The sequence below is a fragment of the Miniopterus schreibersii genome (assembly GCF_964146895.1).
Source record: "Miniopterus schreibersii genome assembly, chromosome: 7".
NCBI lineage: Eukaryota > Metazoa > Chordata > Mammalia > Chiroptera > Miniopteridae > Miniopterus > Miniopterus schreibersii.
In genome coordinates this window covers 60917064-60989152 of record NC_138108.1, presented here as the reverse complement: position 1 = coordinate 60989152, position 72089 = coordinate 60917064, and the positions used below count along the sequence as shown (strand labels likewise).

At 35.5% G+C, this 72089-nt stretch overlaps 1 pseudogene across 1 annotated transcript; it reads right to left on the bottom strand.

Moving 5' to 3' along the window:
- Positions 1–29205: 29205 nt before the first annotated feature.
- LOC308559416 (Golgi-associated plant pathogenesis-related protein 1 pseudogene) lies at positions 29206–53239 on the bottom strand (annotated as a pseudogene). Its single transcript has 3 exons — positions 53166–53239; positions 29571–29863; positions 29206–29396 (listed from the first exon to the last, which is right to left on the bottom strand). The product of its transcript is annotated as a Golgi-associated plant pathogenesis-related protein 1 pseudogene (transcript).
- Between the last annotated feature and the right edge of the window lie 18850 nt (positions 53240–72089).

The window sequence follows — 72089 nt, the reverse complement described above, 5'->3', positions numbered from 1 at the left end:
TTTTATAAATACAGCAACAAGTTACTTAGAAAAAACTATACTATAGCACAGCTGGCATGGCTCAGCAGTTGAGCATCGACCTAGGATCCAGGAGATTATGGTTCTGTTCACAGTCAGGGAACATGCCCAGCTTGCGGGCTCCATCCCCAGTAGGCAGGAGGCAGCTGATCAATGACTTTCTCATCATTGATGTTTCTATCTCTCTCTCTCCCTCTCCCTTCCTCTCTCTGAAATCAGTAAAGATATATTTAAAACAAAAAAAGAAAACTACACTACATATTATGTGATTTTATTTTTGAATTTGAAAAAATACTTAATAATAGGAATCTAGGTTTCTTCAATAATGAAAAGAAGACAGAAATATAACCTATGTTGGGTACAACTATGTTTCATACTTTTTAAATTTATTTCTATTTATTTATTTTTATTGTTGTTTTATTATTTTATTTTATTTTATTTTTTCTTTTTACTTTTTAAAGTTTCCTTATCTTTATTGTTGAAAATATTACAGACGTCCCCTTTTTATCCCTATTGATCCCCTCCACCCCACATCCCTCCCACGCCCAGCCTTTCCCCATACCAATGTCTGTGTCCATGGTTTATGCTTATAAACATATTAAGTTCTTTGATTAATCTCTCCCCATCCACTCCCCCCTCCCCACCTTCCCTCTGAGATCCCTCAGTCTGTTCCATGCTTCTTTGTCTCTGGATCCATTTTGTTCACCAGTTTATTTTGTTTATTATATTCCACATATAAGTGAGGTCATGTGCTATTTGCCTTTCTCTGACTAGTTTATTTCACTTAGCATAATTCTTTCTAGTCTCCTTCATGCTGTGCCAAAGGATAAAAGATCCTTATTTTTTACAGCTGCATAATATTCCATGGTGTAAATGTGTCACAGCTTTTTTATCCACTCATCTACTGATGGGCACTTGGGCTGTTTCCAGATCTTAGCCATTGTAAATTGTGTTGCTACACACATAGGGGTGCATAAGTTCTATATGACTGGTGTTTCAGGTTCCTTAGGATATATTCCTAGAGGTGGGATTACTGAGTCAAATGGCAGGTCAATTATTAATCTTTTGAGGAAACTCCATACTGCTTTCCATAGTAGCTGCCCCAGTCTGCATTCCCACCAGCAGTGTACTAGGGTCCCCTTTCTCCACACCCTCGCCAGCACTTGTAGTTCATTGATTTGTTGATATTAGCCATTCTGACAGGTGTGAAGTGATACTTCATTGTGGTTTTAATTTGCATCTCTCTGATAATTAGTGACTTTGAGCATTTTTTCATATGTCTCTTAGCCATCTATATGTCCTCTTTGGAGAAGTGTCTATTTAGGTCCTTTGCCCATTTTTTAATTGGATTGTCTTCCTTTTGTTAAGTTGTATGAGTTCCTTATATATTTTGGATATTAACCCTTTATCCAATGAGTCTTTGGCAAATATGTTCTGCCATACAGTAGGCTCCTTTTCATTTTGTTGATGGTTTCCTTTTCTGTGTAGAAGCTTTTTATTTTGATGTAGTCCCATTTGTTTATTTTCTCCTTAGTTTCTCTTGCCCTAGGAGATGTATCAGCAAACATATTGCTACGAAAGATATATGAAATTTTGCTGCCTGTGTTTTTCTTTAGGATTTTTATGGTTTCATGTCTTACATTTAAGTCTTTTATCTATTTTGAATTTACTTTTGTGTATGGTGTAAGTTGGTGGTCTAGTTTCATTTTTTTGGCATGTACCTGTCCAATTTTCCCAACACCATTTATTGAAGAGATGGTCTTTACTCCGTTGTATGTTCTTGCCTCCTTTGTTAAATATTAATTGAGCATAATGGCATGGGTCAATTTCTGGGTTCTCTGTTCTGTTCCACTGATCTATATGTCTGTTCTTGTGCCAGTACCAGGCTGTTTTGATTACAGTGGTTTTGTAGTATAACTTGATATTTGCTATTGTGATCCCTCCAACTTTGTTCTTCTTTCTCAAGATTACCATGGCTATTCTAGATGTTTTTGGTTCCACATAAATTTCGAAGTGTTTGTTCTAGATTTGTGAAATATGCTGTTGGTATTTTAATGGGATTGCATTGAATTTATTGCTTTGGGTAGTATGGACATTTTAATGATGTTAATTCTTCCAGTCCATGAACATGGTATATTTTTTCATTTGTTTATATCTTCCTCTATTTCTTTTTTCAGTGTCCTATAGTTTTCTGAGTGAAGGTCTTTCACATCTTTGGTTAAGCTTATTCCTAGGTATCTTATTTTTTTAGTTGCAATGGTAAATGGGATTTTTTTTTTTTTTTTTAGTTTCTCTTTCTGAGAGTTCATTATTGGTGTATAAAAATGAGACTGATTCCTGTGTATTAATTTTATATCCTGCTATCTTGCTGAATTCATTTATTAAATCTACTTTTTTAATTTAATTTCTAAGCTATAGGTTAGGATATTACCCTATGAGGAAATTGGGGCTTAGAAAGGTTATTTTCTTATTGTCTCAAATCTAATAAACAACTATAGAAACACCTTTGCTACTAAAGTCAATTTATGTTCCCAGCAGGGACCCATTTGTGAGCAAAATGATCCCTTCTTCTGAACTTAATCTCATGCTTAGTTTAAGCAAAAAAGCATGATACCTACCACATTGGTTTTTGTTGCAGCTATTTATGGAATTATTTTAAGTTCTAAAGTAAGTCAAGGGCTATTGGAGAATGGGAACTTTTTATGCATTGGTTTATTAAGACATTCCTGTTATCCACATGGTATCTTGTATTCTAGGTGCTAAGTATTTGATTTTTGAATGTGTTAGTGAGTTGATGAATGAATAAATGAATGAATGAATGAATGAATGAATGAATGAATGAAATAGCAAAAATTAATTAGCAGAGATTAGAAGAAAAAGTATTCTGACTAGGGTACTAGCATGTGTTCTATGATGATTGGGAAAAATTACAGTTTAAGAAACTGAGAAAAGTGAAATGAGGGGAAAGAAGTGGATGGGGGCTAAGCAAGGTCTTCAGAGCCCTATTAATTCTTTGGGCCTCTAGAAGCAGAGGAAACCGGTCATACCTGGAGTAGGGTTTACAAAGTATCACAGCCTCTGCAGGGTGAAGGTATGTGTCATTTCCAGTCTAATATTGAAGCTTACACATAATAGGAACTATTTTTGCATATATAAGAATGAAGAAATAAAATTATGAATTTTGTTGCTGAAAATATACAAATGAGTAACTTTTCTTTCCTATGGCAAGCCCAGTGCTTTTCAGTAGTATGAAAGAAACATCTGCCATTTGTAAAGTTTCTTAAATCTTAAAATGTTGTATATTAGGAAATATATAATCAGTACTTCTGCTTTTGACTTTGATTGAATGGATAATGTGTTCCTGACTAACCCTCAAAATCTTCAATAAGTTGTTCACATTCACACATTCCCATTCACGTTATTCACTCATGGAGACCTCAATAGGGTGAAAACAAATATCCATCAATTCAGTTTCCTGACCGAAGCTTTCAGATTGAATATTGAAGGGTCACCTTAGCCTGCTTGTCTCTACCATAGGCTAGGTCCTGTACCACATTCCAAAGATATAAGAAAAATTATGACAATTTCTGTGCTTTCATGGAGCTTCCTTTAAAGATGGACAAGACAGATATTAAACAAGGAGGTAACAAAGAAGATGCTTCCTGACAGAGAAAGATGCTAAGAAAGATTAAAAATATGATAAAAATGGGGGATTTCTACTTTGGGAAATGGCTTCCTTAATTATAATTGTCAGGGTCAAATAACAAGGGCAGTTGGGAAATTTCTTCATATGCCTCTTTTGAAAGAGCAGAGCCACAGACATGCATTTTAACAATAAATGTAGGTACTTAATTCTTTTTATCTGCTTTGGGTTTTCATGCTATCTAGGCACAATATGTAAGAAGTGTTTAATTCTCTAAAATATAACCAAAAATATTAAATTTCCCCTGTAGAAATTTGATATGTTTTCCAGATGAAGAGCACATATTTTTAAAATGTTACATTTAAGTGAGGTTATCAAGTTGGCTCATCAGTTCCTGACAGTGCAGCTTTCAGGGTCTCTTGGTTCTTTCATGATTCTGCAGTCTTTCTAGGGAGTTAGACCACTACTGTAGGCACTTCACAGTCCGGATGGACTGACCAAATCCGAGCAAATAAGATGCATTCTGAATGCTAATAGCAACTGAAACCCTTCTCAGAGAGGAGGGGAGAAAGAGGCAAGCAGAGGCAGGGAAAAGAGCGGAATGAGAAGAGAGTGGAAATGTGGAAAGATAAATGAGAACAAAATAGAGGAGAGAGAGAGAGCAAATAAGAGAGAGCAGGGCCTGAGGAGCCCAGAAGGTAGGCAGACACCTGCTGTGCCAGCCTAATGCCCAGGGTGGGCGGGCAGGTGCTTCCTCTTCACATGGTCACCCAAAGGTTTCAGGGCTGTATTCTCTCGACTTCAGCCTTCATACTCCATGGAAAGTAGAAACAAATGATTTTATGTTTATTTAGAGCTCAGGCTGGGGACTTTTACTAACAAAGCCATACTTGAAGGCAGGTTAAAGTCACAGTGTTCTTCACAGAATGTGTGTCCAATCCACGTTTTTGAGTTACCAACTAAAGAAAAAGACAGGGGCCATAATTAGCAACTCTGTTCAACTCTCCGTCTACCCCATTCCTAGATACAGAATGTCAGTTAAAGGACAAAGGTAGGAATGGTTAAGATTTTACCTAAAATCTTTCGACTCCTCTTCTCTTCCCCTTCAAACAAACACACACAAAAATAATCCCTGCTTTATAATATAGTTTGACAAACAACAAATTATCTCTGCTCTCTTTGGGAACATTATTTGTTTCCCCTTTACATAATCATTCCTTAACTATTTCATCTTAAGTAAGTTAGTTAATCCTGCTTGATCTCAGTTTCTTCTGCTGTAAAATGAGAATGCTAAAGGTACCTGCCTCATAAGCTTGCTAAACATATTCCATGAGATTATTTGTATAAAATATTTATGCCACAAAAGTATTCAATAGATATTATTCCCAGGGTAGTTCTGGTTCAGGTATGCAATGGAAGTGTAGGAAGACCTCACTAGTATGAAATTAAACAGTCAGCTGAGTTGGATAGGAGAGTCTCAAGCAGAAAATTAAAATGTGTATTTTTTGTGCACCAAACTTGGGAAATATGTCATATCACATATAGTAGCCTAAGAGAGAATCAGGAAAGTGAAAATATTTAAAGGACAGGTAGAAGAAGCAACATCCTTAATAGAGGTGGAGATGAAGTTGAAAGGTAATAGAAATATAAGTCAAGAGAGGAGGGCATTTTAAGCAGGGCAGATTTATAATATCCAATGCTATTGTATAAGAACTAAAAGATATCCCTTTCATCAACAAGATCTTGGTAACATTGAAAGAAGTTATTGCAGGGGAGTGTGGAGGTGGCAGTCTGAATTGTTTGGGTTTTAGAAGTAAATAGGAGAGTACGAATTGAAGATGGCAAGTATAAAAAAAAATTCAGAAGTATGACTATAAAGGAAGTGAAAGAGATCAGAAATGTTTGGAGAGAATTTTAACACAAATTGTGACAAATGCAATGAAATACGTTCTCTAAATTTATGGTAGGCATCACCGTGGCCCTGCAAAGAGGTTCAAGACCTAATCCCCAGAAACTCTCAATAGGTTGCTTTACATGACAAAAGCAATATAGCAGACATGATTAAGGTTTATAAATCTTGAAATTAAAATAATCTTGGATTTTCCCAATGGGCCCAATCTAATTACCTGAATCCTTAAAAGCAGACAAACTTTACTGGCTGTGGTCAGTGAGAGAAGGGTCACAGAAGTACAGTTTCTTGCTTGAAGATGCAGAAAGGGGGCCACAAGCCAAGGAGTACATTACCTCTAGAAGCTGGAAGATGTTTCATTCCTAGTTCCCCTTCAAGTCTAGAAGTGACAATGGCTTCTTATTGCTATTCCCTGGTTGCTTTACTTCCATCTTTGGATTCCTTAACTCTACTCACACCTCTACAAATTGCCCCATTATTATGATTTCTTCCTGTAAGCCTGGTGTGCACCATCAATTTCTACCTGGACCTTGACCAGCATTGTTGTGGAGGCCACTGTTAGGGCCTTGGTTTTACCATGAGTGAGATGGGAAGTTTTTGGAACATTTTGAGCTTTGCAACTAATAAGATTAGCCTCTCCCCATTTTATTGTATTCATCTGTAAAATAAGATAATTGCTCTATTGAATTATATCAAAGGCCCTTTATGTCTTGAAAAGTATTTAATGTATTAGTCAACTTTACATTGGTTACTCTGATTCTTTATTAACTGGATGAGTTAAGAATGTGGGTCCAGGGGGGTTGCCTTTCCTAAAAACTTTCCTAAAAATCACAAAAAAATCCTTCATCCAGTGCAATACTTAAAACTTTATTCCCTGGAGATTATTTTCTATCTCCTTTTAAAATGCACTTTTGTATATACATATATGTTTTACGTTAGGTAAACTTTGTTTTAATTCTTATATTTTAGAAATTTTGGATATTGCAATAATTTTTGAAAGAAATTGCTGAAGTTGTGAAGATAAAGATACCAGGAATATTCCATAAATGGAGATTTGATATACGATGAGCACTAAATAACCACCACAAACTTCAAAAGGATCATATTTACTTATTCACTTTCATGCATATTTAAGGTAATAAATACATGATAAAAAAACCAAAATAGATTCTTAATATACTCTTGCAAACCCTTCCATGTATCACACATGTGGAAAGCATTTATTATCTACCACATAGTCATTTTCAGCAACTGAAAATAGTTGTTTAATTTGATTTAATTTTTTTGCTAAACATCTAATGTTTAATTTTAAAGGTTTTTTAAAAAATAATTTTGAGTGATTAAAAATAGCTAATTAGATTCCCTCATTTATTGCTCACTACTTTTGCTCTTGATTTGGCTTGTGTAATTATGAGTTCACAAAGTTACTTGTCAAATAAAATGTGTTATTCCTCTGAACATTCACTTAACATTCCCATAACTTACTATGCTACAAATTATTTTTGTTTTTAGTCCTTATAACATTTTTATGATTTACTTAGAAAGTGAAAGTTTTAAAAAATCAAATTGGGGCCACTGTTATTCCCGACCATCTCAACATTTTAATGAATATTTATTTCAACATCAATAGTAGTATTTAAAAAGGGAAACATCTATGAACATAGGGGTGCATATATTCTTTCTGATTAGTGTTTCCAGATTCTTAATATATATTCCTAGAAGTGGGATCACTGGGTCAAAGGGAAGCTCCATTTTTAATTTTGGGTGGAACCTCTATACTGTTTTCCCTAGTGGCTGCACCAGTCTATGCAGCTGTAAAGAAGAAGGATCTTGTACCATTTGGGACAGTATGGAAGGACCTGGAGAATATTATGTTAAGCAAAATAATCCAGGCAGAGAAAGATACACATCACATGATCTCACTTATATGTGGACTCTAAAGAATTTAATAAACTGATGAACAGAAATGATTCAATGACATAGAAGTATGGATCAGACTGACGAATCTCAGAGGGATGGAGGAGGGCAGGTGGGTGGAAGGAGAGAGATTAACCAAAGAACTTATATGCATATATGCACAACCCAAGGACATGGAGAGGGGTTGGGGAGGGGGGTGGGATGGGGTGGAATGGGTCATTGGGGAGAAAAAGGGACATCTGTAATATTTTGGGGGGAAAAACGGGGGAGAACGTCACAACAGATCACATTCTGCATAGGAAATCTTAATGAAAAAGGAATGGAATAGTAGCAGCTATATGTTTTCTATAATGTTAAGCAGGTTTTATGGGCTGATTTTAGAGGCTCTTCATGTGAATCATCTCATTGGTAACATCAATATGTAGAACCTTCCTGTTGAATCTTAAACAATTTTCTAACTAAGAGTTTAAGAGCCCACAACCATAAGATTTATTGGAATTGTATCAATACTCTATATCTTAAATATAAATGTAGATCTTTCCACAAGGGTAGAGGCAAAAAAGAACAATGACAAGCTGTGGGTAGGTCTATGCTGAGATACTCCTTATATCCCTACCTAAAATAACCTAAGTAATTGCTTGTCTTATGTTCCACAAGATTGCAAGTATTTTGAAGGTAGGGATACCTTTATATTTATTCACTGCTGTATACTTAAAAAAATCCTGTCACTTAGTGTTATTGAAATTATAATTATAAATATATCTCTTTCCTAAAAGGATAAAAAAATAAGTGCCAAGGAATTCAATAACTTTTCAAAGACTTGTAGCTAGTTAGTAGCAGAACAGAACATAGAATCTATGTCTCTTGGCTTTCAGACCATTTATCTCTTACTTCTCTACCACTTACTTGGAACTTCTCTATGAACTTCCTATTAGCTATCTTTTGCCTTGAACTCACTTCAATTATTGAATATCTTTTTTTTTATTTTTAAACTTCAGTAGTGATCTTGGAAATCTCAAGAAAGTTTTTCTGGTTCTGCTGTCAGGAGAATGCATTCATGTCATGCCTTTGTGTGCTCTTGTTCAATCCTTGTCTGAAGGATGAAATATACTAGACTTGTAATTCTGCACATGTTATGTAAATTATAGTAGCATATTGTATTGCTTTGACCTTTACAACACTTTATAATTTGATTGGCTGACTAGTCAAGTTCATAGTGTTTACAGTCTTGCCCTTACTTGGACAGACGTGATGAGATATTCCAATCCAGCCAATCAAAATATAGAATATCAAAAAGGTCAAAGTAATATAATGTTTTCTTAATCTATGTAAGTCTTCTTTTACTGATAAAATAATGTATTCTCATACAAATAGAGAAATCTTGTGAAATAAAGCATATCTGAGAACAGTACATGTAATGAGTATTTGGATTTGATTAAGTTGATGTCAACTTTTTTGTTTTCAAACTAGATTCTCTTAAGAGAACTGCTTATATTTTTAATAAAGCAGTGTAGTCACAGATTGTATTTCACTTTTCTTTGAATTTCCAGCACCTATACTAATATCATATTATATTTATTGAATAAATGATTAAAATTTACAAACTATACTATAACTGGATCATTCCCCTTAAGTTTATGATACCATACTTTCCTTGGTTTCTTTTATAGGCTTATCTCATTCTTTCTGGGGTCTCTCAAGGCTCAGTATTGGACCCTCTTCTCACTATATTCTTCCTTTCTGGACAATACATTTCGTACAACATATTTCAACTATTATCCGTAAGCTAATATCTTTCAAATGTGTATTTCTGGAACTTTCTTCTTAATTCTAGACACTTATATTTAATTGTCTATTTGAATTTCCCAATTGAGTTCCAGAAGAAACTCAATTTTATCATGTCAAACACCAAATCATAACTCTCCTCAACAAACTTGCTTTTCTCCCAGTGTCCTTATAATAGTGAGTGGCATCACCATCCAATTTGATTCAGAAGAAATCTAGCAGTCATTTTTATCACTACCTTTATTTCTACCCAACATATTACTAAGGTCAATAATTTTTAGCTCCTAAATATTTCATCACTGCCTCTTCTATAGCCCAAGTTACCACCATCTCTTACCTAGGCCACTGGATGACCACTTACTGTTGTACCTGCACCATTCTCATATGGAATACAGTTTCATTTTCAAAATAAAACTTGACAATGTCATTACCTCTCTCATTTCCTTCCTTTGCAGTATTCCGTTGTTCCTAGAATACATATCAAATCTTTTAAGTTATCTGTAATACTTTGCCTGCTCTAATATCTGTCTCGTCTCAAGCCATTCTCTATTTTCCCATTTATGTTTCAGTCTTTCATTCTGCTTCTTACAATATTTTCTATTGCTCTAGGGCCATTTGCTTCAGTATCTTAGTCTGACTAAAGTCTTTTATTTTTTTCTTTTACTTATAAGAGAGGAACTGATAACAAATTATTTATCCACTAAATAAGTGGACCTGCTCCCAGACTCACCAATTTTTATGAAATTATGAAGAAGAAAAAACAAAGGCAAGTGTAATATGTTGTTTCATTTTCCCTAGATTTACTATCACCAAATATCAGAAGATCTATAATGGAAGCAAAGAGTAGAACTACTACAGGCAAATATAGACACACTGAGTTTGTAGTTAAATGTACATTTTATGAAAACAGCTGCCTGATAGAGCTGATCATCAAACAAAGAATGAAAACTAAAACATCAGAATATCAATGCCATCTATATTTGTATCCTTGGTTCCAGACGAGGGCTGATTTGGTTTTCACTCTGAGATTATCTTTCCTCCTGACAACTCAGGTGGATTAGGGAAAAGGGATTGATTTACCTACATTCCTTTGTCTTGTTAAATGTCTATGAAGTGTTCAATATATTTAATTTCTAGAATTCTAAAATCTCCACTTGTTTTATTTAAACTTTCATTCATTTATTAATTTGTAGCTCATGTATTCATGCATAACTCAGATTCTTTTTGGGAGAGTTGTGCTAGGATTAGGGAGATACAAGACGAGCAAGAGCAGATAGTTTCTAATTTAAAAATCTAACAGAGCATCCTAGTTGACTAAGGAAGGCTACCTAAAGAAAGTGACATTTGGGCCTGAGATCTGAGTGAGGAACAGAAATTATTCCTGATCATGTGTGTCACTCTGATCAGGTATGTCACTCCTCTGCCCAAAACCCCCAGCAGATTGCCACCTTACCTAGAGAAATCCAAATGTTTGACCATGACCTCTAAGGTCCTTTTCTGGGATTTCCCCCACTTACATTTTTACTTGCTTTGTTTCCCGTTGACATTCCATTATCTGCTTAAATACCATCCCCTCAAAATGCTAATCTAAAGAAATAGACCTTTGCCCAACTTATTTTTAAGTCGTTGTTCTTTTGTTTTGTTTTTTTTACAAATATTATCATTTTTGCAATTACTTATTTAACATCTGAGTCTCTCAGAAGAATACAGACTCGAAAAGTGAATAATCCTCATTGATTTTGTTCCTCACTGTGTCCAAACAACCAAGAAGAGTGCCCAGCGCACAGAGAGAGCTTACCAAATATTTCTTTAATGGATGAATACTATTTAGACTGAGAGTATCCATATGTGAATTTTAGCACCTTTTAGATTTGGTGTGGTCCTTTGCTAGAATTATTTTAATTTTCAAAAATTTGAATTTATCTCAATTTTAACATTCCAAACAATTAAATAAGAATGTTGTGTATATTTAATGCAAGCAAGACAATATAGGCCAAGTGTTACTGTTCTTTATTCTCATGTCCTTCTCAACCATGAAAGATTCAGATAAAAGTGAATTGAATTTTTGTTCATATTTTAAAATTGATTCTCACAGTGCTAGAATTAAGGTCAAACTTGATTTTCTGGAAATAGTTGCCTTTTTAGGTTTCTTGATCAAGCAAACCAGCATCATTTGGCATCCTTACAAAAACCTTTCCTGCCTCTGTGGGTTTCAAACTATGTGGTGGGAGAGACCAGGAATCATTCATTCAGGCATTGGTATATTGTTTGATGAAATTGTTCACAGAATGGTCAGAGGAGAAACCACCTAAGGATTACTTCTTCCTTCCTTTTTTTTTGGAGGGGGGGTCTCTCTTTTTTTCCCATAGGTTCAATGTAAAAACTATGGTTTTGAGTTCTTTAGGAAAACATAATAAACTAGTAAGTTTTTTGTTTGTTTTCAGCAGCATTAAAATCTGTCTAAAGCATAAGCACTCTATTTTAGACTGATGGTTTCCAGAAGAGAGGTGTGTCAGGAGCATGGGTGAAAAAAGTGAAGGATTGAGATATACAGATGAGTAGTTACAAAATAGCCACAGGATGTAAAGTATAGCATAGGGAATATAGTCAATCATATTGTTGTAATGATATATGGTGCCAGGTGGATACTGGAAATATTGAGGGTCACACTTTGTAAAGTACATGATTGTCTAACCACTGTGCTATACGCCTGAAACTAATACAAAATTATATTGAATGTAAAAAAATGTAATTGAAAACTAAGAAAAAAGAAATAAAGAAAACTAAGTACTCTGTTTTAATGAAAAACCACTAGTTTTGGTGGAAAATATGAGTGAGTTCTTTTGAATAAAGTTAACCAAATTATTTACCAACTAAGATTTTATAGAACATATCTGACAATCATAGACTATCAAGTGCTTTTTAAGTATTTATTTGTGTGTGTGTTTTTCAAGGTCATGTCCCTGTTCCAAAAAATTTTAACATTTGCTGTCTAAGTTACATTAGTGACAAAGGAACTGGACATTCAGAGATTTGGGGTTAAAACCACAAACCACCTACCACAATCAAACAAGTTTTGTGAAATCTTATAGTTCTTAAAATTCATGAAGATTCTGCTTTGTCAACCAGAAAACTCCCTTCTGGATTCTCACTATCTAATTCCCCAAAACTATGAGTAAGATTATGGTTCAGGTGAAATGTGATCCTTAATTTCCAGTCTAAGTCATAAGCAATTTGAGAGATAGGGTTTAGGTGTTGGTGGAAAATCAAACTATCACAAAATGTTGGAGATGAAAGAAAACTTAGAGAATATGGACCCACTTTTTTGTTTTAGAGAGGGTATCTAATAGCTCAGCAAAGTGCCTTAGAGTTTATTAGCACCAGAGATTACTCTTGAATTCTGACTTTTTGTCAGACCATCTGAACAACTTCTCACTAGCCCTACACTGATTTGCCACTACTTGTTACTGCATAGCTGTTGAATAGAATCTTATATTTCTGTGCACTATATTTAATAACCAAACAATATAGAATAATCAAAGCATCTTATCATGATAGATTTCAAAAACGGGAGCTCATATTATATAATTTTCTTTTCCACTTTCTATAATATGTTTGAACTACACTAAGATGGTATGTTATAGGAGTTACAAAATGAGTGGGCTGTGGAAAATAAATAAAAATAGTAAAGTCTCTCCAGCCCTGAACATTTTATTTTTAAAAATTTTTATTTATTGGCTGACTTTAGAAAGAGACATTAACTTTTGTTGTTGCACTTATTTATGCATTTGTTGGTTGATTCTTGTATGTGCCCTGATTGAACCCACAACCTTGGCATATTGGGATGACACTCTAACCAACCCTGAGCATTTTAAATGCTAAATTTATATCCTTGCTGGAAAGCCATGGCGATTTTCTGCATTATTACCAGCTATTTTAAGTATGCCTGTAGTCAATATTGTCAGTGATGTACTCTTAGAAGCACTGTTATGGAAGTAGAAAAATAAATTTTTTCTGACTTATTTAGTTTTAAAATGCTTACTGGATGATGTGTTAAACAAACCCATCATTGCAGTCAAATTTAAACAAAGGTTTTGACCGTTTAGAAGTATTTAATTTTTCTCTTTAAAACAACAACAACAAAGACATATGGTTCAAAATGAAAGAATCAACTATTTAAAAACAGATGGAGGGTGGTTTTATTGGAAGATGGATTGAAAGTTAGGATATTTTTTCATATATACATATATATATATTTAATTCTACTTTCAACCAAATGTTACATATTCAATAAGTTGGCAAGAAGAGGTTTTATCTTCTCTGGCACACACTCATATGTGCAGATACCAGATCCTTGCTTTATAACCCATGGAAACCTACCAAAAGACCAGAGGTGCAGAGGTGTCTAAGATTAAAATTTGATCTATAGCTTTTAAACAGTATAAGTTGGGTCTCTTTAGAGATTTACTGGTCAACAAACTTTTTGTGACATGAAAAAATGACTTAGATAGTAGAGAATTTCTATGAAGAGGGTCTAGACAGCACTTTCCTCAGGTTGTGAAACCACTCCCCCAAACACGTGGTTACTCTCTCATTCCCTGGCTGAGCGAGTAACCATTTTAATCAGACTCAGAGGCAAACAACATTGTGTCCATGGTAACAGGTATAAAAAGAAATTTTTGAGAAAAGGGGAAAAAATTAAAAAAAATGTGATAACTGAAAATGTGTTTAAATCAAGATAAAAGGATTTAAACAGATGTTATTTTTTTCAAAGTGTTATTTTAAAAAAAGAATTTTAAAGGGCTCTTGATATGAGAAAAAATCATTTTTGGATGTGTCTTTAGGGAAGGTTTCTCACTCCTAGATGCTCTAGTTCATGATTGCCATGGGTGAGCTGGGTTCCCTGTGAAAAAAAGGGATGTTAGAGCGGAGACACCAGTAAGGAAAACCCAGATATCTTCAGTTACTTGTGTAAAAGCAAGTGAGTTAACGTGTCTTCAGTGCTATTTAATAGACTGCATGTGTACCAGCACTTTTTATTAAAGTTTGTGTTCAGCAAATAGACTTGAGTTTTGGAGATGAATTGGAGTGTGGGTAAATCTGGGCATGTTGCTCAGGGAGCAGAATGAAAGGCGAGAGCAGAGAACAGTGCCTCCTGATGGTGGGTGCACTTTCCACAGCTGGAGACGGTGACTGCCAAGTCCCCTCTGAACTTGACCTTCTCTCTATTACATGCATTCATACTTTAAAAAGTGCACACAGCCCTCGCAGGTCGCACAGTGGTTAGAGCATCAGCTCTCGGACTGAAGGGTCTCGGGTTTGATTCCGACCAAGGGCAGGTACCTGGGTTGCAGCTTTGATCCCCAGGCTGGGTCGGGGCTTGTGCAGGAGGCAACCAATCAATGTGTCTCTCTCACATTGGAGTTTCTCTCTCTCTCCCTTCCACTCTCTCTGAAAAGCAATGGATAAAATATCCTTGGGTGAGGATTGAAAAACAAAAGGACGCACACACACACACTTATTTATTATTAATTAATTAATTAATTTTTCTAGAAATGGAAATAAGCAAGAGACTGTCCCTTTCCTAATAACTCAGGTTTTCCAAATCAGTAAAAGCCATTACGAACAAGGACAAGTAAAAAAAGGCTTGTTCTTCTTCTGTTCATTTTTTTTTTTTTTGCTTTCCTGCCAACAATCGCCTTCTTTAAGAACAGTGATTCTGCCACTTGGTTCAGAAAGAGTTATAGCTCCCAAAAGTTAAATGTCCCTCAGAGGGCCCAGGCAAGTTCCATGGAACTAAGTGAAGGGTAAAGTTATAAGAGGAAACCCGGAGAGAGTAGGAGAAAAGGAGACTTTGGACCTGGCAGAAGGATGGCTTATTTTGGCCAGACTCCTCCTGTAGTTTAAATACCTACTGATTGAAAGCAAATTGGATGTTAAGGAAGGCTGGAGTGCCCATGTAAAGAAAAATAAACAAGCAGTGACCCTAAGTTGGTCTTGGAGGAAATCAAGCCTCTTGTTGTTTTGCCTCAAATGTTGAAAGAACCTAAATATTGCTTTGTGCGCAACATAATTTTTAGTTCTTCGGTTTTAGCTGAAAAAATGCCAGTTGGTGGAGGTAAACTCTGAGGAGCAAGAGAATGTGGGAAAGTAAAATTAAAAAGACTTTATTTATTTTATTTTTTATTAAAATATCATTAATGTATATGATTACATTAGTATTAGGAGTACAATATAGTTATTCAACAATAATTAATGAAGTGATGACCGCATTATGTAGAGTAACCATCTGTCATTTTAAATTTGCACTCAGATCTGATGTTTAAATTAGTAGGCTTTCTAAGACTTAGTAAATCTACATTTGTCGTGTGTGATAAGCATTAAAACAGCATAGCAGTGATTATAATACCTTTTATGTTGAACAGGAAATTACATTTCATGTATCATTCACAGCTTAATATAGTAGTCACGTAAAGACATTCCTATTACACATATACACACACACAAGCTCACACACACATATAAACACATACTTACACAAAGACACACACACACACACACACACACATACACATTCAACCGACATGCCCTCAGGAAAGAGGTGTCTGTATCTTAGTTGTACATGTGATCTGTATTATATAAAGAGCTGATTCTTCCACTCCAGCACAATGTGGGTATAAATACTACCTACAGGTAATTAAATTCCACACCCTGAAGTTCATTTTACCCTGTCTCAATTTGCCTAAAAGCAAAATTGTATGTGTTGTTAGGACATTAGTAATCAAAAGAGTATCTCTTCTCAAAGGGATATTATTACTAGAATATTAATAGGTGCCCTTAGAGGATAAGGGCTCCATAGATACATGTTTACAGAAATTATGGGTTAAATAAAATTAGTCCTGTTTTTCATGAAAAACTTATCCAGGTTTTTTTTTAATGTTTATTATTAATCTATAAATGACAAAGAGTTCTTCTGTATTTGCCAAACATGTTCAAAGAGCCTTCTTTTCACTGCATCTTTGAAGAATGCTATAACCCAAGATGGGAAACACTGACAAAGGGAAGGCGCTTTGGTTTGAAAGGTTGCTGCTCAAATGCTCAAATAGGACAACCTTTAAAATGAATGCTAGTTACATTTTGTGTCCACCTACTACGCCAAGCACTGCGCAACAGCTTGCTTTATTCTAGGGACAACTTTATGAGATACATGTGCATATCTGCAGTTAGGAGCTAAAACTAAGACCCAGAGAGGCTAAATATCTCCCCAAGTTCATGCAGCTAACAGAGGAGATGGAGCTAACATTTGAAACAGCTTTGTTTTTCTTGTAAGCTGTGTTCTCCCAGGAATGATAAGCAGCCTACTGACTTATTTTTTTCAAATTTAAGATTTAATCAGGGTCTGGGCATGCAATGAAACAAAAATGCATTATTTAGGAAGCAGGGTAAGTACCTCCCTTTATAATTTCAGAAGTGCCAGGAAGTTCCCCCTCCTCAAAATACCTCCTCACGATATCTGCATATTGTGAAAATTCTGAAAAGAAGTGCTTTGCTTAAAAATTTCTTTTGCTCTGCCACCGTGGCTCAATGGTTGAGCTTTGACTCATGGCCTGGAGATCACTGTTGGATTCCCGGTCAGGTCACATCCCAGGTTTTGGGGAGATCCCCAGTAGGGGGCATACAGAAGGCAGCCGATCGATGACCTTCATCATTGATGTTTCTATCTCTCTCTCCCTCTCCCTTCCTCTCTCTGAAATCAAAACATATTAAAAAAATTCTTTTCATCTTTGAAAAATATAAATATTCTTGCGTGTACTTTCAAGGTATCTCAATACTTTAAAGATGTTTTCAAGTGCAGCTGAATTACAGCATTACTTAGAAAAAATTTAAAATAACAATTGAAATAAACTGACCCAGACACCTCACAAAGCCCTAGACTTTCTTAAACATCTAAAGCTGGAGTTGAAGAATTTTTATTATTTTTGTAAAGTTCCCCAGTTAATTTTGTAATCACTACTGAAATCTTTACCTATCTTTTTATTTCTCAGTGTAAATGAATTCATTAGAGATACATTATCACAGCACAGGGGGGAAAACAGTAAATTTGGAATCACAAGATTTGAGCTGAAATCCCAGCCTCCCCACAATATCCCTGTGAGACCTTGGATGACATAAATCACCTCCATGGGCTTCAACCTCCTCCTTTGATGCTGGAGATACTAACATTCCTCAAAATATTGTTTCTGTTGTTGTTATTAAAAGATACAATGGATGCAAAGAGCGACTTGCATGCTATCTACTTGTCATTTCATCTTCTTTCTAGAGACGACAACTTCATTCTTAGTGACACAGTGTTAAGATGCCAGTTGTTTCCATTGGGGGTAGAAGGCTGATATAAAGGGGAAAGGGGCAAAGCTAAGAATAGGAGCCTCCTGGAATTTGCCCTTTGCCCTTTCCATATTTGTAATTCTGATGGGTCTTCATCAGAACAGGAGCAGAGGAACATTTTAGCTCCAGGGGTTTTCTACCTCTTCAGGACAGATCCTGGATCCAGTTCAGCTTGTTTGAGCATTTCCTCCTGGCAGTCAGTGCTACCTTAAAATAAGGTGGAGACAGCAGACCAGACCATGCCCAAAGGTGCATCCACATTCTTGATTATACTTAATAGTTAGGGATACTACCTTCAGGACATGAGTTTGATAAAGAAAGGGATCCCTATGTACTATATCAAGAGTTTGGGGGTGGGAGGGGTGGAGGGGGTAAGTGGGGAAAAAAGGGGAACATGGGTAATAATGCTTTCAACAAGAAGAAAATAATGAGTTAAAAAAAAGAGTTTGGGGAGTGGTCATAAAAGTGAATGTCTTAATGCCGATTAGTTTTAACACTAAACATAGCTCAAAAGTGAACAGTTTGAGAGAATATCTGAGCATACAGAGGTTTTGTATTTTTAATTGAGTGGCCAATTTATTTGTAGAGTCGATATAAGATAATATAAGAACTTGTCTTTGTTTTGATTGGTTGATTTTCTGGGCATGTTGACTTGAATCAACCTAGAAACCCTAAATAATTTACATTACGTTAAGTACATGAAGTTGCCTGCTTATGAAGATTCACATTCATTGGTCTATTTTTAAAGGTATTTTTCTACTTGCATATTAAACATTTTTCAATGTACAAGTGCAAAATCCCTCATATAAGAGTGTAAGAAAGCACCAAAGCGCTATTAAGGAGAACAAATGTGCTTTCACAAAAAATGAAAGGATTAAAATAACTGTACTGCCCGGCCTGGCGTGGCTCAGCAGTTGACCTGGGATCCAGGCGATAGGGGTTCGATTCCTGGTCAGGGCACATGCCCGGGTTGCGAGCTCGATCAATGACTCTCTCATCATTGATGTTTCTGCCTCTCTCTCCCTCTCTCCTTTCCTCTGTCTGAAATCAATAAAGATATATTTTTTAAAAAATAAAAAATAAAATCACTGTACTATTTTAAAACCAAAGTTAATTTCTTTATGCTTTTTTAATGGCAGGAACATTTTAAAATTATACCCAGACAGACATTGATATCACAACTGTGTCATTATAAGAAGAACCAAATATAAAAATTTTCATAAGTTTTTTTGTTTCACTTGTTAAGGGTTTCTATAAGTTTTATAATATGATTTAAATGATAATAAAAGAATCACCTTTAACCAAACTGAAAAAACCTGGGCAACCATAATATAAGAAGGTACTATACCAACTTATAAAGAAAATTATCAGCCAGATTCCATTTTGTCGTTATCAAGTAGTTCCCTCTTAAAAGAAAACACACTATCCAGAAGTAAGTTGCTCTATATGAAATTGCCAATATTCAACTATTTTTTTTATCAGCAAAATAGGCAATTTCCAATGGTTCCATTAAATATTGTCAACTGTATAACAGCAGGTAATCAAGCTAATATTACCAAGTCTAGAAAAAAGCACTCTCTAAAAACAAAACAAAAAACAAAGAAAAGAAAAAAATCCCCCAAGACATAGGTAAATTCAAATATATAAGTAAATTATGTAATCCAAATAGTTTTCCCCTTTCAATAAAAACTATAGACCATCTTTTGTTTTATAGGATATTAATGAGAATTGAGCTTTCCTCGAATGATTTGCTCCAATTTCCAATTTACTACACAATAGCTTCTCTCAGTTGTCCCATTAAATAGTGTGGGTGCCATGTTTGAAGATACGGGGTCCTCTGACGACTGATCACTGTGCACAGTGCTGATACTTACAAACAATACAGCTCTTATAGGACCTCAAGTTTTTCTATTCGCTAAGAAATAGTTACGAAAAAGAAGACACACAAAAAAAGACTTGTCTAAATCTCACACAAGTTGCTACAAAAATAAACATACAGTGGTACCTCAGTTTTCAAACGTCTCCTTTGAGGAACATTTTGGTTTACGAACGCCATCAACCCAGAAGTAAATGCTTCAGTTTTCGAACACGCCTCGGAAGTCGAACACGCCACACGGCTTCAACTGAGGGCAAGGTCTTGAGGCCCAGCTGTCGGCTGTGGATCCCTCGGTTTTTGAACATTTCAGAACTCGAACTGGCTTCCAGAACGGATTATATTTGAAAACCGAGGGACCATTGTATTTCAATGATCGTTAAAATCAGTATGATCCTTTGATCATATCGATTGTTGTCGAAAAGTTTTGAGATATGAGATTTTTGAGAAAATTCCAGGAGAATATTTCTAAATCTTGAAATTCCAAAACTAAAACTCATATTTAGCATTTGAGAAAACTAGCATAGTCTCCTAGTGGAAGTGAATTACAGTGTTAAAAGCAAACAAACAAAACAGCAACACCGGTAAGTTCAGTCTGTTGGTAGTATGTATTACAATTATGTTTGTTATAATTGTTTCCTGAGGCAGCCCATTCTATCTGTTAGTAATTCAAAATTGGGGTGAGGGAAAGGGGTGGTCATTGAGATTTTAGAGAAAGCCTAGATCTCTTCACAACTCCCTTGAAAGCTTCCCCTAAGGACTCAAACTCCTTCACTATGTGAATCATCCTAAAGCGCAATATCCATATCATACAATACTTCTGCACGAAGGTAGATTTTATTCCACAGATTAAACTCGCAGCATAAATGATACATAACAAATATCCGAATAAGAATTAGAAAACGTATAGGCCCTTTTTACTGCCTCACTTTCTCTTCCTTGGTTCTGCTTCCCCCTTTATAACAGCGTTGCTCACTGTGCCGCACACTGTCACTTACTCTTGGCATTAGATGGTGGTGGGCTCTGTGTCTGGATAGCTCAGCGAAATAAGCTGCATATTTTTCAATTTATCTATCAAAAAGAAGCATTATTGTAGTAAGTAAATTCACTGGCAGTGAGTCTACAGTGACAATAGTGACCTGGTCACATAGCCTTAAAAACTAGTCATGTCCTCATCCCCCAAACTGCAGAAAAGGAGCCAAGGACAATGACAAAACATTGTTCTCAGCTGATGAGGCCGAGCACCTGTGTGAGGCGTTAGTATGTGGCTGCGCCCAGAAACCATGTCCGTGCCTGCCTGGGATAGCGGGGATGCTGTGGAGGGAGTCCACTAAATATTTAAGAGATGCTGCCTCGTATTTTGCTTTATGTTCATCTTGGTGCCCCACACTCTAACAGGGATGCTGAGTCAGATAATACTAAAAGTAACCCCAGGCAATACATTTTTCAAGTGATGCCTTCAATTACCGAACATACATCCTCCTGTCTTAGGAAGATTTCTGATTATCTAGTTACCTGATGATGACTTGTGCAGAGTTACTTAAGAATTGCTTAACAGAAAGTGTGCCTCAATGTTCTTATTAAGGGTAAGTGGCATTTTTTAATTCACGGAATTTAGCAAGTTATGTTCTTGCTCTGTTTTAAGGAAGAAAATGTCCACTGTCACCTTTTATTTCTGCATATTTGGATTTTAAACAAATATATGAGTCCATTGCAAAAAAAAAAAAAAAATCATGTTGATTACAGCCTTGAAATATTCAGTCCCTTCCTAGTTATAAAATATACCATGGTGATGTTATAAAACTGCAAAGTTTCTATTTAATGTAACTCAGTGCTGCTTTTCTAAATGCAGGAAATTGTTACCCTTATTATTTTTTGGTTTATCTGCACACCAATCACAGGGAACTTACGATTCCAAGTCAAAGTTGCTCTTTCATGGTTATTTCAGTTAAAGTCTTGTTATATTTCTTGTTCGTGTCAAAAATCTTGTATCTAAACTTAAATGGGAGTCACATAAGCAGCCTTGTGAGATCCCCGAGTACCCTTTCAATGTTCCATGAGCCTCAGCCAAACGAATAATTGTCCGTCAGCTTATGGTTCATTAGGGACCACAAATCAGTTGAGCGGGAGGTGTTTCGTAGGAAACTATTCAAACCTAAGCTTTGCTAGATTCCTGATGAATAGGACAGCCTAGGATAAAGAACTTTCATCTAGGGGCTCCAAGGTAGTTAGGCTGGTGATAGCCAAGGCCTGTAAAGCTAATTGGGCAGATAAGAAAAAGGGGTAGAAGAACATGGTCTAGACAGAGAAAGGAGTCGGTGCTTATTGTCAAGTAGAAGCTTCATTGGAAGAGTGATCTATAAATGAATTCACTAAAGAATTAAAGTTCCAAAAGCATTCTCCACAGTGAAAAATATAACAATAAGCTTTTTAGTTTTGATTCTGTTTCTTTTTAAGGGGAAGACTATTTTTTGGTATATGCTGATTTTAAATCGTTTTTATTAACATTAACTTACATTATTATTGATATTTAATTTTATAGATAATCTCTTAAGGTCATTTTGACTAAAGTTATTTTCACTTACTGTTTTATGTTCAATTAGGCTACTATTTTAAAGGGATGGAAACTGTAACAGCTCTAAATAGATGATTCCCCTTGTCTAAATCTCCAGCATTTTTTCCCCTTGCACATATGCTGAGAATCATTTTATGATGGGTTTTCTTTTTAGTTCCAAGGAAAAGTAAATACATATCCCAGGTTTTAGAAATTCCTAAAACAACACTACCTGTGTTAGTCATATGATAATAACAAAAGCTTTGAAGCTACTGAATCTTACTAACACCTAAGCAAACCAAAAATAACTTTATGTAACATTCCAAGAAACAATGGGGGGATGCAGAAATAGTCTGCAAAGTTTTTCAGTTTTTAGTGATTTTGACACTTGAAAAATGAAAGGCAACCTGCGCATTAATTCAAATGGTAAGCTGGCCTTTTAGAATCTTATATACATACTATATTATTAATTAAAACATAATTTGATTGACTAGATTAATCAGGTAACTATAAAACAAACCATTTAGTCTTGCTTTCTGCCTATTAGAGAATTCCATTAACCCAGAGAAATATAATGCACTACATTCTTTTCGAAGAACTCTACAAGGCACACATTACTGAGGAAGAAAAGAACAACCCTGGGAAATCTGTTAAAACAGGTTACTTAATGAAAGAAGCAAATTATACTTTTAGAATTTAAAAGAAAGGCATCCCTGATGGCATAAGAAATGGGATAGGGAATTTAATGTGTGAAAGAAGAGAAGTATGGAGCTGTCAGCATCCCTTCTCAGTGGCTAATGTGGGCAGGTGTCACCTAGGGAGTGGCTGCAAGAGACAATCCAAATGCAGTATTTCACAATTTTTCTTAGGAAGAATCAGAAGGAACTTGGAAGTCATAGTATCACAGTGCATAGAAGGAAATATAGAATTCCTTTATTTTCTTTTCCCAAGAATATATATACCTTCAATTTTAAGTGATATATATGTTACATATACATAACTATAACTTTTTACATAATTTTGGAATTATTAAATATTTGTGTTTAGTAAATTAATTTATTTTGACACAATATATGAAACTAATTTTGTACATGTAAGACTGACATCAGAATTTTGGGTTCTTTATCTATAAGTCATCAAAATTTGAATGATTTTTTTAATCTACCTGCTCTTCCTATCTTTAATTTTAGATATCAATATACCCCTGCATAAAAGTATTATAGTCCTAGATAAAAGTTCAATAAACAATTAGGACTGTTCTTTCTTCTAACAAGTGCTACTGTTCAACTTTGAGAAAACAAAAAGCACTTTGTTGAGTTACATAGCAGAATTTTGAGTTACTGTTGAGAGTAATTGTTCACCTTGCCATCTTTGGCATCAAAATGCATTGATCTCAGAATTTCTCCAAGAATCACACATCTAGGGGGAAAAAGCAAACTACACAGAACTGTGCTTTCTCTGTGAAAAATAGCAAAATTCCACACCTACAACAAATTGCAAATTTTCACATATTTGCTCCAGGCAAACATTTGCAATTTTCACAGCAAATAAGGCTTTTGGCTCCAATACACTTTTTTTTTTCCTGTCTTCTCCTCCTTTGGAAAAAAATCACTCTCCTTATTTTCAGGAAGCCAGAAAAACACATGAGGCAAAATTACTGATAATATTATGCTTATTATAGATATTTTAATTTTGATAATTTTGATATCTACCAAGTAAACCAAAGAATATTAACTCAACATGACTGTACTTGACTGAAGAATCCATGAGTTTATACAGGGACCCTGAAAATGAAACTTAACTGTGACTGTGACCTGGGATACCCAGTTCCATTCTGATCACAGGGATTGCTCTTAAAATGTAATGCTTTCAGGACAAAGAATGTCTTCCAGTAATCAAATAAAAAGAGAAGTTGGGTTTCCCCTAAAGGAATTTTTTTTTTTCTTTTTCATTTTAGTACTGTAAGGAACTGGTTCGCAGTCAAGGGTCAATGAATGATGCTTCCCAATCATCTATGAAGTGCAGAGTTCCCCCCCCACTAATATTTATACAACCATTTGTTTATATCAAAAACAAAAATCTAGAGACAATTCAAGGTTATCTCTATACTAATATCCTCTAATTTACTTGCCTTCTAATATGTTTTATGGACTGGGAATGAAAATGATGATATCATTATAAAAAGTCATTGAAGATTGTGCATAACTCACCCATAGGAGAATCTTTCCTGGAACAATATGACCCATAACCTTTGTGCTGGGGTAAAAGGAGAAACAAAAAGTTAAAAGGTTGAGCATTGACTTTATGTTACAGAGTGAAAATATGTCATCTAACGAATGTTGGTTTAGGTTTTCAAATTTATAAATTTTATTCTCTGCTATTCCGTTGGTTTACTTTGGAACTACTTTAGTAATGTAAGGTGTGTGTTAGCATGTATGTCAGTGTGTGTATTTGTGTGTGTTTGTATATTGTATAATAGAGAACTTTCCATACCCAAACTATACTTTGTTCCTGGTTTCTACACAGAATCAGTAAATTATTCCGAAGGACATCATCTTAAATGAGATGAGGTCCTGCTCCTCTCCCAAACATGGCTTTTCCTTTGACAACAGAAAAATGTCCAGTCCTTTTAGCCTTTTTTTTTAAGAGACCAAGCACAACTTGATCTCTGTTTACAGAGATCTGTTTCTCTTCCATATCTTTCTTCCACCTCTCTTTTTGCTACCAATCCCTGAACATTATGACATGTTTAAACCCACTGCTTGGATGTGTTTGCTTGTGCTAGCCTGGCATGTTCTCTCTCCATACAGTTCCCCTGCTGAATTCCCCTTCAATCTAGGCTCAGCTAATATCCCATTTCTTTAGTAAAACTTTTACAGTCTCTCTCCTTGGAACTCTTTCTTATCTTCTGTACCTTTACCTCTATGATATCACTCATAATCATTCATTTGTCAAATCTTGACTGAGAACCTAATATTAATATCTGATAGCGACAAATACAAAGATTATTAAACATAGATTTTGTCTTTTAAGAGTTCACTGTGAGGGACATTGTCTCAATCTAATTATACAGGCAACTCAAAGGACAGACTATCTCTGTCACTAGTGCTTAAATATAGCAAATCCTTATATTTTTTCAAGAATAAATTACAGTACTTCACTATATGAGGAATACACATAACTAATTTGTTCAAAATTTGATTTATGGAAAAAGTGAGAGCAAAAAGAACCCAGACTATGGGAATTATTTATATAAATGCAGTTTAAAAAGTGCATAATCTGCCCCACCACTGAAAATACAGTAAATTTACTCAGGGAAATACCCTGCTGGTGTGTTTGGGGAACTTCTTCCTTACATCAGCAGTGCTGCCAACGGCTCCTAAGGCAGCTTCCTATTGTGAGTTGTCATTCAGAACTAAGGAAAGATTTGACCAAAAAAATCATAAGATTTTCTCTAATACTATTAATTCAGTGCATATCATAAATGCACCATAGAAATTTAAAATATTCTTTTAACCTCTCTCTTCTCCACCTTTTAAATCTTAGGCTAATTGCAATAAACACAGTGGAGCCAAGGCTTTCAAATGCCAACACAACCAATCAGTTCATTGGAGTAAACAAGAATTAAAGCTGATCATTAGTTTTCACTTCACTTAGTTATGGGACAATTGTGTAGCTATGTTTTAATTAAAAATAAACACTATAATTATATGTTTATAACTATGTTATATGATTACCTCATACCTAATATATCTATTACATATTATTCAACATAGTATGCTGAATTCCTACTATTTGCCAGACACCTAGTACCAGACATTTCCCTCCATTTTTTCACTAATTTAGGCCTTTATCTCTTAACAACTGCTGTGATCATCTCCTAACTGAGCAAACTCCCTCTCTTCTGACTTAAAGACAATATCAATAATAATAGCATGTACTGAGTGTTATTATGGAATGCTTTAATATATTAGCTTATTTACTCTTCATGGAATTCAATGAGATAGATAATATTAACTATTATATGTAGTTTTCAAATAATGAAACTAATAGTCCTAGGGGTTAAATTGCCTCCAAATTTACTAACCAGAATGTGTTTGAGTTAGGATTTGAACCCACGTGATCAACACAAGGACCCCACTTTTAGTCATGATAGTACCATCTTTTATTTGCTCTGGCCAAGCTCTGTCGATTTTTATGTATTTCACAGTAGTTAAGTTGGGGATCTAGCCAACATTCTAATCCCAGTAGATTACGTTTTCACTTGCACAGGACACAATGTAGGCTCAAAAGGGCCCTCATGACTTAGTGTCCCTCTTGCTTTCCAGGCTTATTTTTGGCTAGTTTCTGTTTTTCCTCTGTTTTCACATAATAAAGAACTGTTTGTAGCTTCATTTCCACTGTATACTTGGCTGAACTTCTGTGTATGTGTTCTTACTATACCTGTTTCCCAGAAAACCCTTCCTAACAATCTTTACTATAACTCTAATTATTAGTGATCCAGCTGTCATTTTTAGGGAACTCCTCTAATTATAAGATAAGTGAAATGCTATCCTACCACACCTGATATAGCTAACGCATTGTGCATAAAAATATTTTAGCATTTATTTACACTAACTTTTTACATGTCCCTCTTTTACTAGACTACATGTTCTAAGAGGAAAACACTGCTTATTTCCATCTCTGTTTTGCTTGGCATATAAAATGCATGCAATAACTGAATATTGCCAAACTGAGATGAACTTTTGTTTATAGGAGGAGGCAGAGATGGACAGGAGGCCATCCAACCCACAGGGTCATTCAGTTTTACTCATGTGCTTTGTTATATCAAATTAAGATGAGACCTTGTTAAAATTCTAACAATTCTGAAAGTAAATCCTAAGATTACACTTTTATCAACACTTAGGTGACTCTGGTTTTCTTCCTCTATTCATGATTTAATTTGATCTTCACAATGAAAGTGTGAGGTAGGCATTCTTATTACCCTTAGGCCAGAGAAGAGGAAATTCAGATTTAGAGAACTTGAATGACTTCCCTAAGATCACACTGCTAGATGGGAGCCAGAGAACTGAAACCATGCATCACACTCTAAAACCCTTTCTCTCAAACTAAACATTAAGGCTATTAAAAATAGCAAAATTTTAAAAAAGCAAAACATGCACTTATTAAACCCTCCTAAAGCATCATACACTCCACTGGTAAATGGCACTTGGTGGGGAAGGGGCAGCTACAATATGTGTTTGTTCCCTGTGTGATAGAGGAACATCTTAATTTTTGAATTAATATATCTATGAAATTATTTTGTAACAAGAAATACATGTTTAATAAAAGACAATTAATAATTATTCACTAATTTTTTTCATCATTTAATCTATGGAGCACATATAGGTATAGAATATGGAATATTTCATGGACATCTTCAATATAATTATCAAATCTACTCTTCTGTATACTTTCAGGGGTTATGTTTTCTAGTAAAAATACATCATTTAAAGCTCAGAAATAAATAGTATTTTTCTTTTTGTATGCTCTCCTTATATCTTTGTATAAAGTAGGCTTTCAACTATAGTACCTATAAACTATAATATAATAAAGATATTAACTTGTTTTCTAAAAAAGTCCTAGCTCATTCCCACAAACACTTTTTGAGGGTTTCTCATGTTGGACCTAGCATAGGCCAAGAACTGTACTCTATGATATGGTGGGGTAACAAAAATGGAGAAGGCATACTTCTTTATATTTTCATTCTGATGATTCTGCAATCGAATATGCTGGAGGTCATATTTGTAGAGACTGTAAATTTTAGAAAATAAATTCAGAAATTATCTGTTAGAATAAAGCAGGAAGCTGAGAGTCTTACTCCTCTCTTATCAAAATATCTTTGATATTAGTATAAGCTGGAGAAAGTTTAATGGTATAAAATCCCCTGAAAGGTTATCATTAAGTAAATATACAAATATATGCACAAAGGAAGGAAAACCCTTCCAAGACCATCAATGGAAACTGAAAAGAAATTACCAATGACAGAGATATGCCACAATGAAACTGAGACAGCATGGTATCTGCTGGACGGATGTGATGAGGGTAAACCAGGAGGTAAAGATGAAGCAGAGGTTTAAAGTCTACTGAGTAAAGAGATTATAACACCAAAGTCTTAGAGAAAAGCCAAAATTATAGTTTTTAAGAGGTTATTATTGAGTTTCGCACAAGAATTTAAAGGCATTTATGGCTCAATAGGAATATTTGAAAGTAGTCAACAGAAAATATGTCATCTTATCAATACACACATACCTGTGGCCAAACACCCACAAGGGCAAATTCCCCTCCCCTGCCCAAGAACTAATATGTTCTTATAATGCATACTTCTTATTTCATGAGAAATAACCCCACTAGACTGGTATCAAAAAGCCCTGATTGGTGTTCCATTATTAATGTTTCTAATATATGGACTGTTGAAAACATGTGACTTGCATGGGACATGCACATTTTTGTAGGGCAAAAAAGGTGGAAACACTTTGTATTAGTAAATGTTGTAATTACAACGTTAAATTAAAAGAAATTTAATTCGGGGTTTAAAATAACACCTAAAAATATTCACACTCAAATACTCACATTTGGATAGAGCTATGAATAATAATCCATTATACTTATTTACCACTATTTCCAAAACACTTTCATATGTAATTTTTTGTCACATTTAAATGAGGGTTTAATATTCTTAAATATCTACCAGGGTATGATGCAAGAAGATCACAGGAAATAAACTTCACTTCTCAGCATCACAAACATTTGGAATACAAAAAGTCCAGGGACAATTACAAATAAGAAAAATACAAAAGAAGTTTGCTTAAAAAAATAACAAAAAAAGTTTAAAAATTGATTTTCCCCCAAAGTCCAAATAACTGTCTAACCATTAGAGTAAAGGCTTCATTGGCTCATTCCTTTGATAAGAATGAATTCATGTCTAACAGTATATCAAGTGTGTGTGCAAGAGACACGCACACGCATCACACACATAAGCATATACACCCACAAAAAGAGACACACATCTGAGTTTTTGTTGTTCTAGGCACTTCATATCCACGTTCTAAGTCTCCCACCTCCCCATTACATTTGGCAAGTTACTTCTTTGGAGGTGGGACATTTTCTTCAAAGAAGCCCTGGTTGAGGGTTGAGGACATTCCCTGCTGGGAAGTCTCTGGCCCCCATGAAGGAGGACCCATCACTTGCAGATGCTTTCCCCACTCCCATTTTCTTTGTGTTCTTCCATATCATGGCAGTGAAGTGTCCAGTCTGAGTTGAAGCCAGGCTCCTGGAAGTTGTAGTTCTTTTATTTTTATTTTTTTAATCTTTATTGCAGAAAGTATTACCATGTCTCCCTTTTCCTCCATTGATTCCCTCCACCCCACCTCATCCCAGACCTTCTCCACACTGTCGTCTCTGTCTGTGGGTTATTCATATACCCGTAGAAGTTCTTTGATTAAACTCTCCCCAAGTTGTAGTTCTTGATTCCACTGTAGCATCTATCAGCCACCTCCTTTCCTGCGTGATCATAGGATGCCCAGGCCAGGTTCTCTCCACACTGGCTGTGAGGCTCCTGACTGTGCTTGAGGATACTCGAGATAGCCAGGCCTTCTGAATACCGCTGAGCCTCCTGGTGAGCTTCTTGCAGAGCTTCTTTGGGAGCACGCCATGCTGCTGCCGGCAGGCTAGTGAGCCGTCAGGACCTCATTATTAAACTATTTGGAAGCTGACTTGCCACTCCACACTCCCTCAAGTCTAATTTTTTGTAGGGCATGGTTTTAATATATGTGGAAAAGGTGCTTAAGTTTTACGTGAGCAAAACCCCTATGTGTCATGGGGAGTTTAAATGCCAGCATACAATTTTGGTGACATTCTACTTGCATCTTCCCAGATGGTAACTGAAAAATCAATGCAACATTCTGTTTTAATTATCTTTCTCTGGACACTGATTAGAGTGCTACTTCGTCACCCCATGGAGAAGTGTTTACTGAGCATTTCCTATGGGCAAAGCACTCAGGTAGGTGTTGATGGTCATATAAAACAAGTATTTTGACTCAAATATTTTCTCAAATAAGCCCCTTTCAACTTGCCTGATACCTTCCATATTATTGCAGTTTCCAGCTTCTTATCTATTTTGTGTTATGACCCACTTTGCTAACTGTTTTTATTAATTATTTCAGAAACCTTGATAAAGCCACTATATATTAGTGTACTGAGTAATAAATGATTTTATGATTGGCAGCTTTGTAAATTTTACGATAATCCAATTATCCAAAGATGGATTGAGGCCACATTAGTTACATGGGCAGAAAGAGGAACGTACTCAAACTCCTTTGAAAATGGTACTTGTGTCACCTAATGACAGCTAATCCTGCGGAATAATGCTTCATAGCTAAGGTTTTGAAGCCAGTGATACAAGGATTTTACATGGTCAGTCTTTAAGTCGTATCCCTTAAATATTTTCTCATCAAGATTTTTGAAGGGAAGTGTATATCAAACCATTTCGAAGCCATGCCTTTTAGCATGTCTGGAATTCAAGTTTCCTACATTGTTTGAAAGGGCAAAGATCTCTGACTGAGAAGTCAGATAAGCTGGTAATTGACCATTCTTTTGTACATTCTGGGAAAGCTGGTTTTTGTGAACTTGGCCCTTTGCCTCTACTCTTCTGAGGGATCCGTGGAAATGCCTAGCAGAATATAAAACTGAGGGAGTATTTTATTGGTGACAGAAAGAGGAAGGATGATCGCCTCATGTGCTCAAAAGATTCTAATTAAATAATAAACGGGGGGAAATGGTGAATTGAGTGAGAAACTTGGTTCAGTCCAGACTCTTGATTCAATAGTTGTGTGGTCTTAGGAGAAAGTATTAAAAACCCCTATCTCTTGGTTTTCTCATATGCAAAACGGGAAGGGGTTGGGATTTAAGCAAAGGGGCAAGGGCTCAGCCTAATGCCTAGTCCATGGTAAGCCCTCAACAAATGTTATTTAGCAACACTCATCTTCCTCACCATCGTTACACAAGAGGGAATTGGGGTCAGGTTTCTGACCCTATCCCACCGCCAAAGTTTCCCCGAAGGAGCAATTCGGCCAGGATCTGAGTGGAGAAAATGCTGAGAGAAATTCTTCCACAGTCTGTGTGAGGGAAGGAAACAGGATGTGGTCTCAATGAACATTTTAGAAACCCAATATGGCAGGGTTTCTTCCTTCTCTAGCAGCCAGAACAAACAGAAAGTTTCTAACGGAGTACAGGAGAGAAAAAGTACTATCAGTTCTATAAAAAGATGCATTATGTCAAAACAGGGAGACGTTCTTGAATACTTAGAGGAATTGATTCAACAAAGTAGATATACTGTAAAAACAAAACAAAACTATATAAAAACCACACCACAGAATAAAACACCACCACCACCATATTAGAAACTTTCTGATTTATGATCTCATTAAGATTTGATAGAATATGTTATCTATTTATGTGGAGGAAGGAAATGTGAAACAGGAACAATCTAAAATCAGAAAACACTGCATGAGAAAGAAAAATATGATTGCTTAATTGAAACTAGATGAGTTTCAAAAACAACAAATAAGATGCATTGGAAAACTGATTTATAGATGTCAGATCTAAGGATTTCAACCAAGACTCAGATGAAAACTAAAAAAGAAAAAGAAAAATGAGAAAGATTATATATAGATATACAGAGGAAATATAAGACAAAAGCCCAAACAGGAACAAAAATTGTGAAAAAAATCCAATAAATTATTTTTTCTTTTTTTTAAAAAAAATGATTTTTTTCAAGAAAAACATTATTGGGATGGGAAAAAAACCCAGAGCTACAGATTAATACATCTCAACAAGTATCAAGAACAAGAAAACCAAAGAAGACATTAGCTAAATATATTTGAAGAAAAATGTTTAAACTTAATGATTTAAAAAAAATTATACTAGCAGCCAGGAAAATAAGTAACCAAAAGCCAATGATTAAATTATAACAAATGAATTAAATATTGTGAATAATTATTTAACAATTATCATGAATCTAAAACAGATTTTATCATCAAATATTGAAATTATTTGAGCCAAGAGTGAGGGGAGAAAATTATAGTGAATGTCCCTTGTTCCTGAAGATGATTTCAATATTCTTTCATCCAGCAATTATTATGTTAAATGTTGAATAGAAGTGCAGGTATCATGTAGTGAAACTGATTTATTGATAATTTGCTGCTTTCACATTTTACAATGTTTCCCAAACCTTCATAATAAAAATGTTATAAGAAGAAAATAAAAGCAAAACGGAAATTTGTAAGTAAAGGGAGAGAAAGAGAGATAAGAGAGGCCAGGGAATTTCACCAATATTCCCACTCAGAAGAAAGGGCAGCTCCTCTTTTCATGGGGCTGCATCACAGTGATTTCCAAAGGCAACACTTTCTCGTTTTCATGCAGAAATCTCCCAAGGGGATGGGGTCCAAAGCCAAGGGTGAGGCCTCACAATGATGCCATTCAAAACCTTGGAAACATCCTCCCATATTCCCTCCCCTCTCTATGCCATTTTTCACACCATCACCACTCTGAATAGGACAGATACTCTCCTGTCCTATTTCTTCTCAGATTAGGTGTGGTAGTTGTTGACTGTATTCTTGGGCAAGCTATTTCCCTTCTGTGGGCTTTCACGTTTCCCCCTGAGAAATAGATGGAATTGGTCAAGGTGTGTAACTATTCTTTGTTTCTAATTTGCATATACTTTAAGGATTATGGCAGTGACTTCCAATGTTGGAATACTGTGGGGAGTTTTTGTTTTTGAATATATCTTTATTGATTTCAGAGAGAGAAAGGGAGAGAGAGAGAAACATCAGTAATGAGAGTCATTGATCGTCCGTCTCCTGCAGGCCCCCTACTGGGGATGGAGACCGAAACCGGGGCATGTGCCCTGACTGGGACTCGAACTGCTATCTCCTGGATCCTAGGTGGATGCTCAACCCCTGAGCCACTCCCGGTCGGGCTGCTTTGTTTTTTATAATACTGATGCCTCTTTATTATCCCCAGATTTTAATCCAAATGACCTGGGGTAAGGTCTGTCGTGCAGGATTTTAAAAGCAATCTGGTAGAGAACCAGGGAAATAATTATTGGACACCAAGAAAGAACATCCATGTAAAACATATAGTAGGGAGAAGTTGGATTACAGTAGCAAAAAACGTTTATTTGCTATTGGGGGTACCATCTGCCAAGGAAAAATAATTGCCTAAAAAATTAAAATATTTTACAAAATAGTTTCCCTAAAAGAAGCTTTTTTGTGCAAAGAAAGGCAGTTGTTTTAAAAGGATTCCCTCTGGGCATTCCAGGTACAGGGCCAAACCACGTGAGTGAGCCAGCCCAGTGGAGCCTTCCAATGACTGAACTCTCAATCAGACATCTGACTACAATTACATGAGTGACCCAAGCAAGAAGAGCTCAGTGAGTACCTCCCAAATTCCTGACCCTTATCTACAAAATTATGACTAAAATAAAAATTGTTGTTTTAAGCAATGTTTTGGAGTCATTTATTTCACTACTATATTAGCTAGTGCAGATTAGAAAGCCATACTTCTACAACCTTTCCGATTTAAAAAATATGCCATGAAAAATTAATTTCTTAAATCATCTGCTTATCCCAAACAGCAAACTACTCAGATAAATATTTCAGATGGACATTTTTTTTCAAGTTTTCAGTGGCTTGTAACCAAAATGAATTCACATTTTCATATAATCCCTTTGGTATTCCACTTTATATGCTGGGCATCTGACCCTTGTGCTCCTCCCTCCCTTTGTTTCTGACAATCTTTGGCATTTGTGGTACCCCAAGAAAAACATCCCTCAGATTTAATTCAACTAGTATTGGTTAACTTTATGTAACTAATAAAGTTTTCCCATGAATTTAGCCCTTAAACCATCATTTGTAGGGGTTAAATAAATATGTTATTAAACTTGACCAACTTATTTTTTTTCTTGGATTTAGACAAATGTACTTAAAGGTGTAGAAAATTCCTTGTCTATAATTAAATATATAATGATTTATATAGTCACAAACATATAGTTACCCAGGGTGAAGATAAAGTTTGGCAATGACATTACCAATCCTTTCCATTAGATAAATGTTCAGCACAGAGTATGACATGAGCTGGCATGTAAACATAAAGAACAAAAGTCTACCAAATTGATTTCAAACACTAAAATATACATAAAATCTTTATGTTTTTAGCAGAAAACATGTAGCATTACTTAAGACATACTGAACACATCTAATTAGGATATGAATTAAATAGGCATGGCACATTCCTGTTAGAGAAGGTTTAATAGTCTTAAGAATTGGGCTCTTGCCTGGCCGGGCGTGGGTCAGAGGTTGAGCATCAACCTAGGATCCAGGCGATCAGGGTTCAATCAACCTAGGATCCAGGCGATCAGGGTTCAATTCCCTGTTAGGGCACATACCCGGGTTGCGGGCTTGATCAGTGACTTTCTCATCATTGCTGTTTCTATCTCTCTCTCTCCCTCTTCTTTCCTCTCTCTGAAATCAATAAAGATATATTAAAAAAAAAAAAAAAAGAATTGAGCTCTCTCTGGTGTCATACTGTCTGGGTTCAAACCCAGCCTCAACCCCTATGTTAGAAACTGCAAACCATTCACCAAAAATATCTGTTTTTTCCCCCCCTCTGTTTATTTCTCAGCATTATTTGCTGTTAAAATTACTATATATCTGAATTCTTGACAATAAAATGTTAGTAGAAATGATATGCAACATCTTGGTCAGTCTCATACAGCCTTCTCCTTGCATTATCTGTATGTCATCTTTTAAGATGATCTGGGAAAACATATGTTTAATTTTGGCATAACTTTTATCAGCCTGGATTCATGAATGCTGCGTGCAAGAGTTCCTGGTGCTCCTCCCCCAACCCACCACTGCCCTGAGACTGTAATGGGATATATATCTACAGACATTCTTTCAAAATGTTAGGTTTATAGCCCGGCCAGGCATGGCTCAGTGGTTGAGCATCAACATAGGATCCAGGAGATTGCTGTTCGATTCCCAGTTGGGGCACATGCCCATGTTGTGGGCTTGATCCCCAGTTGATCAAGGACTCTCTCATCATTGATGTTTCTATCTCTCTCCTCCCTCTCTCTTCCTCTCTCTGAACAATACAATGGTTTATGGTTGCAGTGTGACCTTAAGAAAAATTAAAATTTCAGTGCTTCAATAGCCTCATGTATAAAATAACCATAATAACACCTCCTTATGGGGTTGTTAAAAGGATTAAATGAAGTAACAAATGTTGATTATTTAGAACAAAACAAAATTCACTGTAAAAATCATGAAATCTTAGCCATCATCATCATCATCATGAGGATGCAGTATGTAGAATGCCTAATTGTGAGAACAAGTCTCATATTCAACGTCGGGAACGATGACAAGAAAGCAAGAAAATAGGGCACCTAAGGAAATCCAGAGGACAGGACCCTAGTGCTAGGTGGGAGTTACCCAGGGTTACCCAGTTGAAGAAGTGCACTTGGGAGCTGGACAGGGAAGAGAAGAGAAAATATGCAGAAGGAAAAGCATGTGCCAAAACCAAGAGGTAAGAGAAAGCACGGTAGAACCTGAACAGTTGCTGAAGCAACGTGAGCATGTGAAGGATAGAGGGGGTGGAGAAAGGTGAGACCCAAGAGGGGAGCAGGGGAAAGATCATGAAGGGGCTTCAGCGCTGTGCCGAAGCCTTTGGGTTAAAATGAGAGGACTGACATGACAAGATTAGGGTTCTAGAAATGCAACTCTGCCTGCAGTGTGAGAATAGACTGGCAAAAGCAAGTGTGCTCCCCCTGGGTATTGGCAAAACTCTCAGGAGGCCAGGTGGCAGGCGATGGGAGCTTGGAGTAAGACAACGGTAGAAACGATTAAGAGCAGTGATTGGAATAAAGACGTGTGTGGGTGCTCTGCTGGTCTGGGAGATTGTGAGTGTTTGTGAGGGTAGGTGAGAGAAGTCACAAATAGTATCCAGGTTTATAATTAAGCTACTTAGTGGCTGGCAGCATTTGAGGGGACTCCCCAAGAGAGTTTTGCTGCTTTTAAGTTTGCAGCACATAGTGCATTTCAAAATGGAGATAACAAATAAACCCTGTGTCCTAACATTCAGAAGGCAAATCTGCACGTGTGGTCTATCTACTTGCCCAAATGAATGGTGTAAAAGACAAAAAGAGAGCCTGTTCTTGGTCTTAGTTGACCTGAGGCAAATTTAAGTTCAAGAAAATGTGACTCATGTAATGTTTATATGTTTATTTAGCTGACGGAGCCACTTGGACTAATGGGAATTTGAATGAATATTTATTAGGATGATTTAATAAAGGAGAAGATTCCTGCATTCTAAAAGGTATTTTAGTGATAATCCCATATTGGAAAATCTCTCCTTAGCTCTCATCATCACTACATAGAGATTGGATGCTCTAAGAGAACTACTTAATAAAACCCTGCTTTAAAAGAGAGAAAATCAATGTGATTGATCTGAAGATTGATAGAAAATAGATCCTAGTCACCTTGAAAGGGCTTTTTATCACTACTTTATGGGATGAGTTCCTCAATTTTCTTATTATTTAGAAAATATTTATGATAAATTAATTTTTTCTTATTATACAAGTAATACTTATTAAAAATTTGGAAAGTGTTGAAAAGTTAATAGAAAAAAAATCCAAAAATTTAAATTAAGACAATTGCCCATATTTTTGTGTATTTCTTTCCAATGCTTTTAATATGGATACAAATTTCTCTATAAAATTATCAATAATTTTATATATTGTTCTTACTCATTTTCTGTTTTAAAGTATATCTTCAAGTCATTAAATATTCTTTGAAAATTCAAGATATTGGTGCTGATAATACTTTAAATGTGGAGTATGTCCCCTGTCTGTTATATAAAAAGGTCCTAATTATTCTTTATTACCTCAGATGGTCTTTATACATGGTATAAGAATCATGTTTTATTAGAAGTGAAATTATTTGGTTGAAAGTGCTAGGTGATGTTCAAGATCACTTGGTTATTTATTAGTGTTACTGCAGGGAAATTGCATCCCAGAACCTAAGCTAAATGGAACATTTCAATTACCTGTTTTACCTGTGGTGTTGTTTTCTGTTTATTAAGTGAGTCATAACCAATGATTGTTTACAATATATACCATGGAGGTTTTCTTGCTGGTAAAATGCCACATTTCCCCCTAAAGTTTGCTTTGAGTGAAGACCTAAAAAATAATGCTTGCAGTTCTCTAAACGGCACTATTTATTCCCACCCAATCCTCAGATCTATGTGGAAACCTTGAAGCATAGCTCTCTCCATAGTTTTAATGTACTTTATTCTACATGACATTGAAAAGCAGTGTCAATTATGATGAATCATGAAGCTCACAACTAATGATACATTTAAAGCCAATTCATTTGTCTCTTTGATCATGTAAATGTATCGCCATTCACCAAGCCTGCCATGATAGGACATTATAGCTACTTTGGAGTCATCTCATTGTACACTTATATATCAGTGCAGCTGCCACTAATGTTTACATGTCCATGTGCTACATATCCTCATGATATTTTTGCAGAGGTTAATGCTCATGCACAGTAGATATATTTATTATGAAGGCTATAACAGACCCACAGGAGACATTATAGCTTTTAAGAGATTAGTGCCTGTGATTACTCCCATTTTATTCCATCTCTTTCTTATGCTGTTTAGCTGGTGAGCCCCTTTTTGAAAATTCTTTGCTCATATTGAAACTATTTAATACATTCTAATGGTAAAATTATTCTTATACCTATAGGTTGTATATTTTAGAAAATATTGTTTGCCTGTAAATCAAATCAATTTCTCTAGTACTTGCTCCTTGACTTTGAAGCTGTGTCCCTGTTCTTGCGAATCCACCTTTAATAGTAGTCTAGACAATAATCTACTATTACATAGGAAATATTTCACATCTTGCAAATGTTTTAGCTATTGTGCAATAGTAAGTGATAGCAAAGCATACAATGTTATTCCCCAGATCAACACCTTGCAACATAATTTACAGAGAGGCTTTCTCTTCAAGAAAAATTCTCACTTGCAATTCATGTTTAGTCTGTTTCTCCTATCTTATCTTTAACAGCTGGGTTATATCTGCTTCCAGGGAAATGTGTTATGTATGTTTAATACCAATAGCAAAAAAGAACTTTGAAAACTGAAAATAGTCTTACATGTAAGTTTAAAGCAATCTGCCAAATAATTTTAAAATTTAATTTAATTTAATTTTTCCATCACTATTTATCCCCCCATACCCACTTCCACTCACCACCTCACCACACTGTTGTCAGTGTCCATGAGTTCTTTCTCTTTTTTTGTTTGTTACTAAATAATTTTTAAATTGATCACCAATTGGCAATCACAACATTAATAATTAACAAAGATTATAATGAGTTAAGGTTCAGTCTACAGGAATATAGGAAATATAATCAAAGATAATCATTTTTTTGTTTAAGTCATAACTTTATCCCTAGTATTACTTTCTTTGTCCAGGACATTTGCTTTAAGTAGAGATTGTATTTTATCCATGGTTTCTGAGGCCAGTGTGTGAAGACAGGAGTCCCATTCTTTCTGTGACCTTATCAGTTTCCCTCTGTGGGAGGGTTTTCAACCTTGCCACATCACATCCTCTGAAGTCACATGCTTAGTCAGGAAGATTGTTGTGATATTAAACCAGTCTCATTCCTCAGAAAGCCACACCATTTCTGCTCAAATCAAAAGGACTATTGGCCAATGGGGGCATTACTCACTGACTATTTGTCAGGCCAGCTGTATTGATGTTCACCCGCTACCTATGAGGCAATGTCTCTGGATACTGAGTCACAGGGGAGGGGTAAACACTTAAGCAATTACAAACCTACAGATGTTAGCAAGGGAGGTCTCATTCACTCAGAATAATCATAGGGCATTTTCTTACAAGGCTTAATTCCAATAAGAATAAAGGTATAGGTGAGTCCTCAGTTGTATAATTGTATTGAAAGATGATGCACGTAACTATTGCTTTACCCAGTGACCTCGATACTGAGCAGGAGTGTTAATGTGAAAATGGTTTTCTCACCTCGCTTCAGTGTTAGCTATCAATGATGGCAAACAAGGTTTCCTAACTCACCCTATTTAAAAAAAACATGAGAGTCCCAGTGGATTGTTTGGTTCCTCATGCAAACGGAACACTTAGGGATGGCACAGCCTTCCAGAACTAACTTTATGTTACTTGTTTATATGATAGATATTTTAAAGCCCATTGTGTTAAATGTTCATTTGTTCTCTTTCAGTTAAAAGTACCTAGACTGGAATCAATCATAAAAATATTAATGGATTTTGTAGCCAGAATAATATCTCCATATAATCTATATCAATATATATTTTAAATGTCCTCATTTATCTCATACAAATTTCATGCTGAAAGATGATAGGGCTGTACTTTGATATGTTCAACTCCCACTGTTATTTTTAAAACCAACTTTGAAAAACAAAACACCCTTAAACTAGATTATACTTTGCACAAATAACACACCGATAATTGCAAGACTATTTATCCTTAACAAGAATAGTTTCCTTTTTAAAGGCCAGCCATTCCTTTCTCTCAGCTCAAAGGAATACTATACAGGTAGCAGTGCCCTGAAAAATAAGCTGCCTCTGGCATCCTGAGGACTGGGTGCTATACGCCTTCTGTCTTGTGAGGGGACCCTTTCATAATGCATGATGCTAATAAAAAGCACTGATTTTAGTTCAGCATCTACAAACCTACAAGCTATGGTAGGGGTAATTTTAAGTAATGGAATGATCATAAGCCTAAATTCACTGAGTGACAAAGGTAGGTCTTTTTCCTGAGGAAGAAGTGGGAGGTTCCATGATGTCACTAATCCAATTCCTGATCAGACAAGTATAAATTAGTCCTTCAAAAAATGTGTGTCATCACTGTTTCCTGAGACATGGTGAAAATCTTGGTGGCAGAAAAGGTATTTGTTTTCATATAGTATCTGCAGAATAGGTGACTGAGATAGAGCAACACATTCCCTGCGGATGTTCCTTTAGTTTGTTTCCCCTTGGAAAATATGAAGAGTAGGAGAGGCAAACAAATGATATCTGTGGTATGAGAATGAACTATTTTTAATCTCATTTAAAAAAATACAACTTTCAAACAGCTTCCAAATTGGGATACTGCATCATTAAGCATTTGACATTTGTCCAGTTAAAACTATTGACTCATGCTTTCTTCTCTCCCCCCTCAAATTACTACAGTGCCACAGCTGATCTGACTATATTTTCCATTTCTTATAAATAGCCACAAGAAAAGTATTAATTATCCTTGTACGATTTAATGCACCAACTGCCTTAACCTTTCAGGTTTTCTTAAACGCCAGCATAACAAGGCATATCCATGGCAGCAAATGTGATTTATGACAGGAATCTTTAATTTCTGTTTTTAAATATGTTACCCACCGATCTGCATACATTTAAATTCGCCTGCAACACTTTTCTCTGTCTTGAGGCTGTTGTTTAATATTCAAGGATGATTTTTGTCCACATACATTTTGGTCTATGTCACCTCAGATTAAATTATTACTGTTTGCAGCCTTTTCAGAGCAGGCCTCAGGCCCTTATTTACAAGAATCAATGAAACAGTAATGAAAATCCATTTTTCATACTATCAGCTCTGGCCTGCTTTTATTTAGTTAGCTGTGTCTAAGCAAGCAATTCATTTTGTGCAAATGTCATGTAGAGAAAAAAGGATGAGCCGTGAAAGGGTTAATCATGAAATAAGACCTAAGCTTTCTCCCATATAAAAAGCATCCGTAATGTTAAATTTAAAAAAAAAAAAGCCCTTCTTAATATATGCAAAGTAATGTATATTGACACATAAGCAAGGCTTTTCATGATGAATATTGAAATATATATGCAAAGCACAGGAAATGTGTAACATGTTATAGATCTTTCAGTGTACATTTAGAGGAAATGAACCATTTATATTCTACAATTTAGTGAATACCTACTGTTTATTGGTACAGAGCACATAGGAGTATATTTGTCTTAGTAATTTATTTAGGTAAATATATTTATTCTTCTAGGGGTTCTTGTGCTTTCCTTGGTTCCATAGTAGTAGACATAAATATTTAACAATGCATTGTCTCAAATGTTATTCATGTAATTTATCAGGGAAAACAGTGGAGTTGTAATAACTTTTAAGCCTGCACCTTCTCTTAAACCTGAGATTGATTGAGAATGCAGAAAACTGGGCTGGATTTTCTTGCTACTGCTGAGGAGAATTATTTGCTAGTAATAACCTAAAGAAGCTAAACTAGTCCAGCTACCAAAGGAACAAGGTTCATTTACCCCTTTCTGAATCAGCTTTCTTAAGCAAATACTTTGGCTATAAATGAAAAGGGCTTAGTGAAAGAAGAAAGCATTTAATTATTATGAATATATTTCCCTATATTTGCTGACCTACCCACTTTTCTTTATACAGAGATGTATACACAGAAATATACATATATATTATCCCTTGTGAGTATTCCTCTTGGGAATTTCTTCTAAATTTTAATGCACTTGGCTATAAGATGTCAGTTCAAATTATGGCTAAGATCTTGTAAAAGTGACTGTCCACTTTTTAATATCACAAAAGAAATGAATAGAGACGGAAAGCATTTGGAGTCTTCTTGATCTTTGCTATGGACTCTCTTGGAAACACATTTTAAAGTTCACAATCTGGATTTTTCTATTTGTAAATTTTTTTTTTTTTTCTGTTACATTTAGTTTTTAAAAATCTGTTTTCTATGTTTGGTGATTGAATTTCTTTTTCTTTTTTTTTGGTGATAGAATTTCTAATACTGATATAATGTACATATCTGAAAACTCACTGACTTGACAGTAATAATTATATTTTTTAAAACTGAGAGTAATTTTCTATTGAGCCAAATCAGATAATTTCTGTATTATTATTCTGAAGCTGCATCTGAAACAGTGAATTCCATGCTGCCAGTGCTTTTGTAGATCAAGGCAGAGACCGGTAATGGAACAAGTCACTGTAAACCAATGAAACATGAAACCAAGACATCTAGTCAACCCTAGTCACCAAAGTTGTACAGACCTCCTCAGGTGCTGTTATCTATTACAGTGTAGTGTGCACACAGAGAAGTTTTGTTTGTTTGTTTTTAATATAAATAATTTTTTATTGATTTTTAGAAGGAGAAGAAGGGAGAAGGAGAGAAAGAAACATCAATGTGAGAGCAAAACATCAGTTGGCTGCCTTCTACATACCTTGTAGCAGGGATCCAGCCAGCAACCCAGGAATATGCCTTGACCAGGAATCGAACCAGCAACTTTTCAGTGCATTGAAGGACACTCAATCAACTGAGCCACACTGGCCAGGGCCACATAGAAGTTTTTATTCCAGTATTAAAGCTCTATATGTTGATATTTTAAAGAATAGGAAGAGCACATTTATCTGAATTATCAGAGTCTGAATTATTCTAGAAGATTGATCATTAAAACCTTTCATTGTTGAATGAATGTTGTTAGCACAAGTCTAATAAAAATGAAAATGAATTGACTGGTTAATGAGTGATAGTAAATAAGTTGCTATTTTTTATATATTTTGTTATAGAATCAGCCCGCCATTGGCTTGTCTTCACATACTGGCATTTATAAAAGGTGCCAATAACTAAAAGTTTTCCTATCCGACATATAAATAGAAAATATAAAGGCAGTGTGCTTTTAAAAACTGCTTTTAATTCCTCAGAATACTTAAGGGTGGGAAAAGCACACGGCTTTACTTCTAAAGTTTGAAAGCAGTCCATTTGGGTTTCATTTATTCCAATAATCCACATAAACTTTTTCGAGTACCTAGTTTTTAATACATATGATTGTGATACAAATCCAATATTGATAGGAAGGACAAAGAGGTAAAGATTATATTTGCCAGCCAGTTCCTGAATCACAATCTCCTCTTTACAAACGACCAATAAAGATTTAAGACCAGTTTTCCATGCTTTCCATGCTTATCCATACGATGAGATATGGCTCATTTATTTTACATGACATCTACAAAATTTTGGTGAAAACTTACAAAAGTGTACATGTTACATATTGTTTAAAAAAGAGAGAAATCTGTTATTAGTCTCTTAGCTATATACTTATTTACAAAATACAGGAGATGGGGTGTTGGAAAGAAGTTATACAGAAATTTTAACATCTGACTTCTCTGTTGGATGGGATTTGAGATTACTTATTTTTTAAATCTTTGCATACTTTTATAATCTAAATTTCATAGAATGAATAGAGACCAGATGGAATTTTTTTAATAGGAGGAATATTTTTTAACAGAAATGAGGCTAGGAAGGGAAACCTCTGTGAGAAGGAGCAAGGCACCCAAAGGGGGCTCAGAACCAATAGCACCTCTCCCACCCAAACAGGGTGTTATTTTTCCTTCACTTGTCTTTTCAATGGAATTTATCCCCGTAAGATATTTATCTAATTCGGAAACATTACCTTTTTAAATTTCTCTGAGGAGATTTAGAAGAGAAAGTAATAATTAGATAAAAATTATTGCTTCCTTCCGAAGACCTAACTTAGATCAGCGGCGGGAACAAATGGGGAGTTTGGTGTAAGCACATGAGCAGGAAGCGAGCACCATGGAGAGCAGGCCTCAGGCCGGGACACGCTGGGATGAGATTTGGGATGGAATGAATGTGCTGGAACCGGACACTGTCATTTTTTTATTATGTATAAAAAAAAAATTACTGAATTCCACTCTTCTATTTCCTCATCTGTAAATAGTGTTAATTTTACTATCCACACCACAGAGTTGTGGTTACAATAAAAGAATACCTTTAAAGCATTTAAAATTATTCTTTACTCATAGTAAGTCCTTAAAATTGTTAGCTATGGAAAGTAAATCTAAATGTTTAGGAATCAGTAGGGAGGATTATTTTTAATTACAGATACATGCAGAATGGGAAGTATAAAGGTGTAATTTTTTAAATTAAATATTCTAAAAAGGTATTGAACAGTTTTGAACTCAAGAAAGAAGGGGAAATGGGGGAGTAATTCTCTTCATTATCGTCCTCAGTCCCCTGTTCCCTGACACAGCAGGGGCCCTGCTGTCAAGAGCCTCAGCTAGCATGATTAGCATTGACTAAATAGGATGATTTATCTGTGAGCTAGCCTGGGAACCTAACAACTGTATTTTACAGTAAAACATGTCCCTAGTGACAAACGGCCGATCTACAAATGAACATTTGGAATACACTCTTTCACAAATTGACCTTCATATTTTATTATATCTTATTTGCCATTTACTTAACAAATGCATTTCAAAATGGCATTAATATATATTCAATTGTAAGCTAGAGACTCAATAAGGAATGAGAAAACAAGAATCCGAGGGTATACTGTAAGAAGAATTTCTCAGCTTAGATATCGGCTGGCTAACAAGTGTTCTTAATGAGCAAAATCCAGGTGATATTTATTTTTATTGTTTGCTTCTGTCAGACCTAGCTTAGAATTTAGAAAACTGACTAAGTTTATGAATATATTCTATCACATCATGCACATCTCATATACACTTGAAATTGAGAAAATAAGTTAAGTTTCATAACAAATAGCCATCTGCTAGATACCTGAAAATGAATCAGTGCCTTGCTGATGCACGCACATTAAAAACTGGACAAGACATTTTAGTCAGCATATTTAGTAACTGGAGAGAAGGGGCAAAATAAGAGGCAAATATTTGTATTCTGATTTTTCCTGAATACCCTGTCATAGCGTTGAATGTGACAAACATGGATAGAAGTAGCTGTGTTTCTAAGAGAACAAGAGGAGGAATTAATTCATCTCAAGCATATTCAAACTCCATCAATGATTTATGACCATTTATGAGAAAAAGGAAATATCGATTTCTAAATTTATATTTAATATTTACAAATATGTAAATTAGGCTGTCTCAGAAAAGTGTAGCAGATGTCTCTATCTTCTTGACGCTGATGGACTGCCTAGGTATTACTTTAAAATGATAGATTGGCAATGAGAATAGTATTTTCTGCTCTATCCCATCGTATTCATTTGGAAGCATTAATTCTTTTCAAGAAGATTATGTATTCAATCCAATCTCGACAGCCTGGCTCTATTGAATGGGATGCTCTATTTAAATGTGAGGACATATTGATCTCATTCTGAAGTTTCTATCTAGCATCTATCAAGACGATAAAGTTTGAACATTTTCCATGATGGGGCCTGTTCCAAAATGTTTTAAATTGATATGCTGTAAAATAATAATAAAAAAAAGCAACACTAACTTTCTACTTTTTGATTTAGAGACATTTTAAGCAAAAAAGGAAAAAAAGAACAAAAGAACGTTGAAGGAAGTGGTGATATTTCTTTACAGAGGGTCTTTTAGCAGGGGAATGAAATACTCACTTCAAGGGAGAAGTGGGTCAAAGGACCCGTTTCTCTTAGGTTTTGGAAAGTGAACCATTTTGTTCAGGGGCCCTGAGCCATAGACTGGCACAGCCTCCACGATGCTCCAGTTCACGGCAGTAGTGTTCCTTTACACACACTGTTGTTGAGCTCTGGTGAAAATGATTTGAACTAAGCAAATCGACTTACTTTAAGATCTTGGATTGGTCTTGACAATTTCAAATTGGGTTGTGGAAGTGTTCTCACTGAATTATGATTTTATTTTTTTATATCTCTGCGTAAAAAATGATGACAAATAGTTTTTTTAAGAGAGAGGAAGGGAGAGAGAAAGAGAGAAACATCCATGTGAGAGAGAAACATTGATGGGTTGCCTCCGGCATGTACCCCCACAGGGATTGAACCTACAACCTAAGGTATACGCCCTGACTGGGAACTGAACACGCAACATTTTGGTGTATGGGACGATGCTCCAAACAACTGAACCACACCGGCCAGGGCACAAACATTTTTTAGTATCCATTTAATAGAGAATACTTTAATATGGAAAGTGGAATATTTTAATAAAATAAAAATTGACTATAACCAATGGCTAAAATCAAGAATTATCACTTTGTTACATGTGTGCATATGCATATGTGTGTACAATGTATTATATATTCCAAACCAAAAAGTAGAAAAAATGTAGAGTTCTGCATAAACCATAAAAAATATTGAATAGCAAATGTTGTTTATTTAAATATTCCACATTAAAGTGTTTTATCCTCTTAGAATTCTCCCAGTAAAGTTTGGATTACATTTTGCATATGAATATCAAGTGCCATAGCGTGTAATCACAAAACATTATAGTTGGCTAATTGAAAATATTTTTATTGTAAAACAAAAACAGAAATGACTAGTATATACAGATTCCTTTATATTCTTAGTAGAAATGAATTCAAATAAAATTTTGATTTTTGATGGTATATGGTGAACTATCAAAAGCACAATTTAAGAATACTCAGCAATTTTTTGTTTGGATTATACTAATGATTATATTAAAGTGTAATGTTTATTCTTAAAAGCTTAGTGAAATTACATTAATAAGCATCCAGATACTGTGTTGTTTAGATGTCATCAAATCTGAGACAAAATTTTATAGTTTAAAAGGCCTAGAATATGAATCTGGGATATCTAATTACCAATACAATGGGCTTGAAACTGTAAGTATTAATTGTGTGTGTGTTTGCATGAGATGTTTTCTTAGAGTTTCTACTCAAATCCCTAATATATGCAGAGTTATGATTATAGCATAAGAATTAGAAATTATGCTATATGCATATATGATATTGACCATTATTAGTGAAAAATTTGGAACTGAATGCAATTATTCAGATTCCTGGGACTACAACAGATTTAGAGCCAGCACACAAAAAGGTGAAAACAAAGCTCTTAGAAATAAATGTGTATCCATTTAATATTCACAGGAAGTGAAATGATTTTTCTAAAAGATGTTCCTACTTATTTTTATATTATTTTTCATTATATATGAAATGAATTATCTCTTCCTGACAAACTCATGACTTTCTGCACATGACATATTTTTTTCAAGAGGTATTCACTATACTTTTCTTACAAGCAAAAGTGCTAGACTTTTTATTAATTACTATCTAACTGGAACCAAAATGTCAAAGGGATCTAATTACTAAATAACAGAAATTAGAAATGGGATAAATTTTCACTTATCTGGCTTAACAATGAAACAGATAGTTCAAAACATATACCCACACAATAGGCATTTCTATTTGTATTTGGAATGCATTATTAAAATCAATTTGTATCACATAGCTAATGACTGGAGGAGCTGGCACAAATCCACTCTGAAAGATAGTGGGAAATCAGCCTGGGAGCCAATTTGCAGAATATTCCCTCTCATTCAAGTGAGTGTTTCTGTGCAAAGGTTGAAAGCTGCAAAATGTTCTTGGTGGATGGCGCTAAACAATCAAAAGTTCACAATAAATTTGGGAACTCTTCCTCAAGGACCCATATTTTCTTTTATCTTAAATTACAGTTGACATTTAATATTATATTAATTTCAGGTGTACAGCATAGTGGTTAGACAATTATATAAATTTACAATGTTGAAAATGTCCTGTTAAGGACTCAAAGACTAAATAAAACACTTTAGTCTCTTTCTCTCTCTTCTCTCTGCCTTTCTCTCGCATGCACACACACACTCAGACTCAGGTGGTCACTGTGCTGCATATTTTTTTGCTCCTCCAGGTCTATTTTCCATCTATCCTGTTCTGCTTTGTGCTCTGGGAAGCTGGGTTGTAGGGACTGACTCCACAAGATCCTTATCTGCTTGCCTTCGGATTTAGTTTTAGCCAATGGGAGATAATGGGATATGTTGGAAAGTGGAAGAAGAATGAGATGAGAATATATATTTCGCCAGCTCCCAGTGCAGGTCACCACTCTCCCAAAGCACACAGAGGTAAAGTGGCCTGCTCTACTGAGGGACACTCTCAGGGAACCCTAATTACCTCCCCCTCTTTCCCTTTCAAACTACAGGTGGTAATGCTTCCTTGTTCTTGCTGGTCTTGGGTAAATGTATCATTTGTTTTTTGGCTATTGGCTACTTTAAAAGTAATTATTTTATTTAATCTACTTCAGCCCTAGGCCATTTGGCTCAGTGGTTAGAGCGTCACCCTGTGGACTGAAGGGTCTCAGGTTCAATTCCTGTCAAGGACACATACCTCAGTGGCAGGCTCCATCACTGGCCCCAGTAGGGGCGCATGCAGAAGGCAACCGATGGAGGTGTATCTCTCACATTGATGTTACTCTCTCTCCCTCTCTCTCTCTGTGTCTCTCTCTCTCTTTCTCTCCCTTCCACTCTAAAAAGCTATGGAAAAAATATGCTTGGGTGAGAATAAAAAAGTTTTTTTTTCTTCAATTACAAGCCAGAAACCTGAGTGAGTAGTCCTCAGCAGAACCCTGTGTCTGACCACATGTTCCTTCCCGAGTCCTTACTTTCTTTCAATCTCTCCCAGGAAGTGCCTTTTTCAATTTTCTTTAAGTAAATAAAACCTACTACTCTCAAGGATGGTGTACCAAAGAACCTTGCCCCTTCTTGTTAAAGGGTGATATGTAGTACAAAGTAATCTCTGCACTATACTGCCGAACAGCTGATTTATTTAGTCCAGATTATGGACCTTTTTGTATTTGCTAACTTCTAGACTCTCATGGGTAGTTTTGCTTTTGTTTTTGTTTTTATATTTTTACTAGAACATGCACATCTCCCAAGGGCAAACCATGATTCTCCTAGGTATTTAAATCAAAACCTCGATATCAAATCAACAATTTCCTGAAGGCTGGGTACAATGTAGTCTACCTGTCTTTCATAGATACAGCTCTATATACAGTTTTCCAGAATGTTGTTACTTCTTTTCTCATCTTTCAGTTTCCAGACTGTGCCCAACAGCGTTCCGTACATAAGAAATGTGGCTCATTACAATGCTTTTCTAAACAACATAATACTCACACCTGATTAATTTTTTTTTTGAGCATAAGTGAATTCAACACCTATACATTCATGTATTTAAAAAAATGAATCTAGACACACATCTTACACTCTTCACAAAAATTAACTCAGAATAGATTATAGACCTAAATATGACATAAAACAGCAAAACCCCTCGAAGATAACAGAGGAGAAAGTCTAGATGATCCTGGGTATGGCAATGACCTTTTAGATACAACACCAAAAGCACTATTCATGAAATAAATAATTGATAAGCTGGACTTTATTAAAAAAGCCACGCTCCCTCCCTCAGCCAAAAAAAGAACTTCTGCTCTTCAAAAGACACTGACAAAGGAATGATAAAATAAGCCATACACACAATAGGAGAAAATATTTGCAAAAGACATATCTGATAAAGGACTGTTATCTAAAATACACAAAAAACTTAAAACTCAACAATAAAAAAGCAAACAACTTGTTTTAAAATGGGCAAAAGACCTGGACAGACACCTCACCAAAGAAGATAAACAGATGGCAAATAAACACATGAAAAGATGCCCTGTATCATGTGTCATTAAGGGATAGCAAAATGAAACAACAATGAACTACCACTACCCTCCCATTAGACTGGCCAAAAGAAAAAAACACTGATAACACCAAATGCTGACAAGAATGTGGAAATCACATCTATTGGTGGTGGGAACCCACAATGATACAGCCACTTTAGAAGGCAATTTATTAGTTATTTTACAAAACAACATACTCTTACCATATGATCCAGCGATCACGATCCTTCGTATTTACTGAAATGAGGTGAAAATGTATGACCACACAGAAACCTCCACATGGATGATTACAGCAGCTTTATTTATAATTGCAAAAACTTGGAAGCAAACATAATATCTATTCGTCAGTAGGTAAGTGCAAAAAATAAACTATGGTACTTCCAGACAAAGAAATATTATTCAACACTAAAAACAAATGAGCTATTAATCCATGAAAGACAAGGAAGAAACTTAAAAGCATACTGAAATGAAAGAGGTCAACCCGACAAGGCTGTGCACCGTATGATTCCATCTATATGACGTACTTGAAAAGGCTAAACCATGGAGACAGTGAAAAGATTGGTGGTTGTCAGGGATTGGGAGTGGGAAGGAATGAACAGGTGAAGCACAGAGAATGTTTAAGGCAATAAAACTATTTTTATGATACTATAATGTTGGATACAGATCATTATACATTTGTTAAAACCAATAGAATGCACAACACTGACAGTGAACCCTAGTATAAAGGATGAACATGGGTGCTAATGTGTCAATGCGGGGTCCTCGATTGTAAGAAACGCACTACTCTGGTGCAGGATGTTGATCTTAGCAGGGCTGTGCATTTGTGGGGCAGGTGGTGTACGAGAAATCTCTGTACCTTCTGCTCCATTGTTCTGTGAATCTAAAACCATTCTAAACAATAATCTGTGTAAACAACAAGAAGAAAATAAATCTGTAACTATAGGGAAGTTACCTTCTGTTTCACACCACATCACTCTCTAACTCAAGAGTTGAACATTATGGATTTGTTACGGCAACAATTTTTTTTAAGCCTGTGCAGACTTACATGGAAAATGAGAGCTAGAGAAAGCTTAGGTCTTGAGAATTCAAGATTTTTCAAAATATGTAGGGGAAAATACTATTTCACAGAACCAAGCCATTCTTTTAATTTTATGAAATAATATACAGAGGCTGTCTACATTGCAGTGATATAATCTTTCAGGCTGTTAACATGAAGTTAATCATTGGATCAATGTCTGTTTCTTTAGAGATTTCTACTATGACTTTCCTCACTATAATTTTTGTTTGTTTGTTTAGGATTTACAAAACTTTTTTATGTATGGGACTTCATCTTATCTTCAACCCAGTTAAATAGAAATGACCATTGATATTTTCTAATTACCTGGACTTAATCACCTGTTGATTGTACCTGAGAAATGAATCTCAAAACTTTCCCTTTTTGTTTCCCTTTCTTAACCAGCTATCTTGTCATAATCACTTCCTCCACCCTGATACTAAATTTCCTTTTGGAATTATAAATCTGTGTAGTGTCTTTGTGTGTGTGTGTGTGTGTGTGTGTATACCATTCCCATTTAAAAACAAAGAAAAAATCCGTAACCCATTTTCCACAAGAAAAAAATCCAAATTCCACAGCCTGTTTCTCTAAAACTTTCAAAATTTAACCTAACCTACATTTCTAGTTACCCTTCCTACAGCTAACCCATTCCTTAACCTATAAACTTTATTTTCAAGACCACAGAATTTATCAGCCGTAAGACACCATAAGTCTCATGTTTCCATGTCTTAAATATACACCCCCTTTGTATTAGAGCATTCTTCCCCCCCTTCCTGGTAAAGCGTATTCATCATCTTAAACCCAGCTGATATCCTCTGATCTGTGAAGTCTTACCAACACTGCCATTCCTAAAGAGAAATGGTAGCTCCGGCTCTCCAGGTCTTTATACATACCTATTGAATTTAAATCAGTCTACTCCACTAGACTAAAATTTCCTGGAGGAATTATTCATTTATGCAAAGCACATAGTGGACACATGATAAATACTTTCTGAAGAATGAAGGGATAAATGAGTGGATCTCCATCTTTCAAACTGAGGCTTAGAGAGGATAAGTGACTGGATAACATAGCTTGAAAATGAATTAATCAGGAAGATGACAAGGATATTTCAGGATTCCAGTATTCTTTCTACAGAAATCACCTGGGAGACATTTTCAAAATATAAATGCCAAATCTCAGGCCAGACACAATGCATCAGAATCTCTGAGCCAGGATGCACATGTTTCTAAGGCTGCACAGACAAACAGTGTGGGAAGTGAGGGGTGAGAATCACCCTTAAATGTGCCACATCACCCCAACATGCCATCATATCCCAGGTGCAGAAACACAATTGCTGCCACCACAAGACACTGAAAGTCTTCTGCCAGTATTCCTGGAATTCTAGACTTATGTTCAGGAAGGGGGGTGTTGGGGGAGTAGGACCAGAGTGACAACAAGTGTTGTGGAAGAAAAGGGGGACTCAGACCACGCTTGCCAGCGGGAAGCAGGATCTGGCCATTCAGCTTTCGCAGGAGAGTCAGGGCTACTGTGAGACAGAGTTGCTGGTAGAAGATACGGACACATGAAGACAGATACGACTTTGCCCACAAATTGCAGAAAAGAATGGCTGCCATTTATTTAGCCTCAGATAACTTTTGATACTCCCACAATCCATCACCTTTTTGAAAGGGCACATACTTTTAATGCAGGGGCAATTCAAAACTCATCTTTATTTTTTTAACTTTTACCACACAGCCCTTAAAAGTGACGTTCTGTGCCTTCAGAATAGTGGGAGGATCATATTGAGAAAGACGGGGGGAAATCGACTGGTTGGTTAGAGATTATATCTCCAAATGTATACTTGGCTTTTCACTGTGTGCAATAGCGTATTTTTTGTTTGTTTGTATGTTTTGCCACCAAAGACTTTAATAATAAGACATTCAATAATTCTTTGTGAACCAACCCAAATCCCAAGTCACTGTTTACTGAGCCTTGTTCTGCTGTTATTGATTACATATGAATTCCCTAGTATCCCAAGCCATAAATAATTTTATTTCTCTTATTTTCTTCCCACCTACTGTTCCCTTTGCCCTGACCTACTAGGTGCCACATTCTGTGTGAGTGCTACAGGCAAGTCGTTTATTTGGAGGGGTGGTGCTTTGTTTCTTACTGGCCTGCTAAAACCATCACCTCTGCGATTCTTTTGTTTGTACTGGTCCCCCAGTTTTCTTCACCCTAAAGCCAATTGCTTGTAGTGAGATAAGACCCCAAAATTGATTCAATTGCTTTGCAGCATGATCTTTTCATTATTTCAGGGTTGTCTTTTCAGATGCTCCGTTTCATTTCTGTGTTGTCGAGAAGTTTGAAAGCTCCTAATTCTAATGAGCATTAAAATCCTCAGGAGTAGCTCTTCTCTTCCCATCAGCTATTTCTGTGTTCTTGCAGAGTTCACTTCCCCTTTAATCTTGGGGCCTCATTAGTCACTTTTACTCTGGGATAAAGGGTTGAATTTTACGGAATGGAAGCTCACACTCTGAAAACACTGACATTTCCTCTGTCGGCATGACTGCATATGGCAATTGCTGTTACTGACATTTGTCCAAAAATTTAGTATAAAAGATAAAGTTATTTTTCTTAGGTGCATCAAGCTGATCTTTTCTGTTCCATAAATATTCATGTAAAAGATTTCAAGAGGAATCAAAAGGGAGAGCCATGGATAATCATATTAGTGCTTGTGAGAAAAATTAAAGGAAAACAATAAATATTTGTTTGCATATGTGCTATACAAATATTAGGAGAAAGAAAGAGAGAGCCAGGGCCAGAGAGAGATAGACAGAGGGAGAAAGAATGAGGGTCTAGTTTAGGGCAACTCACAAAGTCTATTTCATTTATCCACTAAGGAAACAGTGCATTAGAATTTCAGCAATATATACAGAGCCTAATGTGAGACCTTTGGGATGGATGCTTTAGAGGCACTAAAAGATTATCTCTGACATTGAAAATGCCTGGTCTCTTGTCCTTGCCTTTTACTCCCTCTTCCTTCAAAGCTTTGCCCCTAGAAGGACTGACTGCAGTGATATGCTTATAGCTCCATTTGCAGACTTTCTTATAGGTTCATAAATGGAGGCTGGAAGGAGGAGGGAAAGGAATAAAATTTAATAACTGAATAAAAATGTAAATAAAGATTTGCCTAAAATTACTTGTCCAAGAAATAATTCTCCCTCCCCCTTAAGCTAATACTTTGATAAGCTCAGTACAGTGATCCTGATTTGGAGCGTGACCTTTGAAAATGCTCTCCAGCTTGATTAAAGATGTATTAAATTTGTTTAAATAAACCTCGTTGTAATGGCACATCATTTGTAAGAAGCTATTAGGGGGCTGGAAACTGTGCTGCTGTATTTGCATGAAAATGTGCCCTGCTCGAACAGAGGATCTCTCCTGAATTAACTGCAAAGGGAAAGTGACACTTTCATAATTTTTTTTCTGACAAAAAATAAAAGAAAGAAAGAAAAACTTTATGCAAAGCTCTGCAAGAGAGGGGACAGCTGCATGTCAGTTATAGAGCCTTACATATAGTCAGTGCTCTCAATCCAACCAGCATTCTTGATGTTCTCAATGTGTTTGGTTAAATACAATCAATAATATTTATCTGCCAATTGCATTGCTACCAGGATGGCTTCATCTTTGAGTCTGTGTGTGTGGGCACATGAACTGTTTGAGAGTAACCAAATCCACAGGGATGTCCAAAAGGAAGCTGTATTATTGTATGTCTTGAAACTCCTCCCTGGCTTTAATTTTGGTGTGACCTCTGCAAAGATGATGCTCTCTGGGTTTTGGGAGAAGTTTAAGCACCCAAATGCCTTCGCTCACCACTCCCTAATGAGGTTTAGAGTTATCTGATGTACCAATTCCTACCAATGGTTCCCAAATGAGCTGCCATTCTGATGAAAAAGGGTCTCTCTTTTAAATCAAATATTATACTAAAACCTTTCACATTTTTCTTGTAGGAGTCAGGGTTTGAAGCCACCTGCCAATTTGGAGGAACTCCAGCCTCTTTCTAGTCACCATGTTCCCATCTTCTCAGCTACAAAAATGTCCATTTTTTAATCCAGCTTTTTCCTGATCAGTCCTTCTACTTTACTGTAGAAAAGTTTTAATTCCATCTCTTTGCTGAAAATTGCCATGATAGATCCAGTGTAGAGTCATCTCATTGAGGAGCATAAGGGCCAGTTCTCTGACGTAAGCAGGTAGGGAAATGGTATTCAGCTCCCTGCCACTCTCAAGCAGCTACTCTGATCCAGGCATTGTGCTAAGAATTTTCATTTTTTTAATTCTTAAAATAGCTTCATAATTAGATAATATTCCCATAATTATAAGTCGACGAACCGAGGCTCAGTAACTGGTCTGAAATCACATAATTAGCAAATGGGGAAGCCTTGTTTTCCGCTTAAGTGTGTCTGACTCTAATGCCCAGGCCATTTTATTACACTAACTTTGACTCGAATTTACCATCTGGAGGTAAATGAAAGGACCCAGCTATGAGGCATGACTGGCAATATTGATTACCAGTCCCAGATTCAGAGACACAGAGAAGTATGTCCTCAACAAGATAAACTATTCATGTAGCAGAACAACGCTGTCCCGGCCAGCAGTGTTTGGGGAGGTCAAATTGCTGTCTATCACTTAGAATCTCTCTCTCTCTTTCTCTCTTCCTTTTCAAGTTTTCTTTGAGCTGGTGGCACTTTCTGTTAATATTTTTAGATTGCACATTTTCAACATTAAAACTTTTTTTTTTTCATTTTTCCAAGAGAGCTTGCTGTAATTTGAGATTAAATCTGGTGATTAAATTGAGTTATATTTTGAACATGACTTGTATTAATCTAAATGGTAATGTTTCTCTGCTGTCTAAATTTACATGAAGGCAACTCCAAAAAGTTTAGAGCAATGGAAAAACATGTTTAGAGTCAATACATAGTTTTCTTATGTGGCTATTTTGAGGGATATAATGGGAAATGAATGGAAAGGAAGGAAATTCAAGAAGGGTTTACCAGAAGACTAGAAAATGCATGCGCGAACATTCTTTGATTGTATCCGAGTGGAGGTCAAAACATGTTTGAGACAATTTCTCTTTTTTATTATTATTTTCCTATGAATGTCCAAATAAAACTTTAAAGTGAGGACATTTTTGATATCAGAAAATTTTTAGACTATTGTGTCTAACTTTCTCATTCAATCAAAAAAGGCAAAATAAACAAATGAACAAAAAGCTGTTATAAATAGTTCCCCAACCTACAGCTTCTTGTTTTCTTTCTGCTGCATGACATGGTCTCACCCAGGAATAGGTCTTACATCTGATGTCTTCAAAACTAAGGCCTTCAGAGAAAGTGCCAGGTCAACCTCATGAAACTTGTTGTATTCTTTTGTTTTCATCCCAAATCAACTTTTAATTTTTTTCTTCCCAATTTAAAATAGAAAACCGCACAAGGTAATAAATGCTCAGGAAAATCAGGAAGTAGTAAAGCTGTCATTTCTGCATAGGATTCTGGTTAAATTTCTGTTCTCTTTGGTTCAAATGAGCTACTTGCTCCTAGTCACAAGCCCCATCTACACGAGGCTCTGAAGCTCCACCTCTAAACTGTTTCCAAATGATTTCCTTGAGCAGCATTTAACATTCAGACAGTGAAGAAAAGGTCCTTCTTTATTACCTGTGTACGTGGGATACAAGTGCTACCTGGCTCCCCTGAGGTTGGTGGAGGCCCACACAGGGTTACGCACTCTTTGCCAGAGATCTATGCGTGTGTTTGTATTGCTGCAAACAAAGCAAAAGGCGGCTTTTTCTGAGTCTTCTGTGTAGGGCCCCAGAATTTAAGCTAATGCTCCTGCCTTCTAGTGCTTTTTCCTCCCCATTTCCTTTTAGTTCTTAATTTACCATTCTCCACTGAGATACTTGAGCAGAGAGAAGCAACCCAGCTCCAGGCTAATTGGTTCATCGTGTACTTTATGATAATTTTCATTCTGGATTTTGATTAGGTCAGTGTGGGGACTGCTTTGGTCAAAGATTGTAATGATCTGCCCATTAACTCTGAAATAGGGTCTTTGGCTGTACTCCTCTTATTAGATATCTCAGCTGCCTTTAACTGAGCTAACCATGAAATATTACTGAACTATCTTAATGTCTTATGCTAGGCTCTAATATTTTCCATATTCATTTTAGTCCTACTCAACTCAATTTCTGACTTTCAGTGGAAGTTCTAAGTGTCGCTGATGGGCAGACGACAGACTGCTTCCCTTCGCATGTGCCGAGGGTAGTGAAGTGTGGCGCTGTTCCTCTGAGTCAGCCAGACAGGGTTGCAGATGCAGCTTCACCACTAACTACCTTCTCTAGCTGGTGAAAAACCACTTATCCACGTTCGGCCTGTTTCTCTAACTGTGGCCCTAAAATCTATGGCACGTCTGTGACGCGTAGCACAGTGTTATGCATATAAGAAAAGTACAATGAATGCTGCTGCTGTTATTCTTGTTTTAAGATTATCAAAGCAGATTTAAGACATTGTAACTCATTGCAATGTAGATTTAGAGCATAATGTGGAGATTATAGCAGTTATTTAGGGTTCAAGCTAGAACAATCTAACTCCAGCTTTCTTGCTTTTTAGACAGTGGTATTTAGGGAAGTGGAAGTATTTAGACAGTTGATTCTATTCTCACTTTCACTTTGTGTGTCTGACATTCAGCTAGGTTTTGGTTAATATCATCTTGGACTTGATTGGTATCTATTTTTACTAAACAACATTACAGAGGGGTGACGCTTTCTTTGTTTACATTTTGTTGACTCATTCATTTATAATTTATTTGTTAGCAATTTTGAGTACATTTTGGATTATAAATTTTGTGATTCATGTTGAACCACTGTTTCTACTCCAAATTTTTATTTTTCTCCAATTTAAGGTTCAGTTACTTTAACCATTTGGAAACTTGCTTTTTAAGTCCTGATGTAATTCAGTTTATTTCTGATATTGTTTCCCCTTTACTTTCTGTGCTTTAATATATAGACATGACTGAATTTTATTCTCAAAAGGCTAAGAACTGCTAACAGAACTGCTTTTATACAACCAAAGTGAAAATTGGCCCTATGGTTTTCTAAAAAATGAATATTTCCAGGATAATAATCCACTTATCCTAAATTACCTGAATAACCAATATGTTTAGAATAAAAACTCACTGTTTTTCATATATATAAAATATTGATCTCTCTATCCTATTATGTTTTATAAAGTTGATTTTTTTAAATGAGAAAAGACATAAAATATCAAAAATATAATTTAACTTTTTAAAAATTTTTTGCCTGTTGTGCAATGGACTGATAAAGTTTGCAAGGTTAAAAAACAAAGACATATAAATTAATAAAATAAATTATTTATTCAATATAATTTTTTTTCATGTTAGCAAAATTGCTGTTATTATAGTCGTGTTTTGTATGTAATTTTAATTCTAATGTCAATGATGATGTAAAGAATAAAAAATAAAATGTACCACACTCATTTTATACTAAGTTTGTATGTAATTTTATAAAATAAATAAATGGAAAATATTTTTTACTTTTAAATAATCAAAATTATCTATTAAAATTAAAGTCAAATATAAATGCTAATTACTAAATACAAGTTAATTTATTCAAATAAATGAAAAATTTTAATTTAAATTTTGAAAGTTACATTAAATCTTATTAAACACCTCTATAAGAATAAAACTATCACAGTTCTTGTGTTCTGTGCTTTCCTAACTCAGATGTAAGGAAGTGGTGCCACGCATCACAATGTTATCTCTGAAGCTACATAGAAAAAAAGTTAACCATGAACTGTTTAACACTGAAAAATAGTCATCAAGAGCAACTTTTACAAATACTGTGTTAGTCATGAATATCTCCAGAACTTCAAATTAGAACATGAAAAAAGCATGAAAATGGACACTTAACATTCCTGGGAAATGATACTTAGTGCAAAAAATTGTTGCATGCATGGTCTCTGGGAGGAAGAATTAGACAAGTTAATTAATTTGTCTTTCAGTTTACCAAGTGTTTCCACTGCTCCTGCTCTCTACTCTCTGAGGCACTGTCCCTCTCTGGTGCCAGCAGGAGCAAGCCCTTCACGTCTTCATGGCATTCTGGTTCAACCGTCTTTCAGTTCAAGGACATCAGGCAGGAGATGTGGAAGAGCATTCCCTGAAGACAGATCTGTCTGAATCACAAAGTGTTCCTTCGGGGTTATAGGTCTTAACTGCTGAGTGCCAGAGACACTCATCTGTAATTTAATAAACTTTTTCTTTTCGTGTTTCTGATATGTGAGGTCATCTAAAGTGTGGAGCTCCTCCTGTCCAAGTCTAAGGATATCACCTGCTCTTGTCTTGATGTACCCCATTCTCCACATTACTTCTCCCTTAGTGGCTCCCCACTGTCTACCCGAAGAAAGTTTTTAGAAGACTTCAGACCCAAGGCCGTGATCCACACTGCCTACTTCTCTAGGTTCCTTTCTCACCACTCCCAGACCCTGCATTGGTTCCCCTTGCTTGCTTTCCCCTTTTCATAATGTTCCCTGCTCTTTTAAGTGGTAGAATCAGGACTTGTACATAATATCTAAAATCAGGACCTGTTTTCTTAACCACTGTATTTGACTGTCTCCCATCACCCAATTGCCCATTCTGCTATTAAGTTTCTATTGCTTCACTTTTATTCACAAGGGTATTTAATGATTCATACCAACTAAGGGGAAATGTTTACATACAATTATATTACACCGCTTTTTGAATCTTAATTGCTGAGTAAAGTGAATCATTCCGTCTCTTTTCACGTTAGGCATATTTATTCCTAACTAGATTTTACACTCCATGAAGGCAGAAATCTTGCCTTATACTTTGTGATCTTCCTCTTATTGTGAAATACCATCACTGTGGCATTTAATAGTTACAATCTTAATAAATCCATTTTTATATAAAAGACTACCTATAGTTGAGAGATACTTTGTGTATAATGAATCATTTTGTTATTTATTTTCCCTCTCCAATTAATTTGGTGAAATTTCCAGCTAGAACATCATGTCTGTATAATTTATCATAGGGCCATTCCTCTTCTCCACTGGGGACACCTACTTGTTCTACATCTGTGTGTGCTTGGGGCGGACACCTGGTGGAAGGTCTGTTCACAGGCATGCAGATGGGTGCTGGGAGCACACCGCCCCCTCGTGAAAACTGGCTTGCTACTGAGAAAAATACCTTATGTCCTCAAATCCAAAGCCATTCTGCATGTTTTCCTTACCGGGATTTAAAGAACATCCTCTGTTCCCATCCAAATGTGAGGAGTTTAATTTCAAAATGAAATGTCACAATAGCAAAGAAACAAAAATATAAAGATTCCTTACATCATTATCAGTCTGCATGTCTTACTTTTACTGGTTACATACGTAGTACAAATCATTTTAAAATACTCTTATTAAAAAGATTAACACATTTTTTATTCTTGTGAATCTGAATCATTTAAGAAGAAATGTCAAAGAATGATTTTCCTCACACTGTCCAGTCTAGACAGGATAATTTAAGAACTATTCATCTTTACCTCTCAAACATGTCTAGAATCTTTCTTCTGCCATGAAAATATTCTTTTCTAAACCATCACTGACAATTCTTTAGAAGGGACAGATACACAACTAGCTGTTATGAATCTCAGGAACTTACAATTTCAGTTGCAATTACCTTTTCTGCTAGAGAACCCCATCAATTCATTTAAAAACAAAGAAACGAACAAAATTTTTGTTACTACAGTAGCTGTAAGCCGGGTATGTTGTCCAATAGAGAAGCACATGAACAAGGTGAACTCCTTATCGTCTAAGAAAATTGATTGTCCCTGTTAAAGTGCAAATATCATCTAAATAAGCTAACAGAACAAACCACTTAACAATGAATGGTTTGTCAAATTATTAGTCAGTCACGAAGCCGGACACTTACCTGATGGATGGAAGTTGATATAGGTAAGTGTGTCTGAGAAGCACTAGGGGTCAAGATGTCTGCACATGGGGTGATGCCTAGATTTTTAGAAGGTCATCTGATAGATCCTGTGGGGTTTGTCAAAGAAGTTAGGTAAATAAAAAAGTAAGCTCAGAACTTTTAAAGACACGTTTCAAGTTGCATTTTATACTATAGCTAACCCAGGATAATGCCTATATCAAAACAGTTATGATTTAATATTTTTCTTTTACTAAGATAAATCTGTTTAGGATACATTTTTGACCATATGATTTATGTAGACAAGCAAATAGGCTAAATAATTTTTTTTTAAAATAAAAAGCACATTTTCTTTTACAAAAAAAAATAAAGAAAATATCTGTATGAAAGATTAAGGTAAAGAGGCAGGCTGCCTGTAGCCCAAGGTATCTGGTCCCAGGGACTCCCACAGACCAACATTCTGCACAGCTCTTCTAAGGTATGGGGTGGGCAGGTTTTCATATACCTGCTTCCCATTTGTGGCATTTGAGTATCTTGGGGTACATATATTAAGAAGCTCCCAATAGAAGTTGGAACAGTCCTTCTAGAGTAACTCAATATTATTCCAGTAAGATTATCTACAATTACTTACATTTCTGATTAAAAAAATTTTTATAGTGACAAAAAATACAGCTTGTGAAATCAGTTCAGCAGTTATCTCTACTATGATAAATAAAGACCTTGCCTCTTCCAGAATCTTTGAATACTTATTTTGAAATAATTTTAAAATAGGAAATTTATTTATTTAATTTTTGTTTTGCTCTACATTCCAGGCAACAGAATATCCAAATTAATACTTTTAAGAATGTTTATAAAAAACAAACACCTTTCCCTGAATTTGTGAAAAAAGAACACAATCATCTATGTATTATATTTTTAGAACACTGATTACTAGTGTATATATATGTATATATGTATGTATATGTATGTATAGATATATATTTAAGACATCAATTCACAGTAGTATAAAATAAGAAAGGGAAAATAGGTACACTTAGAGAAGTAAGTGCTATTTTTTATTCTAGAAATAGTTATTTGGAAGAAAAAAATGTTGATCATTAGAAGTTGAAGGTTTTTAGGTGTAAAAATCATGTAATTTTAGGACAGTAGTTTTAATGATATAGGATTCAAAATTAACAAATATTAACATGTAAAAATATATATAACTCTCTTTTTAATTTTTTTTTACTTTCCATATTAGCTACAATGAGAGCAATGACTTCTATTATTAGAGAAGATTATTTTGATTAGAAGATGAGTGCAGAATGTGTCACTGGGAGGAACTTAGTCGAGCTGTTCCAGTTCCCCCTACAGTGTACAGTTGTGTTCAGGGAACCTAGAATGTGCCATCTCACTGCTCCATGTAATTACCATGCAGTAACAGGTCCTTTCAATATAAATCCAATGTGTATTTAGGAGCTAAACACACTCCATTGAAAGTGCTACCAGGTGTCTATTCTAATGAGCTGTTAGCCAAATTGGAAAATAGCAGTGGATTGTCTGTCCTTGACTTTGAAACCTTTAAATAACTTGGAGAAGGAGAAGTGGAAGTAGGACTTGAGAAACAGTTGAGCAATATCATAGTCGTGAGTTTTACCTCCTGTCTCAGCAAAGTTTCCCTGTCCTTTCCATAGCATATCTTCTCACATGCTTGATGTTTGCTCTGATGAGAACAGCACTGTTATCAAAGTGTGCCCACCCTCCTTCACTTAACATGCTATTGTTTGAGAATTTACTTTCCAGTTCATTTCTGTTTTTCTTTTAATGTTTTAAAATTTGTTTCTAAAAATATATATTGACTTTATTGATTTTATGATAGGTTGCCTTGAAATAATTATATTATGAGGTTGCATATGTAAATAACAATTTTAAGGCCAATATGTGTTAATTTTTTACTCTATTTGTTCCATTTCAAATACTTATTATTTATTTCAACTTCTTTGACCATGAAGAGCTGAGTCTACCTTAAACAATGAATGATTGCCACTTAAAACCATAAACTGTTCTAAATCCTAAAGTCTATTTTTATTTTGAAAGTTAAAATTATGGGACAAAAATTTTTATATAAAAATTATCTCTCATAATCTGAAGAGAGCTCAGGCTTTTGCTAAATTTTTCATTAATGTCATTTGTTAATGGGTTATTCCTTTCTCAAATTAATAATCTATAGAGAGAAAATCTGAGAAGAGATGATACTGAACCAAAAATCTCAGGAATTATTTTGACATGAGTTTGATATTAGGTTACAGATCTAGAATAAGGCAAAGTATAAGAATGTCATTGGCTGACTATTGGTTTGCACATGAAAATACACTTAAGATAGTGTTTAGGAGAAGAGTAACTGGTAAATCAGGGTAATTGGTAAACAGAGCAAGTAGCAGTGTCTCTAAATTCACTGAAGAACAAATCTCTCTCGAGGCAGAAGGAAATGGACGTTTCTCTCCACCAGTCTCCTTTTCTTCATGTTAATTCTTAAAATGAAATTGTAATCAGTTTGGTTCAGATAAGATGGTATATTAGTCAGCTTGGGATTGTGATAATAAAATACCATAAACTGGGTGGCTTAAACAACAGAAACTTATTGGAAGTTGGGACATCCAAGATCAAGGTGTTGGCAAGGTATGTTTCATTCTGAGGCCTCCTCTTATGGAATTTAGTTAGCTACCATCTCTCTGTTCACATGACTTCTTGTGGCCACACAGGAGCAGGCAGCAAGTTCTCTGGCATCTCTTTCTATAAAGGCACTTATCCCGCTATGAATGTCCCACTATGAAGACCTCATCTAACCCTAATTACCTCTCTAAAGACCTTACCTCCAAATGCCATCACATTGCTGGTTAGAGCTTCAACACATGAATTGGGGGTGGGAGCAATATGCATTCAGTCCATAGCAGATGGTGAGATAACATTTTCAAAAAATAATAATTTTTAAGCCTTAAACTTTATAGGAGCCATGGAGGGTTGTGTCCTAAGATAATGCTTGTGAATTTTATTGTTTGTATATTTGTATGTTTGTTTTAAAGTAATGAGAATGCTGGCCTGACCATCTGAGCCAATTCAGTTTAAATTCTGTTTGTGTAATTTTATTTTATTTTATTTTATTTTATTTTATTTTATTTTTTTAATCCTTATCCGAGGATATTTTCATTAAACTTAGAGAGAGGAAGGGAGAGAGAGCGAGAGAAAGAAGAAACATCAACATGAGAGAAACATCTATCGGTTACACCCCGTATACACCCTGACTGGGAACTGGACCTGCAAACTTTTAGAGTAAGGGGGTGACACTCCAACCAACTGAGCCACGCCGGTGAGACAAGTTGTGAAGTTTTATAACTATGTGTGACTTTGCATGCTTAGTCTCTCTAAGGCTAAACATTCATGGGCAATTATTTTGACCTCTTTGTTGTGTTATGAAGGGCAATAGAAGCAATGTGCATAAATATGCTTAGAATATAGTAAAATATTTCTAAAATAATTTTCTTTTTAAAAATTATTGAATTTATTGAGGTAACATTGGTTAATAAAATTGTATAGATTTCAGGTGTACAATTCTATAATACAACATCTGTACATTGTATTGTGTGTTTACAACCCAAAGTTAAGTCTCCTTCTGTCTCCATTTATGTCCCCCCATACCCTCTTCTACCTCCCACACATCCTTTCTTCTCTAGTAATCACTGTACTGTTTGTTGTCTGTGTCTAAGATTTATTTGTTGGTAAATCCATTCCCTTATTTCACCCAGCCCCACTACCACCCTCCCCTCTGAATGCTGTCAGTCTGTTCTCTGTTTCTATAAGTCTGTTTCTATTTTGTTTTAGTTTATTTTGTTCATTAGATTCCACATATAAGTAAAATCATATGGTATTTGCCTTTCCCTGTCTGGCTTATTTCACTTACTTAGCATCCATGCCACTGCAAATGGTCAGATTTCTCTCTCTCTTTTTTTTTTAAGGCTGAGTAATATTCTATTGCATCTATGTACCACCACTTTTTTTTAATCCTCACCTGAGGATATTTTTTCCATTGCTTTTCAGAGAGAGTGGAAGGGAGGGAGAGAGAGAGAGAGAGAGAAACATTGATGTGAGAGAGTCACACTGATTGGTTGCCTTCCACATATGCCTTGGGGCCAGGATCAAACCTGCAACCAGGTAACTGCCCTTGACTGGAATTGAACCAAGAGCCTTCAAGTCCATGCTCTAACCATTGAGCAAAACCATCTAGGGCTGTACCGCCACATTTTAATCTACTAGTCTATTGATGGGCACTTGGGTTGTTTTCATATCTTGGCTGTTATAAGTAACCCAAGGAACACAGGGGTGCATATACCTTAGTGTTTTGGGTTACCTTGGATGTATAACCAGAAGTAGAATTGCTGGGTCATAGGGCAGCTCCATTTTTAATTTTTTGAGGAAACTCCACACTGTTTTCCATAGTGGCTACACCAATCTTTATTCCCACCAACAGGTCATTAGGGTTCCTTTTTCTCCACATCACATCAACACTTGTTGTTTGTTGATTTATTTATGATAGCAAATCTGATAGGTGTGAGGTGATATCTCAGTGTGGTTTTAATTTGCATTTCTTTGATAATTAGTGATGTTGAGCATCTTTTCATATGTCTATTGACCAACCTTCTGCATGTCTTCTTTGGAGAAGTGTCTATTGAGGTCCTTCACCCCAATTTTAATTGAATTGTTTGTGGGTTTGTTTTTCTTTGTTTTTGGTGTTGAATTTTACAAGTTCTTTATAAATTTTGAATATTAAGCTCTTAACAGATGTATCATGGATAAATATGTTCTCCCATTCAGTGGTTTGACTTTTCATTTTGTTGTTAGTTTCCTTTTCTGTGCAAAAAAATTTTAGTTTGATGTAGTCCCATTTGTTTATTTTTTTCTTTTGTTTTTCTTGCCCAAGGAGACATTAGAAAAAATACCGCTGTGAGAAATGTCTGAGATCTTTCTGTTTATGTTTTATTCAAGGATTTTTATGGTTTCAAGTCTTAGATTTAGCTCTTTATTCCATACTGAGTTTACTCTTGTGTATGGTGTAAGAAGGTGGTCTAGTTTTATTTTATTTTTTTGCATATATCTGTCCAATTTTCCCAACACCAATTATTGAATAGATTATCTTTATTCTACTGCATATTTTTGTGTCCTTTGTCAAATATTCATTGACCATAAAGGTGTGGGTTTATTTCTGGGCTCTCTATTCTTTTCTATTCATCAATATGTCTATTTTTATGCCAGTATCATGCTGTTTTGGTTATTATAGCCTTGTAGTGTAGTGTGATATCAGGTAGCGAGATTCTTCCAGCTTTGTTACTCTCTGTCAAGATTTCTGTGGCCATTCTAAGTCTTTTGTGGTTCCATAAAAATTTTTGGAACATTTGTTCTAGTTCTGTGAAATATGCCATTGGTATCTTGATAGGAATTGCTTTGAATCTATAGATTGCTTTGGGTAATATGGTTATTTTAATGATGTTAATTCTTCCTACCCCACGCACAGTCACTACAGTCAATATGCAAGGAAGGACATATTCTATCTTTTGAACATCTCATTATTCCATTGAATTCTAAGATTATAACATTAATTTTCACTAAAATCTTAGAACAGAAAAAAAATTATTTAAAGGTATTATCATGTATGTAAATGACATATTAAGTTAGGTAAGTAGTTTTACAACCAGTAAGAAGAAACTTTTCCTAAGAAAATTGTCTATAAGTATGACCTGTAGGATTATAGGATGATCTTCTATGGGAAACCATTTTTCTTGAGATTTCTAATATTTTTGTTTTGTTGTCTTTGTTCATTTAAAATTTTTAACCATCCTGAGTCAAATTCTTGGTATGTATTAATTCGTGTGGTTGTAAATTTTCTTTAATATTCAGAGGGAGAATTAGACAAATATATTCAAAATACTGGGATACTGAATATGTTCTCAATTTCAGCAAACCCATAATGTGAGCAGACATGAATCTACATGTTCATGTATAAAAATAATAGCTTTAGCTCATAAAGTATTTTGCCATGTTTATCTCTTGCCTTATAGATAATTCCCAGAAGAAAACTGCCTGAGTGGCTTTTAATGAGTCATTTCCAGTTACTCCATTGAATAGGGCAACCAAGATAAGATTTTAGAAATCAGTACCACTTAGAAGAAAGGTAGGCTATAAAACTATTTTTGGTTGAAACTTGAGTCATTTTAGTTGCATCTATGAACTTACTAACATACAAGTTAAGAAATAGTGAATGTCTTCAACTTTAATGACCTTTCAGAGACCACTGAAAAGTATTCATTTCTGTCTTTTGTTTCTTTGCTTCGTGTTCACTGTACTTTTCTACTGCCTTAACATATCAGGTTCTTCAGTAAAGCAAAGCCATAGACTCTCAGGAAACTGATGAGAAGGAGGGTGCCTGACTTGAGTGTGGGGATGTGTCTAAGCAGAGAAATGTGTGTCAACTCTCATCTGAATTGTGAATTCCACCATCCTGTAGTTGAGAACCTCTAGAGTTATAAGATAATTAACCAAATGACAAAAGAGTTTTCAGGTTTTTGACCCAAAGTATAGTGTCACCTAGTCAATACAACTTGTCCCATTTTGTTTTACATCATGTCATAATGATATCGCAAAACAAGGAAAGCTCTTCAAATGATCTGCTGCATCATCTTATACCATAGGTTCACAAAGAATGTAAATGCCTGCTGATCAGTTTAAATTAGTGTAACTGCTGCCTAGACAGTTTAAAATAGGAGCAATAGCCCGGCCGGGCGTGGCTCAGTGGTTGAGCGTCGACCTAGGATTCAAGCGATAGGGGTTCGATTCCCGGTCAGGGCACATGCCCGGGTTGCGGGCTGCAGCCGATCAATGACTCTCTCATCATTGATGTTTCTAGCTCTCTCTCCCTCTCCTTTCCTCTCTCTGAAATCAATAAAGATATATTTTTAAAAAATAAATAAATAAAAAATAAATAAATAAATAAAATAGGAGCAATAGTATATCCAATGGGGCATATAGTTATAAAGGCAGTCGGACAGGAAGACGGAATCAAGATTCAATGTGACAGAAATTCTGGGTTAAGCATTGGCAGCAGGGGTCTATATTGCACTTGATTTAGACGAGATTCAAATAGATTAGATGGTATCAATGGTCTTGTTGAACAAATTCATATTGAATGATTCTAAAAGATCACAAAATACACATGAAGAGATAAAGTGATCATTCTAAGCCTCAGCAGCATGGAAATAACATTATTTATAAGTGTATTAGAATCTTGATATTACTCATTTGTTTGAGGTCCTTTAATTTTCTCTTGTTGAGAAAAGGTTTCTTTTAAAATAATTTTTTATTGATTTTTAGAGACAGTGGAAAGGAGAGGGAGAGAGAGAAACATCGATGTGAGAGCAGAACATCCCTTGGCTGCCTCCTGCACCCCTCTACTGGGTGGGGGGGATCGAGCACACAACCCAGGCATATGTCCTCACCAAGAATCAAACTAGAAACCTTTCAGTACACAAGGTGACACCTAACTAACGGAGCCACACTGGCCAGAACATATTGAGGGAAGTTTTGAAATAGAATATATTCATCACCCAAAATTATGCCTGGGTAATTATATAGTTGAAATAGTGATTTCAGAAGTGATTAGTAAAGATGACAAATTCCAAATGATAAATGAAAATTTTGGTGTCACCATACTACACAACTCCAGAGGACACTATTTACATTGTGTTCCTTATTTTAAATATGAAATACACTTACACCATATTTTATCTAAAAATAAAAGTAAAAACTTACGACAAAAACTATTGCAAGACATGCAGTATGCTGTGTACACTGTGCAATCAGACTCTCTCTGGAGACTTTTTTTTTTTAGAGAAAGAGAGGGAAGGGAGAGGGAGAGAGAGAGATAAAGAGAGGGGTTGATCAGTTGCCTCCTGTACATGCCCAGACCAGGGATGGAACCCTCAGTCTCGGTATGTGCCCTGACAGGGAACCAAGCCCTGCACTTTTCGGGCATTGGATGACTCTCCAACCAACTGAGCCACACTGGCCAGGGCCTCTGGAGACTTTTAATCATAGATTGATCATGTCTATAGAATGGCTTATTTAATGCTGGTCTAACTAAAAGTCATAATGACTTTATGGGGGAGTAGAGTGAATGGAAGTTGATGGAAAGAAAAACAAGAGATCTTTATAAGCTATCTCATGATCTATCTCATTTAAAGATTTGAGATTTAGTATTAGCTTGTATGGAGTAGGAAAGTGTTTTCTTTTTGTTGTTGCTATATTGCTTACTTAACTGGCCACTACACTTTCAATTAAACACAATGTTCCTATATTCTTCTCTTTGTTTTTTCTTTCCTTCTTTATTCTTAATAGGCATGGCTAGCTTAGTCTTAGGATGAGACTATCACTGCTGAAATACGCTAAAACAGAGAACTTAAGAATACTGTGGCATGAAAGGTGCAAGAACTGTCAACATGTTTTCACCAGTCCTTGCACAAAGATTCCTTGGCAGGAGAAAGTCTAGGAGAGGGAAACAAAATCATAAACCACAGATGTTTAACCTTTCAGATTTTTGTCATAGGTGACTCCGAAGCAGATCCGTGAAACTACCCTATTCCCCACGACCCTGGAGAGAGGCAGTCAAGTTGGGCTCAATATTTTTTGTTAGCATTCCAACAGTACTATCTTGGGAAGAGACTATTTCCAAGAAAGTATGTTCAGTTCTGGAAATGCTAATGCGTTGGCAACATTCCCCCAAGTCTTTCTAGCTTGAGGGAAGGAATGAGGGCAGAGTGCAGTAAGTTACTGGGAGTACTTGCATTTCCTAAATCATCCAAATTGCTTACCTACTAATCTCTAGCGCTTTGCTTTCCTGTGAAACAAGTTCCATTTCTGGGAATTTAAAATTGCTTTAATGGATAACGTGGTGCTGGGAACATGCTATTACCTATATGTGTGCATAAAGCTCATGTACATGCTTGCCCCAAATCAAACATTTGTTTTCCAACCAGAAAAGAGGAAGTAGATTTAGACTCAAGTTTCTTTAGGGACATGCTCATGCTGAGAGGCAAATGAATGGCCACTGTGGGGAATTTATTTCTCCTGCTGAAAAAGCAAAGGCTAATAATAATTGAGGTTGATTTGCAAAACGCACAGCTTTACAATAATCATATGATACCTAGTAATTTTGAAATTGAGGTAAAAAAAGGAAGCACTTCGGAAGCCGGAATTATGAAAATCAAGAAGTTGCTTAAAATATTTGAAAGTGTGCTTAGAGAATCAATTGCCATATGCTTTATTTGCTTCTGAAGGGAAATTGTGTTTTCTGTTGGAATAAATTGCACACACAGGTGTTTGATACAGGGTTTATAAGCTATCAAGAGGAGACAGAATGTTTAGGGTTGGAGTAGGAGGTGTTAATTTGGAAAAGGTTGTATGGGGGGCGATGGAGAGAGCAAAACAGAACTAGTAAGAGAAAATAAGTTTCCTAGCCATATTTGCAAACCCAGTGGAGTTGTTAGAATCAGAATTTACTGCCTGAGTGCAAGCCCACCTTGATTTATGCAGCCAAATTAGAGCTCTAGTCTCAACTACTTTGCTTATGAGTCACTGGTATAAGAGAAATGAGATAAATAATATAATTAACATATATATTTGCTTGTTTTGTATCTGTTTCTGCCTATTATATGGGAACACTACATAAAACCATGTTAATAATTTCTTTTCCTACTATCAAGTCCCAGTGGAATTAAGCATCCTCCATTCTATTGATGAGAAAACTGAGGCTGATTTTAGTATGTGTACAATATGTGTGACCACAGTAACACACACGGCTTCTCATATTGACAGACGGTGATACATAAAGTCAATGTCTGATACAAAATGCATCAATGTAGTAATCTCTCTGGGGGAAATATACAGCACTGTTTTAAGATAGAGTTTATTATGAAACATCACCAATGCAAATTGACCCAGGTTCATAATATAGATAAACAGTTTGAAATTTTACAGTTATGCTTCAGGATATCAAAAAACAAAACCAAAATCTATTAACTAGAGAAAATGAGGTTCACTCCATGTATTTTTGATACTACATTGACTTTGCTTACTAATATGTAAACTTTCATGGTTTGGTCGCTTGTGACAACCACAACATTGGAAGAAAAGAGCAAATTTAGACGTATTTAATAACATACCTTATATAAATAGGTTGTTTAAAATCATAAGAATGAACTTTTTGTGAAGAGACTCTCACAACTAGTCTGTATAAAATAACCTGTTTCTCCCTTTAATTTTCATTTAGACTCTTTTCCAGGAAGGAAGACTTCAGAAACAAAAATTATTTAGAACAAAAAGTATACCTTTTAAAAGCTCTGAAAACATATTTTTCAAAACACGTTTAAAGCAGTTGAATGTGCTCAGCCGGGCGTGGCTCAGCAGTTGAGCATCGACCTAAAATCCAGGAGATCGGGGTTCAATTCCAGGTCAGGGCATATGCCCGGGTTGCGGGCTCAATCCCCAGTCGGGGGAGTGCAGGAGGCAGCCGATCAATGACTCTCTCATCATTGATGCTTCTATTTCTCTCTCTACCCCTCCTTTCCTCTCTCTGAGATCAATAAAGATATATAAAAATAAAAATAAAAGTAAAGCAGTTGAATGTGATTGTCAAAGAATTATCTACAAAAAAGAGAGAAATTAACCATACTAATTCTCACAATTATTTTAATTATAACAAATTTTCTTAATTCTAAAAAAGGTGTTTATTACCCCTGAATATGGAATATTTATATATTTATTTCTCTCTGAATAAATATTAAATTATTAAGTTGATTTCCATTGTGCTTTATTTTCTGCAACTAAGTACAAAACATATTTTACATTTGACTAAATATAAATTTTTAGAAATTTAAGCAATAATGATTGAGCATTATAAAATTTCTTAAGAGTTGCTTCTAGAATTAACTAATGGTAAAAATAGGACGTTAAAATTTTATGACAAACAATCACTTTTGCAGGCTGATAACTTGTACCAAAGCCAATGTCATAGAAGCTCAATATGAAAATAACTCTTCTTCTCAGGTGTTTTCAATAATAAAACCATTGATAAAATTTCTGAAGGGAATCACTCATAATTGCTTTGAATAATCTGAAAATGCTGTCTTTGGTAAGCATAATTTGAGGTATATTTTATTTATTTTTGACAGAATATAGTAGTTCTAGAAATCAGAGTAATTGAAAAGCATTGAGGAAAATTATATGCTATTTTGGACATGGGTTACTAGTGATATTTAAATCTTGAATGTACCCAAAACTCTATAATATTTATTTTTGTCCTGATTGTAACTACTTGAAAATATATGTGGAGATAGAGCAAGG